General features: G+C 38.7%; 1 protein-coding gene across 1 annotated transcript; it reads right to left on the reverse strand.

Moving 5' to 3' along the window:
• Positions 1-8,090: 8,090 nt before the first annotated feature.
• Positions 8,091-38,242, reverse strand: LOC145775410 (uncharacterized). Its single transcript, XM_082586703.1, has 9 exons — positions 38,179-38,242; positions 37,331-37,537; positions 32,940-34,259; positions 30,348-30,518; positions 30,124-30,213; positions 20,265-20,333; positions 8,692-8,957; positions 8,283-8,465; positions 8,091-8,194 (listed from the first exon to the last, which is right to left on the reverse strand). The coding sequence occupies exons 1-9, from the start codon at positions 38,240-38,242 to the stop codon at positions 8,141-8,143; spliced, it is 2,424 nt and encodes an 807-aa protein (XP_082442829.1). The 3' UTR covers positions 8,091-8,140.
• Positions 38,243-55,104: the final 16,862 nt, after the last annotated feature.

The raw sequence follows: 55,104 nt of genomic DNA on the forward strand, positions 1-55,104 counted from the left end.
CTTGTGGGTGATGGAGTGGATGAGCTGGTAGACGATGATGTCCTGATGGTGTTGATGAAGCTCTCATCCCCTTTTGCGACGTGTCGTGTTGGTTATGGAGTGTTGCGTTTGTTGTTAACATCTACAAACATAAAAGTACAGCACAAGCAATTGACATTATTGTTAAGTAGGCCTAATCTTTTGTAAATTATTTTGGATTTACACTAAAATCTTCAAAAGAATGCAAGAAAGCCTTTCTACGTTGTCTTTCTAAATCTATTGCGTGTCCGTTTTGCTTTAACCCTTTTTCCTGTGACGTAGTTTGGCCAGTTGACTTGCGGACGGGGGGGTCGGTTCAACACTATCACTTTGAGCTCGTGTAACTCAAAAACTACGCAAGATAAATCAATCAAATTTTCACATGGTGTAGATAATTTATCTGACAACATAACATCGAAACTCTTTTGAAATTTGTTCAACAGCGCAACTTGAAAAATCAAATAATTTGATGGTTGGTCATATTTTTTTATTTGACTTGAGAAATTTCTTCTTAATTAACTTATAACTGAGTGTGACGGGTTAATTCCATTGTGTAGATTTTAATCTCTTACGCGGAGACGTCGTCCACGCTTCAATGAAATCGTAATTGGCGTCCGACTCGCGTTTGCTTGTTGTTTTGCCTGAGGTATTGTAAAAAAAAATTGCTTTGTTTCAACATTTGCAGAGAATGAGACAAAATCACCGGAAAAAAAACTATTTCAAGTTCTTTTTGAGCACATGTTTATAGCCTACACTTTTTCAAACGTACTGTCATTACTTGATATTGGAACTAAATCAAGCAAATTTTTTTTACATTAACACTGTCGAATTTGGTTATGCATGATCAAGAAACACTTTGTATTTCACAGCACATCTCAGGAAGCTATGTATTCGTTTTTAACATTTGTTTTGTTTTGTTTTATTATCTTTATCCTGCATTGCGGGAAAGCGGACTTGAGCGCTATGCATCGGTGTACGCCTTCCGACGTACACCTGACCCACGCTGCAGCCGACTGCAATGTCTGTTTCCGATTGTCTACTCTACTTATGACTTAAATTTGGTACTACCCATTACTCGAAATCGATCACTGGGTAGAGGCAATTATCGTAAAGTTTCTTGCCCAGAGAAACAACAGCAAGTGCGGCTGGCTGGGGTCGAACATGCAGGCTCTCGACTGCGAGCCCAACGCGCTAACCACTCGGCCACTGCTGCCTATTCAACGTCTAAAGAGGGTGAATCGATGTAAAAAGTGTCTGATTTGCTGTCTGGGTAGCGGTTGAATACAGAAAAGTAAGGTAGCCTAATGGTGTCACTTGGTATTTGAACAACAACCTATCCAAAGGTAGTGACTTGCTTCGATAGGAGCTTGTTCCATTTTAGGCCATCATGCACTCCAAAAACAAAGAGCGTCTAAAACTCCTGAATGATAAACTATGTCACGATGCATTCCAAAGTGATATGTTTCAATACTTACCAACAATGATCACTTTGAATGAAACAATTTTGTAAACAGTTGTGATAAAATGTAGTGATAATAATCGTTTAGTCAAATCGTGTTGTTAGGCTATAGAAGAGGTCGTTTGCCAAATGGAACTCCGGTTCTGCGTGACAAACTCGAAGTCGTGGCATAACGATACGAAAAATAGAAAACAAATCTTTTTCAGGCCGATTGCTATTGTCGTAAAAAAACAAAAAAATCACTAAAGTGTTGACTTTTTCCTTGGGCAAAATTGAAGGTTATTGATATTTTAAAAATGCACGTTTGTGTCAAAATGATTGAAGTGTTTTTTTTTCATGTTGTTAACTAGATTTGCAAAATAACGTTTTCTACATTTTTTTTCTAATTTGTTGGACATGCATTTTGTGTCAAGTTATTTGTGACGCATTAGAAGATTTCTTTCTGTTCAAATTTTGAAATAGCATTTTAGATGCAGTTTGCAGTTGATGGCGTTACTGCAAAAGCCATCTTTTGTAATTGACACACATCCAAAAACAAAAGACGCATAAACTACTGCTGGCTGATAGACCACGTCACAATACATCATAATGATGTTTTTCCGAACCGAGACCCAGAAAACCAATTTTGTCGTATATTAGTTTAGACGTCTGCAGACGTTGAACCAATGACAAAAAGTGATTTGCTGATTTGAAACAAAGTGATTGCTGTTTCCAATGTGCAAACATTTTGATAAAAAGTAATCAAGTCTAGGCCACAGCTTTCTGGTCCATTCAGGCTACTATGGTCAATCAACTCATGTTGCAAATAACTTGTTTTGTGTAGGGTCTTGCTTGTGAAAAAAATCGAAGTAAAAACACAAAAATGAAGTAAGCTATATTTACAAAGTATTATATTCTTGAATGAACCATAGTTTTAAAAAAATAGTTTGAACAGGTTTCATCTGATAGAAACTATAATTGATATCATCGCGAAGGATCAAATAGCTGCGAAAATCACTTCAAGCAATTCTTTGGGGTGATTTTCATTATGCAAACCAAGGTGAACCTCAATATACATATTTTTATGCCAAACGATAAAAATCGTTCTTTCTTTTTTTAAGGACAAGGAAAACGATCCGTATAAAATATAATTCAATTCAACATAATTTCCTTATTTTGTTAGATATGCATTTTGTGTAACAAAGCTTTAGAAAAATTGCTGAGTATGGTATAGCGTTTGAGATGCAGTCAGGGAATACAACTCTAGGGTTGATGGCGTTATTACAAAGCCAATCTTTTGTCACGGAAATGTATTCGAAAACAAAAAGGCACAAAAGCGCTGACTGATAGATTACGTTACAATACGTTATAAAAACGAGGCATTGATTTCAGATTCTTTCAATCCAACAAACAACTTTGCTCCAAATGACACAAACGTCCAAATTTATGGAGTAAAAGATATAGGCCTACACCGTTTTGTGAAAATAAGCTTTTGAAGACCAACATTTGAATGAAAAGTTTGAAGTTATTGAGTTGATCCTAATAGTGTTTCTGCTGAGATATATCAAAACATTTCAATCCTCGTATAAAAAAATAATTTTGTAATCTCTCAAGCAACTGCAAAATTACCATTTAGGTAAAGATTCAGTGATGATACAATATGCACAATGCTTGTCAAAGCACAGTAATTTAGCTGCGCGTGTTTTTCCACAAAAGCCAAGCAGTTTAGATAGTATGTGTCAAGTTCTTTTCAGTATCCATCAATCTCTCGTTTTCATAAAACATTTTCACAACATCCATAAATATTCATGTGAATATAAGTGTACAGGTACATGCAAAAGTTTATTGGCTGGACAAGAACGCACTCCTTGCTTTTCGACAAGAAATCAAGAAACTTACCACATCAGTCTGTATGTTTTATGAGATAAACAGAGTTTGTTTCAAGAATTTTCCTACTGCTTCTTGTTATAAGTTAGAAACAAAATGTATTCGCCATAGAAAAACAACGTAAAATTACATTTTTTGAGCACAGCTTATCGGATGCTCTCTGATAATTTCAAAGCAACTCAGATGTAATTAAAAGATTAATCAAAGCAACTCAAAACTCGAGTTTGCAAACAAAAGGCGGAATCATTACGGTTGAAAGCTTTACAACAAAACCAACTCATGAGATATCTGCGTCGCAGTTCCACGCACGGCGGCGCTCAGTAATCCTATTAATCCGTATAATTTGAAAACAAAAGGGCTAGCTAGTAGCTAGCTAAAATATCAGAGTATGTTATGAAAATCATGCCATATCTCTAAAACTATAGACAATAGCAACGTCATTTAAAGCGGAATAAATACTTGAATAATTTTTAGGAAAAGTCAAGAAATTTCAAAGCTTTGGATCGCGTAGTTCTTTAATGACATTGCTTTGAAAAGTACCAAGTCCCCACCGTCTAATGCAGTGTGGAGAAAAGCGGGCAAGTTCGCTTGTTCCGCGTGCCCTTGGGAAAAACAACTAGGCCTTATATAAGTTAATACCACCTTCAGAAATCAACACAATAATAGTAACACTTCAATTGTACTTGGAGATTACGAAAATTAGATTAAAAAAAGGATGTATTAAAGTCTATTTATTTCTAAGTCAGTGTAAAAGTTAACTAATAGGCTATAGGCTACTGGTCTTCCCTTAGCTGACAAATTGCGCAAAAACCTTTCTATGCACAGCATATTCAGCTGCAGCTTCGAGCAACTTTTTACTTGCTATGTAACGTGAAGGAAACTACAACACAAACTCTACTTTTATTAATTTTCTTACGCCTCCAAGCTAAAGAAAATGAAGAGGGATTGATTTGCAACAATTAATAGGTGTCGTTAAACAGACCTCAGGTTTACAATGTTATCACATTACTACGCAACTTATTTTCACTGCGTAATGAAAGAACAGAATTGGTAGGCTACCGTTTTTAAAGTCTTTGCTTTGACCCAACCCTGAAATCGATCTCAGATCTACCAGCACTAAACAGGGCCAGATTTATCAGTAGGCAGTTGCCTAGGGTGGCAAAATAAACGAATATATTAGGCTACATTGATAATACTGTACGTCAATATAATAATTCACAACAGGTATATTCAGGTATAGGCTATAGCAATTAATAAATATGTTATCACATCACACACATTTATAAACAGTGCGGCAAGTCATATATGGCAAGTCATCGCCCCTAGAGTACTTCACGCTTGATTGGTTTTCAACAATATGTGCTGTTTAGCACTTCTTTTAGTTATCTGTCTCGCTTAGTATGGAGGACTAGGCTTTGTCTGTGCAATTTTTATTAATCTTTGTTCGGTTTGTTTCACTGTTAGTAAAGTTAAAGGAGCCTAGAAAACATGTTTTTAGTCAATATTAGATTGATGGAAAAGTTGTAGGCTATTTTGTGTAGCCTACTTGCCTTGATGCTTAAAGTATGTAGGCCTAAACAAGCCAAAAAGGAAGACTAGTTTACGAAAAAACTTTAGTTTCATGAAGTTTTATAAAAATGGCGGCATTGAGGACAAATGAGAACAAGTGCCTGTGTTGTATCGAAAAATCGAAAATCACCATCGAAAAAAATGTTTGGGGGCAGCACTTTTCTTATCTGCCTAGGGCAGCACTTAGGCTACATCCGGTCCTGGCACTAGAGCGAAAAGGCGATAACCACTCGGCCTCTAAGCTGGTTGTCACAATCTTTTGCTAACAACACATTGAAACTTCATTATCGGCAGCATTGAAGCTTAGGTTGATACAACGTCGTCTGTCGTTGATACTTTGTCCTCGTCACACACGTCAACTATGTAATGAACAATCCGCATAACGTCAATTTATTATGAATTGACATCAAATATTTAACGCCCTGTTAGATCAGTGGTCGCCAACCCGAATGAAGATCAAGCGGCGCTGGTTCGGTTCTGGGAGTGTGAGCTTGAGCGACGCAGTCAGAATTGCTTTCCATTCGGCGGCACCTAGTGGATGGAATAATTCCCGGCAACAACATTTCAACAATCGGAAACTTTACTCCGTCCATCTCGTTAACCGGTTTTTGAATCAAAAGCTTCTACAAGGAAGTGAAACTACCAGGAATAACCTAGTAAGGCTTTGTCTGTGCGAAGATAAAGATTCAAAACCAAACCAATAACATCTTAACGTGGAACTTGTTGAGTCAAATGTGATTGGGATCGTCATAACCAGTGGCTCACCCACAGAGTCCTTCATCCAGTGTAATATTCGAGCTCTCGTAAGTGTAGTTTCGCCTTACAAACTGGGAGATGCACGAACGCCTCCAGCTATCCTGCCTCTTTTTAATTACTAGTGGTTGTTTTCTTAACGCATAGCTTACTTTTGGAGGCAAAACTGAGCTTTGTTTGACTTGTGTAGTTTTACATTACAGCCAGGCTAGCGAGCCACAAGTTTTTTGGTGTGGTGGTGGCGAGTTGAAGTCTGACGATGCTCGTTTTTTTTTTACAGAAATTGTCATTCAATTTAATTTTTATTTAGGAAAAATAACCGTTATTGTTTGTTCTTAAAATCAACTTGCAGGGAGGGTGCTACCTCTAAACACCATGGGCGCCGATCCCTATAAGACAGCGGGGACATGTCCCCACCATCTTTTTATATGTCCCCACCATCTTTTTACATTATTTTTGTAACGTAAAAGGGAAAATATAAACCGAATGTGACAATGTTATCAATCAGTCAGACGTTTAAAATCTATTGAAAGGAGGGGACAACATTTTTGTTTTATGCGAGCAAACCTCAACCGTAGTAAGCTATCACAAATGTTTTATTAGGCGGAGAAACTCAGGTGCAACTCGTTACGCCAAAGCCAGACAGTGCAGAGTGTTAGAATTACTTAAAAAGAGTCATACAAGCATGTAGTGCAGTAGGCTTATTAGCTTGTGTTACTTTAGTGTGAGAAAAAAGGAGTTTTTTGAGTTATTATTACATTGAAGTTAAGGGCTGCTGAAACGTCTTTGCCGGTTTGGCAAAAAATTGTATAGGCCTATAGGCCAATCAGCAGTTGGAAGGCTAGCAGGCAGCTTTTATGCTTTTTTTCAATTAAAAAAATTCTTACTCTGCTAATTTTTTTAAAGACTTGTCACGTCCCAAAAAGATCCCAAATCATATTCAGTATGGAAATGGTCAACCTCCTCGACTTCAAACACCAGAGACGAAATATCGGTCAGAGTATTTTGCAATCATTGACAGCGCGCAGCAAAATTTTGCTGACTATTTCAAGTCGACCAATCGTGAGCACTACAAAATTCTACAAGAATCAATCTTTAATGGAAAGCTACAATCACATGTGGACGTGGTAGACGATTATCCTGAGTTCTCTCACACAGAGCCCTTGCACAAGATTTTCGAATGATATTCAAAAAGATACCATCCGCTGTTTGGCAAATGTTTCCGCAAATGGAACTTTTGCTCATTTCACCAGCCAGCTCGTGTTCAGCTGAACGGCCATTTTCAACTTTGCTACGTGTCAAAACGTGGTTACGACCTACCATGACACAGAAACGGCTAAATCATGCAATGGTCTGCCATGTGCACAACAAAGCTTTGAATTCGATCAACCTCCATGGCCTCTCCAAGCAGTGTTTTGTTTTTGAGGGAAGCTGTACAAGTGTTTTTGGTTAATAGCCTAGCTGATAAGCTCAGCTCCCAGTTACCAGGCTGTAGGCCTAGCGCAACTACCGCATTAGTTCCTATAACAGTTAGCTCAGGCTATAAGTTTTACTCTTGTGTGTGTTGTTCATACAGCCACTGACATTAAAATTTGCATTATTGCTTACAAAAAGTGTTCAAAAGTCCTGATACTGGATCCAGGAACATTCTATTTGAAAAAGCATGATGTCTTATAACTTAGATGCATTGCTGATAAGAGAATATGATCTGGTTAGCTTAGTCAATTAGTGCACAACTGTACTGGTAGGTTACCAGTTATATGCCATGGGTGCTTTTTGACTTTCTAAAAAATAACGCGTTAAAATATTTTTTGAAAATTTTGTAATTTGCGGTGCATTGTCAAAGTTCCAGACAAATTGCGAATCGATGATGCAGTTTCGGATAAAAATTTTGGGTTTGCTGCATCTCTAGTAACGCTTGCAGGTCTCTGTTTTAACGAAGTAATTAACCTGGCAACACCGTGTAAAATTTTTAATTGAAAAAAAAAATTATCTGACAACATTGTCAACAAAATAATTGATTCGATGTCACCTACGACGTGGCTCATCTCGATGGCTACTTCTAAATTTCCGAATCAAATGGTACATTGAACTTACAAAAAATAACTATCTAACCTGGCAACACTGTTAACAAATCAATTGAAGCTCATGTCTATTTTCAAATTGTATATTGAATATACAAAAACCAATTATCTAATCTGGCAACACTGTTAACAAATAACTTAACTTTAATTCTTTTTATTGAAATTATTTCATAAAAACTAATAAGTTTAAAAAACAAACTTACTTTTGTTGATGTTTATCGATCTCAAGTTGAAGAACATAAACAAACCTTGGTATGATAATATTATAAACATTTTTGTTGATGTTACGTCACCTGATGTAAACAAGCAGTTTGTTGTATTTTCAACTCAACCAAACAAAATCACTGGATGACATAATTTTATTATAAACATCAACAAATAAATAAAAACATCAACAATCCTTGTGCGTGAGGGGACGACCGGCGCCAACATGAATCTTCAACTTCTGTAAAAGACAAAGCGAATAGTTGACGTTGATTTAATGTTGACACAATTAATTGATATAACGTTGATACAACGTAAACAACTCTCACTTTATTGTCCGTCCGATCCAATGCTTCTTGTAGCTTGGATGTTTCCTCCATGTTCGCATCTCTCCTCCACCCATCTCCATCATCGAGGGATTGCCACATCCCAACTTCCTCCTCAATCTTGTGCAACACCTTGATGACGTCATCGATAGATAGGAAGTTGTCTTGGAGATCCATCCGAACAATCTAAACACAAATTAATTATGATGCAACAATTAAACATAAACAATTTATTTATGTTGTGACTTTTTGTTTATTTATTTTATGTTTACAAGAATTGTTAGAAAATGATTAAAATTGGAAACTGGAACTTACTTTGTGAAACTGAGACGTTAAAACAACGTAATGCGACGTTGAATCAACGTCTGACCATGAATCAATGTGTTGGTTATAAAAGTTAAACATGACTTACTGATCCACGCATCGATTTGATCGCTTCCTTCCATGGAAGGAATTGATTGGAATTCATTTTGCATGTGGACAGATCAAGGAATTCAAGTCGCGTCGGCATCGACTTAAGGAATGACGTCACAGCATGGAAGTCATTCTGAGGGTGGGAGGATTCCATCTTTATCCTCCCTCCATCAAAATGACTTCCTGCTGTGATAATCACTTCCAAGTCGTTGCCTTCCCGCAGAATCTTTGAGATGGCGATGATGGAGCGAGCATCATTGTGACCTAACAATGCAGGAATAATATCAATCAATATTAGCTCGGCTAACCAGGTTGTAGTCTAAAATCACAGTTTGGTTCTAACCTTGGCTTACTAAATACAGGCCTTGCCATCGTGCGAGCTGGAGTCCAAGCTGGAGGCGAACAAAAACTCATGTCTAAACTTGCTAAACACACTTTTCAAGGCTTGTTTGCCCATTTTGTTAAATCCTGCTCGATTGATACCATATCAGTAAATAATAATCAATTTTTTTTTAATTAAATTGATAAGTTATATGCATACGTTTGATTTACAATGAATGACACATTTAAATAAAGCACATGGTGGAATAAAAGGTGTTAAATGAAACGGTACAAATGCACACAAGAAAACAATATTTCTTGTCAAGCATAATCTGCTATTATTAACGTTGATTTAACGTCAGTAACGCAAATACAAGCACAACACAAAAGCACAATGAAAGACAATATGTATGGGTCATTCTATTATAATACAGTCAAAATTTTGTAACCCATCCTTTCAGAATTTCTTCATTTTTTAATATGTTAGAGCTATTAGGAAAAGATGAAGATTGGCATTTGTACTGTCAAAATCCATCAAGCGGTTTTCAAGATATCAACGATTATATTTTTGCCACTAGAGGCGCTATTTTCATATCACGAAAAAAAAAAAAAAAGCTTAGATTTCTTATTTTTTATGATACAGAAATAATAAAAATATGTATTCTTATAGTTTTTGGGGCAAGGAATTGAAAGATGTTATTACATTTGTGAAAAGAGCAAAGGAAAACACTTTTTTTTATTGTACAAACGTTTTGGGGTACTCCATTTCAATGCCCCATATTTCAAATCTGCAAAAAGATTTTTTCCCCCAACTAATGCATGCTAAACTGTCACGAAAAGCTACCTGCTTCATGTAGAAAAGTATGATAAATACATTTTGTTGCAAGCTTCTGCAATTGACATGAATTTTTCATTGCTACAGTATATCCATAATGTTTTCAATCAATAGACTTGAAGTGTCATACAATTGAGGCACTAATGATGCTCTACAGTAGTAGGCCTAGAGCAAAATGCATATGCCATAAATAGGGCACTGCTGATTATTGATTTTTTAATAAAAAATACATGATCACACAGCATATGCATCATGATGTCATAGTAAATGTTCAATTTGATTGGTAACAGATTTTGATTTAAAAGACTTTCATTAAGTGCATCAAGTGCACCTTCGTTATCTGTAATTGCAAATTCTAATCTGTCAGCTTCAGATGTACTTGAAAATTAGCATGCATCATCACACTCATCCGTATCAGACGGGTTGCCCTTGGCTAGAATATCAAGCTCTTTTTTTGCTTGTCTCTGGCAAGTGATGCATAATTTCAATCCGGGTGTAATTGCATTGTGGGTTTTATCAAACTTCTTGACATGAGTATTTAATGTATATAATTGATTGGCGTGCTTTGGGAAGCTTAACTTCATAATGGAGTTGTAAGAGATTGCAGCATCTCGTTGGTCTCTTTTCAAATCGCGTAATATGTATATTAGGGAGGGCCGTCGGAAACAGATTGCTTAGCAACTCGAGTTTCTTCGGAGGTTTGTCGAGTAAATGGCGAAATCGAAAACCATTTTTTAATTGAACGCCAGGAAGACGGCGCACAACACGGACCTAATCGGTAAATCACCCAATTCCAGGGATATTGCCAGGGTTGCCATACCGTCCTTAATTCTAAGATTTGTCCTTTTGAAGAACTCTATCTTAGAAAATATTACTGTCCTTATTGCTAAGAAATGTCCTTCTTTTTGATTTGAGTCCTTATTTTCAACAATTACGTCGCGTATACGCCGCACACCCATCACACATGGTTGATACATCAATCATCGTACAGTTAAACATGCAAGTAGGCTACTTGGTAGCCTATATATAAATGGTGAAGGCAGGGTATACAAGTAGCCTAAGTATACTTGGTAGCCTATATAAAAGGTGATGGCAGGATATACAAGTAAGTAGGCTTCTTGGTAGCCTATATAAAAGGTGAAGGTTTGGTATGAAAGTAACTAGGCTCTTGGCAGCCTATAAAAAAGGTGAAGGCATGGTATGTAAGTAAGTAGGCTACTTGGTAGCCTATATAAATGATGAAGGCAGGGTATACAAGTACGGTAGCCTAAGTACTTAGTAGCCTACATAAAAGGTGATGGCAGGGTATGCAAGTAGGCTGCTTGGTAGCCTACATAAAAGGTGAAGGCATGGTATGCAAGTAAGTAGGCTACTTGGTAGCCTATATAAATGATGAAGGCAGGGTATACAAGTACGGTAGCCTAAGTACTTAGTAGCCTACATAAAAGGTGATGGCAGGGTATGCAAGTAGGCTACTTGATAGCCTACATAAAAGGTGAAGGCATGGTATGCAAGTAAGTAGGCTACTTGGTAGCCTATATAAATGATGAAGGCAGGGTATACAAGTACGGTAGCCTAAGTACTTAGTAGCCTACATAAAAGGTGATGGCAGGGTATGCAAGTAGGCTGCTTGGTAGCCTACATAAAAGGTGAAGGCATGTTATGCAAGTAAGTAGGCTTCTTGATACCCTATATAAATGGTGAAGGCATGGTATGTAAGTAAGTAGGCTACTTGGTAGCAGCCTATATAAATGATTAAGGCATGGTATGCAAGTAACCTATAAGTACTTGGTAGCCTATATAAAAGGTGATGGCAGGGTATGCAAGTAAGTAGGCTACTTGGTAGCCTATATAAAAAAGGTAAAGGCATGGTATGCAAGTAAGTAGGCTACTTGGTAGCCTATATAAAAAGTGAAGGCATGGTATGTAAGTAAGTAGGCCACTTGGTAGCCTATATAAATGGTAAAGGCATGGTAGGCTGTGCAAGTAGGCTACTTAGTAGCCTATTTAAAAGGTGAAGGCATGGTATGTAAATAAGTAGGCCACTTGGTGGCCTATATAAATGGTGAAGGCATGGTATGCAAGTAGCCTAAGTACTTGGTAGCGTATATAAAAGGTGATGACAGGGTAGCCTATGCAAGTAAGTAGGCTACTTGGTAGCCTATATAAAAGGCGAAGGCATGATATGCACGTAAGTCGGTTTCTTGGTAGCCTATATAAAAGATGAAGGCACGGTATGTAAGTATGTAGGCTACTTAGTAGCCTATAGGGCCTATAAAAAGTGAAGTCAGGGTATATGGACGACACAGGTATCAGATAAGTATCAGTGCTCAGTGAAGGCAGAACAGATAGGGTGTTACCCTACTGACTGAAGCAAGTACCCTAACCCTAACCCTATTTGGTGTTGCCAAACAAAAGTAAATCGGAAAATTAAATTAAACCGACAAAAGTAGAATAAATTTAAAAGGCTAAGCCAGTTGAAAAAAAACACTCAATAATTTAAACTTTTATTGAAAATATATTAAAATTAACTATTAGTTTGTTAGTAAAAACAGAGAGAGACTGTTCACCAGGCATTTTATAATAAAAGTAATTTGCGTTCTTCTGGTGACTATTTACTAGGTTACCTCCTGATGTTAAAGATGATAACTAGCTTTTGTATTTCCGACGTTTCGTCAGTCAGCACGACTGACTTTATCAAGGTGGCTAAAACAGGTTAACACAACCTGTTCAGCAACGATGGCACAACACAAAAACGTACTGATAAAATGAATAAAGTAAGTAGCAAGAATCAGAATTAAAACACGCAACAAGACACCTAGAGGTTAAACTGAATGCAGTGAATGCCTAAAACCAGTAGGCTGCTTTCCAACAGCGTAAATTTATCTATCTATTGGGCCACCGTCAAGAAACATTGAAAAGTCATCAGACAACATCAGACCAATTCCCTTGGTTTCTGTCTTGTCTGATGACTTTTCAATGTTTCTTGACGGTGGCCCAATAGATAGATAAATTTACGCTGTTGGAAAGCAGCCTACTGGTTTTAGGCATTCACTGCATTCAGTTTAACCTCTAGGTGTCTTGTTGCGTGTTTTAATTCTGATTCTTGCTACTTACTTTATTCATTTTATCAGTACGTTTTTGTGTTGTGCCATCGTTGCTGAACAGGTTGTGTTAACCTGTTTTAGCCACCTTGATAAAGTCAGTCGTGCTGACTGACGAAACGTCGGAAATACAAAAGCTAGTTATCATCTTTAACATCAGGAGGTAACCTAGTAAATAGTCACCAGAAGAACGCAAATTACTTTTATTATTAGTTTGTTAGTTGCTAAAATAGGCTCATATTTTAAAAAGGTTAAAGCGTGGGAATAGAGTGCAATGTTGGCAACTCTGTTAGAAATCAACAAAAATTGTGGTCTGCAGTTTTGCGCGGGATTTCTGCGTAGTTTTGCCCAGAAAAAATAATATTTACCCACACATTTAAGTAGCAACTAGTGTCAGAAATTTTTTTGCTTCGATCATGGCCCCCTCTAGTGTCTGGCCTGATTTGTCACATTTTTCTTTAAAACATTAACAGTCTGAGTTGCAGGTAAAATATGGTAGGATACTTGAAAAGATAGCGATTGCTAAAGAAAAGTTAAAAGCAGTTGATTGATAAAAAGTGCATGTGTTATTGTTATTTTAACTTTGAGTTAACTAAACATGATTTATTTGCCACTTCCGCATGCTCAACTGGCTATTTGGTGAGACTTTTGATCAATGTAGCCCAGCCAAGTCCAGCAGTTCAAACCACTAGTAATGGGTCTGGTTTTTTTTGTTTTTTTAAGCTGCTTAGTTGATAGTTAAAACTGAAAAGTACCTGGGCAGTTCAACAGGCATATATCGGAATAGGTTAGACATTTACCAATTTAATCTTTGGATATGTTTAACAGATACCATAACACCTTGCAGCTGTTAGAGTGTCTTGTCTAGTGTTTACTGCTTTAGCTAACATAACCCAATGATATGTCAAACAAGTAGGAATGTTTTATCTTGACTGTGCAAAAACTATTCCTTGTAGGTTTTTCCAAGCTTTAAAGTATGCCTAACTGACAGGTGGTGATTTCATCATGAAAAAACTCATCATTCATCATTGCAGTCATTTTTTTGGTTGCTATTATGGCATGGTTTATTCAAAATGACAGTGTCTCTCAGTAGGTTTTATTAGCCATGCTTTTGTGAAAGTGATCAGAATTGAAAGAATTAAATCAAGCCCCCAGATCTTTTTATGCCCGCATTTTTTAAATTGCTGCATGCCAAGTGTTTAACACTGCACTGTAATAACAAAAAACAAGAACTTTAGTTTTACTCCAAGTATATTTAGACAGTGGATCTTTTCATGTTATCGCAAGTCAAATACTTTGTGATATCCATGAAAAATTGTGGTAACTTGACTGTATTTGGTTGAAGGTTTTTGCAGTGTGCTATACTTTATACAAAAAAATGGAGTAAGCAATTTAACGTAGCCTACAGTATTTTCTCAAAATTAGGCAGAATTTCATGTCTGGCAACCCTTGTATGGGAATAATAGCCACAGTCATTTTTATTTAGCCTTTTTCTAAACAGCTGCTGTAAATGTTAATGTGTTGATTATAGAGTTATACTGAAGAGGGTTTAATACCCGAAATTGCAATATAGAACATGGTAATTTAAACTTGGTGTTAGTCCTACATTTGCCTTGAATATAGAATTTCCAGGCATTGCTACACTATAGTTAGACTTATTCATAGTTCAGAAATGTATTTGAACTGATTGGTAGTAGCCTATAGTGACATCCTTTCATTAGTTAAATATATATCGATATAATTTTTGCATCAGTAAAGATTGCTAAGCTCAATAATAGAGTATCATTAAGGAGATTGGTTATCTATCAGTTATGTCCTATTATTATGAACATATTGAAAAGTGAAGCAAAGAGAATAATTGAGAATAAAAGACTTTTGAACAATCATACAAAGCTTTCTTGATTATTTGAGTTTATTTAATCTACTGGCATTATTAACATTGAAACAAATCTGACAAAATCATTAATGTTTTTATAAGTTAAAACACTTTTGCGACAACAATAGCCAACAAAGTACCACTGTGTCATATTTACCATAAACAGTTTTTTGACATTCAGGAGCTGTGTTTTTAAAAACAAAAATACATGATAGATATGTTCAAAAGTGGTCTACTGAAAAAACTTTTTTAAATGTCATCACTTTTTTAATCAAACGCGTTTTTGAACATCCTGAAGCAACAAGTTTATTTTTTGCTCGTAAGTGTTTGGCTGAAACATTGTCTCAAAAATGGGGAACTTATAAAAATCCTCCTTATAACAAGGTGCTTTGCAAAGACTTTTATCTAGTTTTATCCGTAATTCATAGTAATCACCATTTAAATGCAGAAGTCTTGCTGTTACAGTTAATCAGGTCCATTAAAACATTTTTGAAAGTTATAATTTTGTATTCAATTAATTGTGTCCTTTCTAGGAAAGTTCATTCATCAAAAAAAAAGAACAAGAAAATAGAAGGGAAAGTTCAGTTGTGTGATGTTGAACAAAGGAATGAAGTTGCTTTTAAGCATATTCATGGTGATGGACCACTTTCTGGTGGCAGAAAGGCATTCAAATTCTCTATAAAATATCAGTTGTTTGCAAATGACTCAGCATTTGACCTGTTTTGACTTCATTAATTAAAAGCTTTGCCACATATCAAAACAAGAAGAAAAACACAAGAAGTTCAAGAACAACTTCAAACCAAGACAAAGTTGAAAGAATTAATATTTACTACAAAAGTATTTAAGTGGCAAGTATAAACATAAAAGTAATCAGAAAGTCTTTATCTACCACCTCTCATTATCCGTTAGTAGAGTCAGAGTGACTGGAGCTGGTATTGTTGGCATGTACAGATTTCAGTAGACCTCGGTGTTAACCTTCAGTGCAATGGTATGTAAGTAGCTTACTGCATTAGTGAATATACTTTTGTTATAAAAATGCTGTAAGACAATGAAGTGCTCATCGCGATGAACAATGCTGCATTGTATCCAAATGCTCCTACAAGGTAGGCTAGGAGCGTGATGATATACCTTTGTTGATTGTGACCAGTACCTTTGCGTTGTAGATATGTTCAAAACACTGTGTTAAAAAATTGGTATTAATAAATCAGCTGGGTACCACAACTGAGAGTATTCATCCATCTTATGATTTTTGTATGTTACCTTTTTCTAGTCATTTCTTCAATGTATTTTGGACATACACTTAATTATTGCATGTATTCTGAAATTGTACGTGCTGTGAAAAGCAACAAAGACAGCAGTAGTTGTTATGGTACCAGTGACTATAGACCAAGCACATTTACCAGCATAACATTCAAAAAATTTTAAGGATTTTGTTTTTCATAAATGGAGTCTTTTTATGTATGACTGACAATCAGTTTGGCTTTAACTTCAGTAAGTGTATTTTTTTAAATCAATGGGTTAACTATATTGCATTTTATGTTTAGACTGTTCAAATGAATTTGACCAAGTAAAGTTTTCAAAGCTTGTTCAATGATCCGATGATATTTGTACAATTTTTGTATTTTTATACAAAACAATGTATATATAACTGTAAAGTAGGGATACCATTCTCATTCCCTTGGTGTATGTGATGGTGTGAGGCAAGATCGAGTATTAATCTTGAAATTTTACGTAGGCTATGAACTAGTGTTGTCGCGGGCAGGAAAAATCTGCCGCTACCCGCACTGCACTGCAAATGTCTGCCCGCACACTGCACCGCACCGCAAAAATTCTGAAAATGTCACACTGTGCCCGCACCGCACAAATCTGAAAGCATCACAGCATACTTGCACAAGTGTATGGAAAATACGAGTGAGTCTATTTTATAAAATCAAATTTTGGATAACTGGACAGTATTAGGAACTTACCACAGTCATTGACCTTGATAGCTAATCGCCTGAGTTGCCTATTCTTGAATGTTGGGTCCTAATCTAAGTGAACTTGCTGAAATGTTTTTCTGAATGTCCTTCTGAAGTTGGATTAGTTGTTCTCACCCTTAAATGAATAATTTTTTACTGCTACTGTACTTAAATAGCACAGATGAAATCGGTTAATTGCATAAACTGTGTTATCCAATAAGGTTCCTAAATTTTCGCTCATGACATCCACTGTTTGCACTACACTTTACAGATAAAATATACTGAAGAAAAGCTTCTACTACGTATTGTTTTCATTGTGATGGTCAAAAAAATTCTGAACTAAATACTGACAACTGAACTGACAAGTGACAACAGCCTTGTTGCTGACTGGTTTGACAAGGACTCAACATTGCATTGAACAGTGTTGCCAGCAACCAGATTCCCATAAATGAATTTCCCTGTAATTCCCCAAAAGTTTTACTATTTTTTTCTGCTTATTATCCTGATTTTAACTCTCGAAGGTGTAATTCTGAGCAAGGCTCATTAATTCTACGACCTTTGATTTACTAAAAAGGTATTAAATATGCCAAATTTATGTAATTGCGATTTTATTTCCAATAAAATGTTTAAAAGTTTAAAAAATTTGGCAAAAATAATTCATCTGGCAACACATTTATTTTTCATGATGCTTTTCTTTGGATTTACCAAATTTCCACAACCTGTTATAAACTCACTAGAACAGTTATCCCACTGCATTGTTCAACGATACATTGAGTTCAAGCTTGAAAAGTTTGCTACCGAAAATTTTTTGTTTTTCAGTTTTCTTCTTTTTTTCTTCATTATTTGTCCGCGCGGCGCGGTTGGCACAGTCAACATTTCTACGCGGTGCCCGCGCGGCGCGGCAACGTCACCGCGTACGCGGCCGCGTACGCTGCGCGGTTGACAACACTACTATGAACTATAATATCAGGGGTGCTGCCAGCACAAAATTTCGGGGGTAGCAAATAAGTATTTTTGCATATGTGAGTGAGCCCGGCAATGAGTTTCATCGAAGGCGGAGCACTTAGTAGGAGTCCTCCCCCCAAAAAAATTTGAAAAACATGTCTTAAAATTGCGCATTCTTTCAGCCTAAACCGATAGTAAAACTATAAAATAATGTTACTTTAAAATTAATTTTAAATGTTACTTTAAAATATTTCGGGGGAGGCAATTGCTCCCATTGCCCCCAGAATACGCCCCTGATAAACATTTATCATTACAATTCAATGTTCTTTCTTTTGGCTGCTGCACTGGCAATTATTTTCGTAGTTGTGTTGTATGTATGCTAAACAGTAGCGTATAGCCAGGAATTTTGAAAGGGGTGGGTTTTGACGACCAGCGGGCGAAGCCCAACGGCGTGTTCGCGTAAGACGACACCCAGCGGCGGGTGGTCTGGGGGGGCACCCCCAGAAAATTTTGAAAAATGACTTTGAATTTGGTGCATTCTGAGAGCATTTTCAACAAAAATGTGGGTATGAATATTACTGTAAAATGGTGCTGTTAGGTGGCATAGCAAAAGGATAAGATCATGTTTTCTTCGGCATTTTTCGGAAAGAAAGCTAAGTGTCTATGTTTTCTTGTTGCTAATTCCTGGCTGAGATGTTTGAATGTTTGGTATGGCAAAATTCTCTCTTTTAATGCAGTTTTGTTTAAAATTAGGCAAATTTTTTAGACTGAAAGCATCATTCTCAATATCGTGACATCACATGCGTGCCAAAAGGGGGGGGGGGGTTGTAACCCCCAAAACCCCCCCTTGGCTACGCCACTGATGCTAAAGACGTATATTATTTTGCACCAAGTATTCAAAATCTTTTCTAAAGTTTGCCATTTCTACAGGCAAACGTATTTGAAACAGTTACTCGGTTAGTATTTTATATGAGCTTTAAAAATTTGGTTATTATTTTTACCACGCACCGTAGGCTACGGTTGTGAGGACCTATGTTATAAATAATAGTTAGCGTTAATCATGCAGAACTTGTGAAAGAGAAATTCAGGTTGTATGTATACTTATTAGTGCATTGCCAATTGAAACTTTAAGGGGACCCGGAGTTTGGCTTGGTACCGGGCCCCAATCACTTAACGGCCCTGCCAAGACGTATTTTTTCATATTGTGTATTTAGTAAAGATCAGAAACAATCTACTGAATTGTAGAAAATGTATATTTCCTCCGTATACGTTAATGTTGGTGGTTTGAAGGAAACTACTTCTGATAGAGGTTTCATTTTGTATTACAACAGGCATTCATGAAGATTAGTAACTCTCAATCAACTCAAAGAAAGCTCACGATATCGTACAAAGCTTTAAATACTTATTACTAATAAAGGAAATGTTTGTCCACCTCTTACAATATTTTCTGAAAGAACTTTAGTTGTAGAAACTGCATTGCTTGGACAATTTGAGTCAGCCTGTTAATAAAATTCTTCAAAATGTGGCAAATCTGGCCTTATCTGCAGTGGGCCATGCTTCGATGCTTTATTGAGGTTTGTTTAAATTAAACCTTTTTCTAAATTTCAAGTCATAAATATTGAATATTATGTTACCAAGAATTTAACGTTCTCCCAGTTCAGTAGGCCATAACATAACTCGTGTCCCACCTACCTAGGGTTCAAGTTGTCAACGTCCTAATGGTGAGCCGTGGTAATTGATTCTTGCAATCAAGACAACAAATCGAGACGGCAATTGCAGCTTACAGAGCTCCATGCAACAGGGAGTGACCTTGGATCGGCAACTCACGTATAAAAAACACTGTGACTCAGTTCGTGCCAAAGCATCAGCAAGAAACAACCTTCTCAGATCTAGTTAGATCGACTTGAGAATCCAAAACCCCAACACTGCGCACTAGTGCCCTAGCGCTTGTGTACAGTGCTGCCGAATATGCTTCTCCAGTCTGGTGCCGCAACACACACGCAGGAAAAGTAGATATCGCCCTTAACGACACCCTGCGCATAATCACTGGATGCCTGCGTCCAAATCCCACAAACTGTTACAATTATGAGGCTTCTTCTTAATTTGCTTTTGAATACATGCTTTAACTTTTTATCAGCTCCTCGGCCACTTTTCAGTAAAATAATAAATGCATTTAAATTGTCAAACTGTGTTTCGTTAGAAAATTTTGTAAAAATTTTGAAATTTTTGCCTGCATCTGATTTATTAAACTTGGTACAAAAAAATGGTACGAATGTATTTAACAATATTTAACTAATCTTCTTTTTTTCTAAATTCATGTGGTCGCACTGAAACGGTTTCCTGAGATTTTTCACCTTGATGAACATTTGTTTTATGACTTCACAATTTTGTTTTTATTTGAGTAAAAAATTTCAAAGTAAAAGATTGTGGAAACTTGCCGCTACTATACTTACATGTTTTTAAATACTGTATATATTCTTTTTGATGTTCATTGTATTGAAGTTTAGACTATCTTTAGCCTACTTTGCTTACCTGTAGCAACTTCCCGGGTTTTTTTCAGCAATTTCTCAACAAATAGTTGCCTTTTTTGCATTTTCTCATCTAAAATATAAAAACTTGTCATTAAAATAATGGTTTGTGAACGTCACTTTGATAAAGTAGCTAGACTACAGTAGGCCAGCATGCATTTATTTTAACTCTTAACCAAATTATTAAATCATAGACAGATAAAACCCAGCAGCCACACGGCATTTGACATCATATTAGAGTGAACATAAAACAATAAACTACGAAAGTTTTCGGTCATACTCAAGTTAGCCCTTCTCAAGTAACGAAAATAACTGATTTTACAATAACATCTACGTTGAAAATAACTGATCTATACAATGAATTAAAAATCGAAACGCACAAAATAAAACGCAAAGCAGAGGAGAAAGGCACATCACATGGCGGTTAATTACGCGAGGCAAGAAACCGCAACACAACAAATTATGAAAAAACCTTTAGGAGATAGGAGGCACCTGCGGCAAACAACTGCGTATTGAGGCTGGGATTGCATGATTTTATGAGCAAAGCCTCGTGGATTTTAGTGTCAAATTCAGTGGAACATTTACGCACAATTCTAAAAGACTTCAAGGATGGTTTGTTGTTTGAACATGTTTGACAATCGAATGTAGGCTATGGCCTTTAATTGCACTTTTTCTGTTCAAGTTAGTTAAATCCAAGTGCTCCCTCACTCTCGTGGCCAAATGCCGTGTGGACATACCAATGTAGGTGTCGCCTTTCCGCTTATGGATGGGTTGGGGTCACCAGCTTAGCCCTTTGCTAAGCGCCACACGGTCTACGAAGCAACTGTGATGGAAGTCGCTTCGGCGACGCGACCGTGTAACTGTATAACAATAACTGTGTAGCCTACTTATTACCGTATTCACTGTTCACTGCGTCCAGTAGTTTATTCCACGTTACTGTACATCCAAAGGTTGAGGGTTGTATCTCCAATATATAATCATTACTTTGATACAAGATCCGAAATAAATCGATTATGCATTTAAACATATATCCAGTGCTTGACTGTAATAAGCGACCGTTAAGCAGACGTCCAAAACGAACTAACTTTCTTTTTCAAGTTTCAGAAATAAAAATGGCTTCTTACAAGAGAGGAGCGCATCTCTCATAACGAAGAAACAAACACTGCGCTCTCACTAAATCTAACGTCACATTCCAGAACTGTGGAAGAGAGGACCAATCACGTGCTACTACGAGCTTGTCTCCCCAGTGATGCACAAAACACATTATTATTTGGGTTCCATGGAGGGGAGTACCGCGACATAGTTCCCCCTCTAAGTGGGTACGAAGTTATGCGAACACACGACAAGAATACAAAACGAAATGATGGTCGTTGTTACGGCATGAAGCAGGCGGAAAAGAATGATCGTTGTTCTTCTAGCATGACGGTCATTCCGAGTAGCAATCCGGATGTGATAAAAATCCCGCGGAACGGCCGCAGTATCGCGTGAGCGATCGACATGCAGAGTATCCCTGCTTGCGATGACATAATGTCCGTAATTGTCCAATCAGTCCTAAGATTTCTTCTGATCTTTCAAAGTTGTGTCACCCAGTCTACAGCAGTGTTGGAGGTGAATATCTACAAAGTATATACAAGGCAGTAAGAGTCCTTCATAAGGAAGGTGTCTAAAGTAAGTCAAAAATTTTGAATCACACTCATACTCAAAGATGTTCAAGACTCACCAGAGAAGCGAAGGGACACGAACACAGAATCCCTAGACTCAAGGTAAGGTAAAAAAAAGGAACTGTGTACAGCAGAAAGGTACGGTAAAGGCAAGGGTTCATCACTTCCGGAAACGAGTAGGTAACCTGACTTCTCTGCCGGTACGTGTCACGTAGTGTGAAGCGGTCGATGAGACTGGAAGCTCATCGGAAACCCTAGGATCATCCTGGGAACGAACGTACTGCATAGAAGAAGTCGAAGAAGTTAAGAACGTATCGTCTCGAAACGGCAGTGACGTTTCGGCATGACTTGAAAAATCCTCATCAGGGGAAGTGTCCATATAAGCAGGTTTTAATCTGTCAATGGTAACTGTATCAGTGCGACCAGCGATGTCAACGGTAAAGTACTTCTCACAACGATCGATTACACGGTAAGGCCCGTCGTAAGGTGGACGTAACGGTCCCTTCACTGCATCATGTCGTATAAAAACGTGTGAGCATGTGTCAAGGTCAGCGTCCATATAACCAGAGCGTTTGCCATGACGCGGGCGTATGTAAGGAAAATTGTTGACAAAATCACGTAACTGACGCACGTAGTGGGAATTGACAGGACCTACAACGGGGTCTGCAAAAAAATCACCTGGTAAACGAAGGGTGGTGCCAAGTGTGGCTTCAGCAGAAGAAAAACCAAGATCTTCCTTTATCACTGCACGAGTGCCCAGGAGTGCCAATCCGAGGTGGGAGAACCAGTTGTTTGGGTTGGATTGAGCTCTGATGGCAGTTTTGAGTGTGCGATGCACCCTTTCAACTAATCCGTTGCAAGCAGGGTGGTAAGCAGTAGTTGTACGATGATCACACCCAAGGTATTGGCATAGCTCTTTCCACAGGAGAGAGGTGAATTGTCGACCACGGTCAGTGACCATGGTGACAGGGGCGCCAAAGCGTGATACCCAACCCCAGAGAAAGGCATCAGCACATGCACGTGCAGTAGCCTAATGCTGGTCAACGGTAGGGCTTCGACCCAACACGTGTGGCGGTCAATAACGGTGAGGAGATACGAATATCCGCTGGACTCAGGTAGTTCTCCAACGATATCAACATGGACATTCGCAAAACGTTTGTCAGGAGTAGGAAAATGAGTTAGAGGCGCCGAGACGTGCCGTTGAATTTTGGCGCGTTGACAAGAGACACATGTCTTAACCCAAGCTTTAATGTCAGCCTTCATGTCAGGCCAAACGTAGCGTTGAGCAATAAGGCGTTGTGTTGATTTGATTCCTCCGTGGTTGAGGTTGTGCAGTTTGTCAAAAACTGTTTGGCGATACGTCGTCGGCAACAGGACTCTAAAGCGTCCAGTTGAGGTATCCCCCTCGATGGAGATGCCGTGTTCAGGTAGGAGTCGTTTTTCCAACGTAAGAGAGGTAGGACTCATACGAAAGTCAGCTAAGGAGGTGTCATCGTGTTGAGCAATGACCAGGTCACAAAAGTCGAAGTTGATACCATCTTCATAAATGGCATTGACTGCAGCGCGACTGAGACAGTCTGCGACCAAGTTTTCACTACCCTTTAAGTAGCGAACATCAGTGGAGAACTCACTGACGTAGGCCAAGTAACGTAACTGTCGTGCTGTGGCTTTCGCCATCGTTGCGCTGAAAGCTGCAGCTAGCGGACGGTGATCTGTAAAGATTGTGAAATCACGTGACTCAAGGAAGTAGGAGAAATGTCGGACGGCGAGGTACATGGCTGTAAGCTCCCTGTCAAAGACACTATACTTCTGTTGAGCTGTATTAAAGAAACGAGAAAAAAACATGAGCGGCTTGGCTTCGCCATCGATGAGTTGTTGAACAACAGCGCCAGCGGCAGTATCTGACGCGTCTGTGACTAGTTGGATGGGAGCACCATGAACGGGGTGAGAGAGTAACGTGACTTTCGCGAGGCTCTGTTTCGCAGTCTCAAAAGCATGCTTCATGATGTCAGTCCAGATCAGAGGTTTCTTTGACGACTTACCATGCGGTAAGGAAGTGTACAGAGGTTGAAGGATTTCCGCACAGTGTGGTATGAACATGCGGTAGAAGTTGAGCATACCCAGGAAACATCGTAATTGTCTTACGGTGGTGGGTAGAGGAAAGTTCAGGATAGCTGAGACTTTGCCAGGAAGCGGCCGTATGCCGCTCGAGTCGAGCTGGTGTCCTAGGAACTTCAGTTCGGGTACCGCAAAGGAACATTTTTCCTTGTTGAGGATGAGACCGTAGTGGTCAAGACGTTTGAACACCTGAGATAGGTGGCGTTTGTGCTCCTCTAAGTCTCGAGAATGGACGAGGACGTCGTCAATATAACAATAGACATAGGGAAGACCCCGCAGCACTTCATCCATGAAGCGCTGAAACGTCTGTGCGGCACCCGAGAGACCCATAGCTGTACGTTTGAAGTTGTAACTCCCCATTGGAGTCACAAGGGTCGTCTTGTGACGATCCTGTTTTGCTATGGGTATCTGGTGGTAGCTCTTCACGAGATCCAGGCTGGAGAAGATAGTGGATCCAGAGAGGTGGTCTACAAAGTCGTGAAGATAGGGTATGCGGTAGGAGTCTTTCGTGGTTTGTTTGTTGAGCAAGCGAAAATCACCCGTGATTCTGTACCGCCCATTTGGCTTGGGTACAAGGTGTACTGGTGTACCGTATGGAGAGTTCGCCGGTTCTATAATGTCCAAGTCAAGGAGCGTCTGCAGTTCCTTGCGGAGACCTTCCAGCTTTTCTGGAGATAGTCGTCGTGCCCGTTGGCACACAGGTGGACCATTGGTAGGAATATAGTGTTCCGTTGTGTGGCGAACTGGACGGTTGAAGTTCTCCAGCTCAAAAACAGAAGGAAACTCTTCCTCTAGGAAAGCTAGTTCAGCAGGAATCTGTGCCGTGCTCGCAGAAGGTGAACAAGCATCAGAATAGAGTTGAACTTCAGAAGCATCAGTAGGTGAAGTAGACAAATCCGTATCAGGAGCAAAGTCAGTACTCGATACACAGGGATCGGCTGGGGTCGTCTGTAGCAGACGGCCGTTAACAACGTCAGGTATTAAACAAAAATGGCGTAAGAAATCCAGTCCAAGAATGGGAAAATCTACGTCTGCAACGCGGAACGTCCACTCAAATGTGCGGTCAAAACCAAGCGACAAAGTCAATGGTCTTTCGCCAAAAATGTTAACCGCAGTGTGATTAGCTGCGCGTAGACTGGATTGCGGTTCGGAAACGTCGGTATAACAACGCGGCAACAACGAAAAGGTCGATCCTGTATCAACACAAAAGTTAATGTCAGTAAGAGTGTCAAGAATCATGAAAAGAGCGGAATGTGTCGTAGGTCCTGCGGAGCCGAGGCTGCCCACTCGTCCATCCCTCGGCGTTATTCGTTTTTTGGCTTGCCTCTTGGGACCCAAGAGCAAGGTTTTTCACAGCGATGTGCCTTATTACCATATGTGAGGTGGTAATAGCATAAAACACGCCTTGAGTCATTGGACCTCGGTTTGGGTTTGAAGTCGGTGGAGTCCGTAATTTTCGGAGTAGAGGTACTCGGCTCCGAGCGCCTAAAATTCGCAGGCGAGCTCAGTGTAGACATCGAGGTTGTACATGAACGAGAGTCAGAAGAAGCAGTAATGGAGGTTTGGAGCTCCTCCAGGCGGTCCGCGAGTGAAGAAATGCGGTTCTCCAAGTGGAAGTTAATTTCTGGCTGTTTATTGGTATCTTGCGTGGGAGCAGAATTAGATGGCTCTCCCGCAGCAATGATGTCATCTGCTCGTTCGGCGAGCGTTTGAAGATCGTCACCCTTACAGATGGTTAAAAGTTGTCGCACTCCAGGAGGAAGACGGTCAAGAAAAACTATGCGAAGGAGAGGAAAAAAATTCTCAGGAACACGACCGTTTATAGCAACTAACTGACGTAAACGCTTTAAGAGCTCGGTCGGCTTAAGGCCTCGATCTTTGTTACCATGTAAGAACTCGTGAAGTCTCTCCGTAGAAGACTTCATATTCTCGGCAGTGATCAAAGTTTTAAAATTTTCATACGGTAAATCACAATGTACACAATTATCCAAAATTTCTGTCATATCAGCTAATTGCTTAGGATCAAATTTTTGTACGATGCAATCGAACTTATCACGTGAGCTCATGTCAGGGTGCTGCATGAACGCAGATTCACACAATGATAACCATAATTGCACATTGCTATGAGTAAACACAGGTAATTTAAGTTTTTTTGATACTGGTACGTTTGCCGACAAGTTCATAATATTTTGTGCAGCAGTGTGAAAAGCCTCTGTGGCGTTATTATTTGCCTTAGTATTAATGCTACGCACTACGAAATACAGTAAGGTAGTTAAAAATGACGTCACAATAGCCAAAAGTGACACTACAATAACAATAAACTCCATGTTGGTTGAATTAGGCCAAGTTAAGTTACATAAAAAATTGTTGCAACGTTCCAAATCCAATCACGTCGGGGTCACCAATGTCGCCTTTCCGCTTATGGATGGGTTGGGGTCACCAGCTTAGCCCTTTGCTAAGCGCCACACGGTCTACGAAGCAACTGTGATGGAAGTCGCTTCGGCGACGCGACCGTGTAACTGTATAACAATAACTGTGTAGCCTACTTATTACCGTATTCACTGTTCACTGCGTCCAGTAGTTTATTCCACGTTACTGTACATCCAAAGGTTGAGGGTTGTATCTCCAATATATAATCATTACTTTGATACAAGATCCGAAATAAATCGATTATGCATTTAAACATATATCCAGTGCTTGACTGTAATAAGCGACCGTTAAGCAGACGTCCAAAACGAACTAACTTTCTTTTTCAAGTTTCAGAAATAAAAATGGCTTCTTACAAGAGAGGAACGCATCTCTCATAACGAAGAAACAAACACTGCGCTCTCACTAAATCTAACGTCACATTCCAGAACTGTGGAAGAGAGGACCAATCACGTGCTACTACGAGCTTGTCTCCCCAGTGATGCACAAAACACATTATTATTTGGGTTCCATGGAGGGGAGTACCGCGACATAGGTACAGTTCGCGTCATGCGAACAAGTGAACTTGTACACGACATCTGAACACAAGCAGGAGAGAGTCCTAGATTTAAGCTGAAAATAATAACCAACTTTAAATGTTTTATACACCGGAATGATATCAACGTTGAACTTCGTTTTAATAAAACTTGACATATTGCTGACGAAACGTTTTGATGATTTACCGATAAAGGGAACTGTTAGAAAGTTTTTCAATTCACGTTCGTCCGCTTGAGAGTGCGTAGAACGTGAATCCAAAAACCCTATATTTACCGTAGAAAAAGCAAACCATACCATTCCCTTTCTAGATGTGGAAATTAAAATTAATAAGTAACAAATTTGACACTTAGGTTTGGCGAAAACCAACCAATAGGCCTACTAACCTGTCCAGGGTTCGATCTTAGCACTGGTCTTCTGGCTAATGTCTAGTACGAGTTCCCCGTGGACAAGTACGAATCGTTTCGCACTGGTCCGACTGTCCAGTGCGAAAATATCATCGTATTATGTCGTTAGATCGTTTAGAGTGCGTGGTTCTCGTTTGCGCTTCTCTTCAAACAACAAAACACGTGATCCTTGCGTGTTAAACCGTAAGAAAAAGGCAATCGCAACATCACATGTTAAATCGTAAGAAAAAAGCAATCCCAACATCACGTGACGGTGTTAAATCGTAAGAAAAACGAAGCTGAGGTCAAGGCTCAGGACTGACCACGTAACAGATCTTCTGACCATCCAGCTACAGTCAGCAGAAATAAAAGATTTCGACCCTAAACCTGCCATGGCAAACGATTCATCTGTGAGGTCAAGAAGGCCCGACACTGGCTATGTGTTTATAAGGCCAGACAAACACACATCAGATTCCGATTATGACCTCGTGATCGTCCCGTCATCAGATTCCGATTATGACCCATCATCGGATTAAGAAATTGAAGAAGAGCCCCAAGTAGATTGAAGACTCAACGTAGATTGAATGTCTTGCCTAGATGAACTGTTGCTACTGTTATTGCCATTGTATATTTCCATGTCATTGCCACCATTCATTATTGTCGTTTTAAGGTGGTTTTCCTTGGGCTGGCCTCGTGCTTCCTACGACAATCTTGTTTTTATCAGTAAACGGGACGGACCAGTGCAAATGGTGAGCCACTGGTCCGGTTGTGCTTCTCAATTTTAATGCTAGGCCTATATGTCCTTCTACCTACAAATCTGGATTAATTAAGTGCCTGCTCAAGCGAGCACAAGATATTTGCTCTAATTTTGATTGTTTTAATAATGAAGTCAACGATTGCATACTCATTTTATTGCAAACAACTACCCCACATGGTTTTTAATGGGGTGCTCAGGGGGGTTTTGGATTCACGTTCTACGCACTCTCAAGCGGACGAACGTGAATTAAAAAACTTTCTAACAGTTCCCTTTATCGGTAAATCATCGAAACGTTTTGTCAGCAATATGTCAAGTTTTATTAAAACGAAGTCCAACGTTGATATCATTCCGGTGTATAAAACATTTAAAGTTGGTTATTGTTTTCAGCTTAAATCTAGGACTCTCTCCTGCTTGTGTTCAGATGTCGTGTACAAGTTCACTTGTTCGCATGACGCGAACTGTACATACATTGGTATGTCCACACGGCATTTGGCCACGAGATTGAGGGAGCACTTGGATTTAACTAACTTGAACAGAAAAAGTGCAATTAAAGACCATAGCCTACATTCGATTGTCAAACATGTTCAAACAACAAACCATCCTTGAAGTCTTTTAGAATTGTGCGTAAATGTTCCACTGAATTTGACACTAAAATCCACGAGGCTTTGCTCATAAAATCATGCAATCCCAGCCTCAATACGCAGTTGTTTGCCGCAGGTGTCGCCTATCTCCTAAAGGTTTTTTCATAATTTGTTGTGTTGCGGTTTCTTGCCTCGCGTAATTAACCGCCAAGTGATGTGCCTTTCTCCTCTGCTTTGCAGTTTCATTCTTGTGCGTTTCGTTTTTCAATTCATTGTATAGATCAGTTATTTTCAATGTAGATGTTATTGTAAAAATCAGTTATTTTAGTTACTTGAGGAGGGCTAACTTGAGTATGGCCGAAAACGTTCGTAGTTTATAGTTTTATGTTCACTCTAATATGATGTTAAATGCCGTGTGGCTGCTGGGTTTTATCTGTCTATGATTTAATAATTTGGTTGAAGAACATCAGTCAGTTATTTACTTGAGAAGGGCTAACTTGAGTATGGCCGAAAACGTTTGTAGTTTATAGTTTTATGTTCACTCAAATATGATGTTAAATGCAATGTGGTTGCTTGGTTTCATCTGTCTAGGGTTAAAAAAAGTCACCTCTCTACCAAAATTGTAACTTATTGAATTATTAAATATTTTTAAAATAAAACAAATGTTACCAAATTGCAAATGCATCTTCATAGAAGTTTGCTTCATTAAATTTCCAGATGATTTATCAGTGAATATTCCGCATTTTATAATTTGTTCTAATACAATGCAGAACAGGTTTTTATGACATACGGCTGCAAAATTGTCAGTTCGATAGCTCAGTTGGTTCAACGTTGACTGTGAGTACGAAGAAAACGTAAGATCAAACAAGGCTGGTTCGACTCTCGTGGTGTGCGGTTGTGCAACGCATTTCAAGGACAGCTCTCTATTTAGCGGCACCAAGTGGAGGGAATACTTGACAAACAATAGTTCTTGTCAAATTTGGTGACCGGGCATGCGTCAGTGGTTCAAAGCCTCTAGCCTACTAGTACGCGAAACTGCCAGGATCAAGCTCCCAAATAAGCTTCTCAGTCCACAGATAAAGATTCCACTAAGAAGGCTTTTTATCTTACAGTCAGAAAACAAGAAAACTTTTCCTGGCACCTCCAAATTTTACTTTTGCAATAGAAAACTAGAACAAGTGGGTTTTTTTCGACCAACTTGCAAAGTAACTCATATCTACATGAGGAGCAGACCGCAAAACCACGTGACAGTAACCAAGCGCATCCCTCACACACAAAAAAGGAAAAAGCATTGTTCATTGGTCCCACATCTCCCCTACATTTAAACACCGCCACCAAGCCTGATATTATGTCAACAATATATTATTTGGGATATGTATTTGTTATACAATAATATTACCAGAAGAGCTTGGTTGGTGGGAAGATGATGGCGTTTGTGATGAGGTAGATGCACTTAAAGGTTGTTTGGTTGTTTTGTGGGTTGAGTTGCCTGCAAAATTATGATTAACTTTAATTTTAATAAAAATTTAAATATAATGAAGTTAAATGACTTCCCTGGTTAGCGGAAATAAATAAACTAAAATAAATAAACTTCAAAACAAAATTATTTAATTTATTTTTTACTTCGAAATATTTTTTTCATGAAAGATGTAAATCTGCGCTTCAACGGTTGAGGTTTTGAGTCTTGTGGAGCTGAAGATGAAGCTTCCTGAGATGATGATTGAGGTCGATTTGAAGCGTTGGCCGGTGTAGTCAGTTGTTGAGATACTTGAAGAAGGGAATCTTGAGGGAAATCTAAAAGTAATTTATATACTGTAGTTGCTTAGAAAAGTTTTTGGTGTGGTTGTAACAAGATACACTTTCCAACTATGTTTATTGCTTAGTTTTGTTTAGAATAAAAAAGATTAACGACAAATACAATCACTAAGAAAACAAATCAATAGGTTTTTTTTCCTTTGTCTGAACCTTAAAACATTTAACCAGGCTAACACAATAGTATTTCAATAAAATTTAATTTATTGAAATAGCCTATTATTGAAATACTTTTGTGAGTGTTATGTTAAACCCATCATGATTCGTTCATGTGCTCTCTGCATAGTTCTTAGTTTAAGTGTTAATTTGTTTGTAAGGTTCCAAGTTTCTGCACCATATGTAGCGGTTGGAAGGATGCATTGATCGTAGACTTGTTTCTTGAGAGAAAGAGGCAGTTTTGACTTAAATATCGAACTTGCTCTTGCGAAGGCTTGCCATCCAAGTGATATTCTTCTTTTGATTTCATCTTCTTTATTGGAGTTGGTTGTAAGTTTTTGGCCAAGATATATATAGTGATCAACTTTTTCGATATTCGCTCCGTCCAAAAGAATATTGCTGTCGATGTCTGCCAGTTTGTTAAACATAACTTTCGTTTTGTTTAAGTTCATTTATAATATTTTAAGGTTCAGACTTTAAGGAAAAAAGGCTATTGATTTGTTTTCTATATTAGGTTGATCGCCCATTTGAGGAAGTGTCATAGTACCAGACTACCTTTTCCAGTTAGTTTTTCCCACTTTTGATGGACAAATACAAGCCAATTATTTTGTGATTGACAAGATTGTAAACATTAAATTTTCGTGACAAGTAAACATTTTCACTTAACAAAGGCTCGATTAAACTCAAACATGGTGTTACCTTACAAATTCCATCTAATTCAGCTTGCTATTAAAACAGTCAGTGCTCATATACTGTACCAATGATTCCCTACTGTGAAGTACACCGCGCTTAATGCAGCTGTGTGGCTAAGACGCTGTGAAGCAAAGATTGCTGTCGCTACAACTCTCACCAGACAAAGTCAAACAATGATTAACTATTCTAAGTATGACATTGACTATTGTCTAGGTTAGCGGTCCCCAACATTTTTCCTATACCTTACTGGGTCAAGTTTAACAGCGTCGGTGGGTAGACAATTTTGCGTATTGAAAATTCAACATGTATAAAAGTAAACACGCTGGGCCAGGCTATTGGAACCGTGGCCTAAGCAATATTCCTAATTGAAGCAATTTGTGACGTCTGAGGTGTTGATTGTGATAATAATTGCGTCAGTGCTGACGTAGATTCATCTGAAGGACGTTGGTTCATTGCTGTGTTCGATTGATCTTTAAAAATGAAACACAATGTTGAGACATACGATTAACGAAATTTACTGCCATTGAATTAAGCGATCAAGCCGATTGTTGCAGCTATGAACTTCACCACGGACTCGCAATGATTAAACTTTTATGCACACAGTGACCATTATGCTTGCTCCACGTGACCAACCACTTGCTCTACTCAAGTCTCCACGAGTCAGTGAACGAGAAACCTCGGCGACTGAAATCGAGACACCCATTTGTACGTGCCGCACAACTCCTGATGAAAACCGCTGAAGACCAATCCATCAGTGCGGCTACCTGGGCGGACCACCAATGGAGCTCGGAGTGGAAGAAGAACTCCTCAAGACTCCAAAGTTTCATCTGAGGCACCGGCCACCATCCAACCGGAATGCATTTGCCAAGGAAGGCCTGGGTGCGGCTCAACCGCCTGCGTACTGGCGTCGGACTATTCCGCTTCAACATGCACAAATGGGGGATGGCTCCATCCGCGATCTGTGAGTGTGGCATGGAGGAACAAACCGTAGACCACACCATCTGTAACTGCGCCATCTACCATGCGCCAAATGGTGTGCGTGGTCTGCGTGAATTGGATGACGAATCAATTCAATGGCTGCTCGACACCTGCCCAAACATCTAGACCGCGTCGCCGCCACTGCCCAAGGGTGGTAACAGGCAGAGCCCCTCGACCCCTGGAGTGGCGAAGAATGTTCAAACGAAGAAGAAGAAGAAGAAGACCATCATCTAGTCGATATTCCTACTTGAAGCGATTTGTGAAGACGAAGTTGATGATTGCGTCAGTGCTGACGTAGATTCCATTGAAGGAAGTTTGTTAACTGCAGAGCTTGATAGATCAATAGATTTAAAAAAAGTATTGTTGTTGACGCACTAATTATTATATAAAATGACATCAAGTCTCAAGGTTTTATTGGTCAATTAAGATTTGTTTAAGGAGGATAAATTATCGCAATGATTCTTTCCCATAAAGTTGATAAATCATGTCTTAACTTATTATCATGAAAAAAAACGCAATAATATAATTTGTTGTTAATTTTATGATCAGTAGTCTGTAGATAAAACACAAATTTACCTTTGTTCATGATCGGATCAAAAAGGAGCCCTGATGTAAATTGTACAACAACAGCCCAGTGATCCTCCAGCAGATTATTTTGAACAAAAAATTTAAAATCAGGTAATGACATTTCACGACAGATGTATAAAGCACTGAAGTACTCTTGGAAGGTCTGGTGGCTGAAATATAACTGTTGCTGCCCTTCCAGGAGTGCATATTCTCTGTTTGCTCCCATTAGAGTGACGACAAGATCTTGAACTACCTGACTGGTGAGACTTTCTTTTAAAAGATCGTCTGTTGTGATCAATACGGTTCCTTTTTTTGTTGCTTTATACGCGATTTTGGAAAGTCTGATGACAATATTATCAGATGTGGAAACGGCGTGTGCAGAGGATTTAAGATTTAACAATACAGTATGAAATATCCTGGTCATCGTGGATATATCATCAATTTGTGACGATCCAAAAGATGCTCTCATATAGAGTTGCAGCATCAGAGGGTTGTGGCACATTGATGTTAAATGTGGAGTTTTTACTATAAGATTGTTCCATAAATTCTTGGATTGTTGTTGGTCGTTTACTAAGGCGTCGAATAACGTTTTCATGTTGTCAGACGTCAGATCACGAATGAAGTAAGTGCGTTTGGGTCGGCATCTTTTTGGAATATTAAGCATAGCGTGTGGTCGAGAAGTGAATATCAAGTGACAATTTTCAAGAAATTTTCCTAAACAAAGATTCGAAACAAGTTCCCAATATTGAAGTGGAGTATTGTAATTGGATTCTTCCACATCTTCGTTCAAGTTCCAACTAACTTGATCAAATCCATCAAAAATAATGAAGCAGTTTTCCGGGTTGGTTGTGATCCATTCAAAAACAGAATTCTGTTCATGGTCGCTTAAGTTGTAGTTGCAATCTCCCAACAGAAACTCTTTCAATGTAAATTGTTTGTTGCGGTCATTCATGTCCATAAAAAGCTTCCTTAGGACGAGGTAGTTTTCTTTTTGAGAAAGCCGTCTTGCCAGGCGTTTCGATAGAGTTGTTTTTCCTGACCCAGGATATCCGATAACCGACACAAAACTGTTCTTTTGAACATCAGAAACTAATTGATCAATTGTTACTGCTTGGTCAAATTGAGATAACTCAATTCCTTGACTGTTGGGATTGTAATTGTCATCATCAGGAATGAACATTCCTTGGTAAAAATCAACTTGAACCATTTCAGGATAAATTTCTGGAAATCCCTCCGAAGAAACTTTAAAATTGGAAAGATCAACGTCATATTTGGAATGATATCGTTTGCAAGTTGCTTGTTGCAGCTTTTTTAATTCTTTTGTTGAACCTAAAAAGCAGAAATGGAAATTGTTTACTTCAATTATTTGTGCAATTGCATGGCGACTGGTTTTGCTGGCAGCCTTACTTGATTAGACTTTGACTGACTTATTGTTCAACAAAGTGAACTGAAAGTTTAATAAACAACATATAAAGCTAATCAGAGTGAAGATTTTAATTTAACATCTCGCTTCTTCCACAAGTCATACGTTTTATATATTTTCAATACAATATTAAAAACTTTTGTAAAGGATTTTGTTGATTGTTAGGTTAAAGAAATTTTAGCAATTTTAACAAATCACCATGTTTCGAATCAAGGCTCTTCGAAGCAAAATATTTTTTTTCCTTGGTAGGCGAAATTCCATATTTTGTTTTTGTTTTCGCTTCGAAATAATATTTTTAGCAAAAGTTTCATTTTGTTGAACCATTTTGTTTCGTTATCCATTTGAAACGAGAGGACACGCATAAAAATTTATGAATGAAATTTACACAAAACAAAACAAAGACCCAGGTTTCGAAGTTATCTTGCACCGTCGTTTTCAAAAGTTTGATAGGCTTCTAGCAACACCCCACCGATAGGTATCTTTGAAAGGGCTAATGTGGAATACGCATATCCGCAGTCAGGAGTAAAGCTGACGCATGAATTGGTCTTGTAACATTTACTGAACACGTAGAACGATCCAATGATATCAAGGATTTCCGGAAGTATGGGATGTAAAACTATTTGCTCAGAGTAGAGTGCGTTATGCAAAAGTGTTGCCAGACGTTTTTTGTTGAAATGTTATTTTCGTTTGTTTCATGAGTAAACAAACACTAACCGAAGATTTTTAAAAATTTTGAAGAGTTAATACACCAACAAGTAGCACATTAAATTACAACTTAAAATAAAAGAACAAATTCAAAAAAATAACTAATGTAAGAATTTGAAATCTACTTGTTGATAAATTGATTGTGTTGCGTAGCAGGCGCCCATCTAGTAAATTTGTATTCAATGGCTGTAGCGTAATTACTTTAAACAGGAAAAATTTGTATAAACTGTCGCAAAAATAAAATGAATTTATTTTATTTTACAAACTTTTGAGCAGATTTAACTACAGAGCAACGGTTTACTTCGGAGTTGACAAAAAATAGACAAATTTTTAGAAAAATCATCTGGCAATGCTTTTTTAACGTACCCTACTATAGAGTAGGTGCCTTCGCATCAAGTAGAACCAGAAATCACTGAAAGTTACTCACGCAATTTGCTCTCAATTTAGCACTTCGGTAAGTTGAATCAAATTAATGCTACATCGTAGATGCCTTAAAAATGAGGTTATGAGCTTCAAATTCCTCCAAGGCCAAGTCACACTGCTTTCGTGCCCCTTCCATGTTGTGAAGATTTTATGAGATAAACTGATCACTTTTTTACACGTTTATGTTTCTTATTTTAGTAAAAAAACAAAGTTTAGAAATATTTTTGAAAATTTCAGAAGAAAATTTCGTTACAAGATTTTGAAACATTTTTCTTCGAAACAAAAAAATTTGCCATGATTTCGTTTCAAATTATGATTCTTTGTGAAAGATTTTGTTTCCAAAAAAAAAATTGTTTTAAACAGCCCAATGTGGAAACTAAATTATGTTTGTATAAAAATTGTAAAAATATTACAATTAAACTTTCGTGTAATATTCATCTTGTATTCAAAACATTTGAAATTCACTCATTTAAACATATCCACAAAACCTTAATCAACATTTTTGTTGATATTTATTAACGTTGTTTTTATTAATTAAACAAAATACAAAGAGATGTGATGTTACTTTAAAACATCTCTTGTTTTGAAATGTTACTTTTAAAATATCTACATTCTTATTATTCCAACAAACAAGTGACTTTATAATGTTTTTGTATCCTTCCTTTTTCGCAATAAAATCAACGATATATTTTGCTAATTGTTATAACATTTTGCTGTATTGTTTGAGTTTCCGTTGTTACGAAGGTTAAAAGCATGAAACTGATTTGTTGGTATAGCTTGGAATAGTTACAGTCAGTGGCGTACGCATGGGGGGCCATTGGGCCATGCCCCCCTCCTTCCTTAAAAATGTTTTAGTGGTTAACGACGTAGATTAAGGCATTTAATTGGTTTGCATTGCTCTGTCAAAGCAATTACTGTAACAATGTTGTTTTATAGACTAAGCCAATACGAAATACATGGCAAAATCCACCTACCCCACCCCAGGAATGCTAATGTAGCATAGTGTTCTGTAAGCCTATTATAGTGATGAGTGAGAGAAAAATGGATAAAGTCTAAACTAAAACCATACTGAGATACCATGAAGACGTCTGGGATATCAATGGCCAGTGGCGTAGCCAAGGAGAGGAGGGGGGTTGGAGGTTACAACCCCACTTTGGCACGCGTGTGACGTCACGATATTGGGAATGATGCTTTTAGTCTCTTTATGCTTGGGAATGATGCTTTCAGTCTAAAAAAAACTTGCCTAATTTAAAAAAAACTGCATTAAAAGAGCGAGTTTTGCCAATACCAAACATTCAAACATCTCAGCCAGGAATTAACAACAAGAAAACATAGACACTTAGCTTTATTTCCGAAAAATGCTGAAGAAAACATGATCTTATCCTTTTGCTATGCCACCTGACAGCACCATTTTACAGGAATATTCATACCCACATTTTTGTTGAAAATGCTCTCAGAATGCATCAAATTCAAAGTAATTTTTCAAAATTTTCTGGGGGAGGCCTCCCAGACCCCCGCCTCTGGGTGTCGTCTTAAGCGAAAACGCCGTCGGGCTTCGCCCGCCCGTCGTCAAAACCCCCCCTTTCAAAATTCCTGGCTACGCTACTCTCAATACCCCCCTCCTTGACAAAATCTTGCGTACGCCACTGGTTACAGTTGATGATGAAGCAAGATTCGTTGATAATTAAAACTACTTCTACAACTTTTCAATTAAAATATGGCAACATACCAACAGTTTGCAAACTCTCAATGTCTATCATCATTAAGTTCAATACTCTCATGCTTTAACAACCGAGCAATTTTACCATAATTATGGAAACTATTTCAATCAAATATAAACAGCACAAACCTTCATCTCCAGATGGAGCACAACTTTGCTCCGGCAAATTGTAGATCGTTGTATGAAACTGCCTCTTGTCAACATGTTTGATATGCTGATGATGATGGGCATGATACTGTCGCTGATCAACTTGGACCACTGCTCGATCAATATGCTGATTGACAGTTGTAGAAAACTGTCGGTTGTCCTGGTAAGTCAGTTGTCGCTGAGCTTGTCCTGTAAGAAAACTAATTAAATATTGTTTTGACAATTAGCATGTGAGTTTTGTTCTCTTTCAATAAACTGAAGCAACATATTTTTAAATGTGTAAAATACGTAAAAAGCTACGCTATCTAAATTATCAACATGTTTGAACAGGGGTTTCCAACCTGTGGTACGCGAAGGTTTTTCATGAGATACGCGAGTAGCTTCCTTTTTGTTTTGTTTTTTCACAAAAACCTGGATTCACAACTTTATATTTTGTTTATCTGGTTTTGTTTACAAAAAAACTTCCCGAAGCTTATTCTTATTGTTGCGTAACTATTCCTGTTGTGTCGTATCATTATCAATTGTCAACAAGGAGCACAGTTGCTTTGAAAAGCCGTACAACGCTGCGGGACAGTGGACGTTAATTATGTCAAATGATTACTCTTGATAGATATCATCTACTGTTTTATAGCTTAAGCTACAAATAGCGTTGAATAATGCTAGTTGCAAGCTAAAAATAGATCGGAATCAAATGTTCAATAACAGTTGTTCTGCAAGAAGTGGTACGCGTGGCAGTACAGAGCGTCCAAGTGGTACAAGGTCGTAAAAAGGTTGAGAAGTGACTGGGAGTGGGAACCCCTATGCTAGAGCAACCATCAAATCAAACTCACCTTCATCCACCACTTCCTCACTTGGAACATTTGCATTTTGTTCGGCGTTGCTGGAAAGTGACATGTTTTTAATTTGAGAATGTTTACAGAATAGAATATTAAAACTTAGTAGTTGATGCTAGTGCTACAAAATGTAATTCTAAATGGTTATAACGCCGTTTTCTTCATGAAACAGAGAAGCAATTATGAAGTTTGATTGAGCAAATCAGCATAAAACTCTTGGTTTGAATAATAACTTTGAGAGGCTGTCGTGACTTTTTAGCGTAAGTTTATAGCGTCTTAGCACTGCCAAAGTTCTCACCACTCGACTCTGACTGGTCATCTCCACTTACACTAGAAACAGCAAAATACTTTATTTGTATTGTTTCGGTTTGACCACCACTAGATTTGAATCTAAACCTACCAACTACTCCACTGTGCAGAAGCCCTCAGCAGCTCACGCGTTTTATAGCTGAATGATCACGTGAGCGAGGCATGGCCAGGAAAACAGTAGAAAAAATGAAATACTTTTGGTGAAAAAGGTTTTACCTCACAGGTATAAACAAAATGCTACTCTGCTTTACGTAGTTGTAATGTTGCTTAACGTTGAAACATTTTATTTGTGATTTTAGTTTTATTTGCAATTTGTGCTATTGTTAAAATTTAAAAGCCAGAAATTTAAGAAACCGGAGATTTTTATTGAAACCTTTTCCTCCACAATCAACAATAAAATGAAAAAATAGGATTTAGACAAATTAGATAAAATAAACAAATTGTCGTACATTTAAGTTAAGTTTAATTTGAAACTATTACAAAAATACCAAAGTTTGCATGGAAAAAAATATTTCAACTTTTAAAGTTCTTTTTAAAACAAATTTGAATGAAAGAAAATTTGTAGATTGTGACCCCATTGACTCTTCTTCGATTTGTTGAGAAGCAACAAACTTGTTAATTTGTTGAAACTTTAGATCCGCCATTATTTTTGTTTAAGATGAAAAATATATAGCAAAAATAACATCAGACATCTGACAATACATTAAGTGATGACAAAAATTAATATAGGGAAATTATAAAACTAAGAATACCTTAAAAATTAGAATTTTCTTAAGAAACAACAAAATAATTGAAATGCATCCTTTTTAAAAAACCTGCTTACTCCATTGGTCGAGAAAATGTCCTGTGTTTTGAAATCATTTAAAGATATTTTATGACAAATGTTCCTTGGTGGACAAAAGCAACAGGTTTTTGACGTTAACAACTTAACATCCCACCTCATTGAGGTTGATAACTTTAATTCTTTTCTAAATGTTTTATTATGACATTTCAATAATTATCTTCTAGTTTTCTTCGTCACTTTAAAGCTTTAATGTCCTCTGACACTTTGCGCAAAACGAAATTTTTGAACACTACAAAGTCACACACCACGTGCCATCTTTCTGTTCTTTACGATCTACTTGTTGTTTTCATTTTTTAAGAATCCGTCAAGTTTTGCTGAGCTGTCCGCAGTCCATTGTGTCTGCTAGCGTTTGTGCTGATTCTCTTCTGGCTACTTTTGCGCCTCTGCTGTGTGTTAAACTGTATGCCATTTAATTTTTGTATAATTTTTTTGGTTTGTTAATTCGAATATGAATATTTTTGTCTGATGCAAATAGATAATGATAATATCGCAAAGTTTTAAAACACATTGTTTCATTGCAAAATTCTTCAATTTGTTATTTCTTTATTTCAATTTTGTTATTCTATCGAAACAAGCTCGAAATGCATTTCATTGCATATATAACGCTTAGTCGTAGTTATACACAATCTATTAATTATTGCTAAAGAGTGTTTTACAAAAAGCCTACCAAACTTCATTGTAACAAAGCATTACAAAATTGTAGATCAGGGCGACCCAGCTTAATTTGTTTTCAGAGTTTTAAAGGATGATTTCTGAGCCAATGACGATGTTGGCCTAACTCAGGGCTGTTAACACTGTAGCTACTTTTTAAAAGTATTATGCTGAACAATCAAGTCGCTAAGTTAAGTCAAGACGCTGCGTGTAAAAAGATGCAAAGATGTTAACAACCTTTGTAGACATGTTTTTCATTCCTAATTCATGTCTTATAGCCTACTTTGTTTCCTGCCATAAAGTAAACATAAACCACTAAAACCAATACATGTCGTACTCAAAGAACCTTGAACAACTGCAGGAGATAAATAAATACCTACACTTAGATTTACTTTTAAATACGTTAGTCCCTTAGATTTAATATGCAAACAGCTGAGTTAGGACTAGTCCTAGCCTACCAATGTATATTTTAAAACAATTGGAAAATTTGTAAAATTCTATTTGTGCAAGTCGATAGGAAAGAACTGGGGTTTTGATGAACAGATTGAACAGATAATCTTGTTATTTAACTCGGAATTCAACTGCAAAAAGAAACTGATTAAATTTTAAATGATATTTTCCACATGACCCACTCTTCAAATTTAAAACAAAAATCACTGAACAGCAAAAATAATATTTAGCAAGTAATGCTGACCTGCAGAGTGGCCGCTTAGAGCATGGTTCGATTCCAGACCTGGTCATATCAAAGTCTTTAAAGTAGACTGATTATGTCCTTGTGATTTGCATGGAGACGATTTTGTAGTAAAGTACTCAGTTACTAAAGTATTAAATAGTCGGACAAAAGAATCAATGTAAGCTATATCTTTATTAAGTTTGACGTATTTTATCACTAGATCAAAAGTGAGAAAAACTAACTGGTAAAGGTGATCAGGTACTATGACACTTCCTCAAATGGGCGATCAACCTAACACAGAAAGCAATCATTAAGAAAATAAATCAATAGTTTTTTTTCAAGTCTAAACCTTAAACCATTTGACCAGTTTAACACTCACAATAGTATTTCAAAAATTTTCAAAAATTTTCTTAGTATAATTTATGTTGTGGAACCGGTTTTATCACTAGATATTAATGTGGTCCCATATTTAAGATCACTCAAGCGTGACGATTGGCTCGTGTCACAGGGCTTCCTGTGGTAGAGATATTTCGTACTTGTTCCGTAACAATCTCGTCAGTAGTGACGAAATGCTTGAAATGCATTGTTCTTGTTTAATTGCATTGTTGCTCTGCATTTACACACAACCTTGAAAGTAACTTCAAATTTACAATCTTAAGATTATTATTTGCTTTAGTTGTTCAGCCATCAAGTAAAGTTTAGTTTGTAAGTGTCATGTTTATTGTGACACAATAAAGCAACGTTTATTGTCCATGGATTCTCAAGTTATTAGAAAGTTGACAAACCGACGAACGTTGGTTCCAATACAAAGCGTGGCTTCTTTACACAAAGTATGGTGTTGTATGACACGCTATCAACCATAAACAGAATGACCTCACAATGAAAGAGTCAATGATTTCACACACAGCAAGATTAAATTACAGAGAAACAAACATTCAAACAGCAGCTCTAATTATTAGGAATCCATGATTCCCATAGACTTCAAGCTAACGTGTCAGGGTTAAATTAAGTCAAAGCAAAGCTTTCAGTTCCAACTTTACAAGGATACCTTTTCTTAGATAATATTGTTTTTAACACGAAGTTCTTACCAGGTCAATGGGAACGCGCGGCCTCCATTATTTCAAACACAATGAGGAAAGTTCAAATTACCAACTTTTACGGCCAATCTCTGTACAAATCAAACGTCATATAAAACCGTTCAGGTCTACTGAATCTTACGTCATGGAAATTCCTAAAACATGAACCAAAATTGCACCATCGTTCGTAAGACTTGTGTCAAACCTGTTTAAACATGAAATATTGCATCAACACCTGTTGAGAATTGCGTGACAATGTCTTTCACTATTGCGTCACAGTACTGCGTACGTAAGTTTGAGATATTGCTATCTATTCTGGTCATTCGTGAAATGGTTGCTTGAGAGTTAGTCGCACATTTAACTGTTTGCTTAGTGCTTGCTAGCTGGACAAAAATTCCGTCTTTATCTAAGTAATCTGTTCTGTAGTGACAAGTTTTAGTGGTGTACGGCGTTGCACCCCATTTTCGACAGCTTTGAGGCTATTTTTACAGAAGTACAATTCTCGAATAGACGTTTCCTGAAGAGTGTTTCTTTTCGGTCATTACATACAGACGAACGGATCCGGGAACTTTATGTTACAATTTTCCCACGAAGAGATTATGGTTTACCGCTGTGACCATAAATAATAAAGACGAAGTTGTTAGTTGGTAGGCTACAGAAGCAAACAAATAATAAAAGAAGATCTTGTTGGTTGGTAGTCTACAGAAGCAAAAGAAAATTAAAGACATTTCTTCTCAGTTGGTAATGAAGAACTTCAAGTTAAAAATTAAAGGCGTTTCTTTGTTGGTTCTGAAGAAAAAACAACATTGACATTCATTTGAAGAAAAAAGATTAAAGGCAATCGATCTGTGCTTGAAGATTCAAGTGAACGAATCCAAGCAAGTTTTGTGGAACTTTTGGACTTCATTCATATACCCTTACATCTACGGTATTGTGCATTTAAATTCTTTTTGTATTTTTTACGGTCTTTGCAGTTAAGTTTTTTATAACTTAATTTTGTGTGTTTGTGTAACTTAATTTTTTAATTGTTAAATTTAGCCCCAACATTTAATATGTCTACCCTCGGTGGCGACAAGGACTCGACCGCCGTAGACTCGACTGAGTTTAAGCCTGATGATGTTCTTTGCGGTCGGGCAGGCCATTCTGGGGAGGGACCCAGTAACGATGAGGCTAAGTCAGTTCGAGAGGCCCGGCATCTTAGACGGGATATTTTGACTCAAATTGGGGAACTTTCTGTAGCCCTAGGTTCTTTGAGTGATAAGCAGGAACTGTTAATTTTTCGATCTAACTTATCTACTTTAGAAGAGGAATTACGGCATTTCCATGCACTTTTGAGTAAAATTTTTAACTCTGCAATTCTGGCAGAACTTCGTGATAGGGTAGATCCCGAATTTAACTCGTTAAAAAATAACTTCGAACAAAAAGTATGTGAGTTCTCAGATAGGTTGGATGCTGACATACATCCTGAGGATAGCGGCTCAAATGTAAGCACTAGGATGTCTGAGAGCTCGTCACGGATAGTTGCACAAATTAACCTGCAGCTAAGACGAGAGGAGCTCCAGATACAAGCTGACGCCGAAGCAAGAGCTGCTGAGGCCGCCACGAGAGCTGAGACCATACGAGCTGAGGCCGCTGCGAGAGCTGAGGCCATACGAACTGAGGCTGCCGCGAGAGCTGAAGCGAGAGCTGCTGAGTTTGCACTCAAAGACGCACAGTTGAGGGCTGAACAACGTAAAGAGGTCGCTTTGGCTGAATATCGATGAGAGGTGGGCTCCCGGCGTAGTTCTAAGAAGGGCTCTTCTAGCCATTCCAGAAGTGAACATCAATCGCAGTTTAATTTACATAACTTTTTCCAAACGCCTGTTCAATCTGTAAGTGGACCAGTACAATCCACATGTTTTCAAGCTGTTTCAGGAGGTCTCGGGGCCGCGGCTAAGGGTCTTCCGAAGGATCTAGAGCCAAGGCCTGCGAATTTTAACCGAACTCTTCCCCCAGAGCGTACAGGTCACGGGGCCGCCATTAGCAGTAATGCTTTGCCCCCTTCAAAGTTTTCTGCACCGCTAGTTTTGATCGCCCAGCTACACGTAATTTGGGTGGTTGTGAGAGGCGTGTCGCGTCTACTGATTTTAACGTGTGTGATGATCTTGATCGGGCTGTGCATGTGACTGAGCCCCCTCAACCCCTTAAGGAATATAGCTTGTCTTCTCCCGCTAAATCGAGTTCTCAACAACAGGATTGCTTTTTTGAATACCAAAATAGTAGGACGTTTTTTGATAAGGCGGCCTTGATTGGTTACGATGGTAATAATATGCCATTATCTTCTTTAAAAATCGTGTTACGGCCTTAATGGCAGCTTTGCCCTTTAAAGGAATTCGTTTGACTTTGTTACAAGCAGCTTGTGTTAGAACAGCTGCGCAAACGATTGCTAATTTGGTTTCCGACACTCCTGGCTTGTCAGAGGAAGACAGGATAGAAATGTCGTTAGCTCGCTTGTCCCAGCGTTTTGGGGTTTGTGGAGGTCTTTTCGCCGAACCGGAAATTAGAAAGTATCGCTATGGTAGCAAATTGACTTCAATCTCTTCCAGTGACTTGAAAGAGTTTAAAGATGAATTGTCGCAGTGTCTGCTTTACGCGCAAGCTTATGGTCAGCGTGACAAATTGGAAGGACGTTTTGTTTTGGATTTGGCTAAGCGACTCCCGTTTGACGCTAAGCAGCGTTATCTTGACTTTTTAGGTGATCAGTATGGTGGTACTGATGAGCCTACTTTTCAGAGTTTGTTCGATTTTGTAGTACGGGAGGAAACGCGCAAGTCGACTGATTTTAGCATAATGCTAATGGGCGATTCTGGTGAGTCGCAGCATTTTAAGAAGTTTGGCAAAGGAAAATTGCCTTCTTGTCCCATTAGGCAGACGTCGGTAAAACCCCATGATAATGTGATTTCCGGGAGTTCGCAGTATTCGACTGCTGTTGGCGCACCGCGCGGTGGTGTGGCCAGATGTAGAGACATACCGGCATGTTTTTATTGTTCGTCACGTGGTCAAGTTGAATATCATTTTTTGTCTAATTGTAAAGAATTTTTGCGCTTGACACCTAAAGATCGGAGAGATGTCATTGTGAAAGCTGGCAAATGCTTGAATTGTTTGCGCCAGCATATGGTTAGGGACTGTAATCATGCAAACAACTGTCGTCAGTGTGGCCCTAACAACGATAGGAAACACTATTTTCTTCTGCATGATTTTTATGTGACGTCACGTGATTCTCTGGATTCGATCGGTAAAGATGAGGCTGGTGCCAGAGTTCCTGTCCGTAATGTTAAGATTGGAAATGTTAAAGCAGCCTTTAATCGCGTTACTGCTGCTCGTGTTTTGAATCCAATGACTGGCAAATCGAAGTTGGTGTATTGTCAGCATGATCCTGGTTCGCAGTTGACCTTTGTTTCGAGTGATTTGGTCTGCGAACTTGGCGTTAAACCGTATGACAAAGCGTCATTTAAAACGGATACTCTGGCTGGTCAGAAACCCACTTGTGCTAACCTTGTTAAACTCAACATCCAGTCGTTAGAGACGGATGAAATGTTTTGTGATATAACTTCGGTGGTTAACCCAGCTTGGGCTGACGATGTTAAAACTTTACCCCATAAGCAGGATTTAAAGGGTTTCTGTCATTTTCATGACGTGAATATGTTTCATTTGAATGATTGTAGTACTGTGGATGTACTGATTGGCAACGACAACGCTTATTTGATGTGTGCTAAAGAAGAGCGTGTTGGTGAAAATCGTAGTGAACCGCATGCTTTGCTCACTCCTCTCGGTTGGTTGGCTTGTGGTGGTAAGTCACCCTTAGATGAAAGCGTTGCTAACGTGTGCAGAGTGCAGACGTCTTTAAAGTCGGATGTCATCTCTGGCTTTCAGCGTAAAATTGAGTCTCGTGATATGGAAATAGCAGACCTGAATAAAGTCATTCAGGATTTGACGTTGCAAAATGAAACCTGTGAATTGTCTCGCAATGACATTTTGGCTAGAAAACTTGTTGAACCGAATATTGAGTTGAAAGATGGTCGATTTGAGATACCTGTACCGTTGAAGGAAGATATTGATTTACCTAACAATTTTGTGTTGGTGTCAGATAGAGCTGCTGCTTTAAGAAAGAAGGCTTTAAAACAACCTGAACTTCGTGATTTCCTTACCGACACCATGAAGGATCTTAAATCTAATGGCTATATTGAGCGTGCTGGTGAAGCAGAAAATGTAAAGGGATTTGAATGGTATTTACCATACTTTGTGACGTCACAATTAAAAAAGCGTATTGTTTACGATGGCAAGTCTGAATTTCGAGGAACTTGTGTTAATGATGTAATGTTTTCGGGTCCTGACTTGTTAAACCCTCTGGTAGATGTCTTGGCTAGATTTCGGCTTGCTAGATTTGGTCTCATGGCTGATGTGACTAAATGCTTCTTTCAAATAAAGTTACCTGAGTCGCAGAGGGATTTGTTTCGTATATTGTGGTTTGAAGATGATGACCTTGAAAATGGTAGAATGGTACCCATTCGTTTTTGTGTACACCCTTGGGGAATAAAGAGTAGCCCATATATCGCTTGCTTGGCTATAAAGAGAAAATGATCGAGCAGAATCCCAGCGGTGCTGGTGAACCAACTCTCTGCAATATTGCAAATAATATGTGCATGGATGATTTTATATTTTCGGCTGATAGCTTAGAGGAAGCTCAGAAAATCACTCATGAACCAATTGCTTTGTTTGATAGCCGTGGGTTTAAGCTTGTTAAGTGGAGTGCTAACAAGGAGGCTATGCTTGTCTTGTCAAATTTGGATAATGAGATGCTTTCACCTTTGATTCGTGACATTGACTTTCAGACTGAAAATATGACTTTGCCATCAGCGAAGACATTAGGTTGTGTGTGGCAAACCGAGTCTGACGAGATGCGTATCGCATGTTCCTTAAAGCCCTTAGCTAAACACACGCGCCGAAGTATGCTCAGTCAGCTTGGACAAAATTTTGATCCGCTAGGCTTTGGAGCGCCATTTTTTCTAAAAGCACGCCTGATACTTCAGCAATTGGCGATAGACAAGTTTGATTGGGACACCGAGGTCCCTGATAGCTTTGTTAAAGATTGGGAGTCGTGGCTTCGCTCTTTGGACCTGCTTAAGGATTTTTCGTTACCGAGATGGTATTTTGCAAACTCTAGTGTGTGCAGTCCGGATGATATTGTTTCATATCAATTGCATGGGTTTAGTGATGCTTCGAATCAAGCTTTCTCTTCTGTTGTTTACTTGCGTAGATTGGTTAACGGAGTTCCGAGTGTGTCTTTCGTTCTGGGTAAATCTACCATTGTTGTAAAAAATCAGTTCTCTTGGCCGATAGCTGGGAAAGAGCTTGTTGCCGCTTTGAATACAGCAAGACTCGTGAAGCAGGCCTACGAGGCATTGAAGATGCCTGACTGCATTAAATATTTTTGGTGTGATTCTCGGACTGTGTTGCAGTGGGTTAAAAACCCTGATTTACGTTTGAATAAGTTTATTACGCGTCGAGTTGAGCATATTTTATTGTTGTCTGTAGCCCAGGATTGGCGTTTTTGCCCTACCGATATGAACCCAGCTGATGTTGGCACACGGCCAAATCTTATTACAAAGAAAGAATTTCGAGAGTTGTGGTTGAATGGTTCTAGTCTTCTCTATCAGTGTGAAGAAATTCCATCTGTAGAAAACGCCACTCCAGTACCTGTCCATAGCCTATATCTTCGTGACGAAGAGGAGTCGCTTGACGTTGGACAGGGTGGCCTTCACAGATTGGTCGAGGCCGCACCTTCTTTGTATGTTATGAAAAAGAGAATCCTTTATTTGGTTGCTTTTGTTGAATTTTTGTACTGTAAAACGAGAAAGCGTAGCTTTGTGAAGCCAAAACTGGACGCCTCTTATCTTAATAGAGCCTTAGACTTGACTGTGAAGTTTGTTCAGAAGAGCGTGTATGGCGATGTGGTGCGTTTAATGACCAGACGATCGCCGGATGCCCTTGAGGAAGTGATAAAGCGGGGTAGTGTTGGCGCTTCGCAACGTGAGAAGGAACGCTTGAAAGAATTGCGTTCACTTAAAAAGTACAGACCTTGTGTAGATGACGCTGGTGTAATCCGCATTGAAGGGCGCTTAAGTAATTCTCCTGAGATCTCTCTAGAAGCAAAGCATCCAATTGTTTTGCCTTCGAAACACCCCTTCACTAGGCTTGCTGTACTGTCGCATCATAATCGAAATGCGCACTGTGGAGTACAGCACACTTTGTTGTCTACGCGACAGAAGTTTTGGATCGCTAATGGTAATGCTTCCGTGAAGAGGTATCTTAATGATTGTGGTGTATGTGCGATTGAGAAAGCGCGTCCTATAAGGCAGCTCATGTCTGATTTACCTTTGTCTCGCACAACTGCGCATAGGAAACCCTTTTTTGATTGCGGCTTAGACTATCTTGGACCTTTGACCTTTGTTGAAGGTAGAAGTCACAAAAAAGCTTGGGGACTCTTGTTCACATGTATGGCATCTCGAGCTATTCATGTTGAGCTGGTTACGTCATTGTCGCTGAGTGATTTTTTACTTGCCTTTACTAGGTTTACAGATTTACGTGGGCAGGTTAATGCCATCTATTCTGATAATGGAAGCACCTTTCAGGCAGCGTCTAAGAAGTTACCCGAGTTGATAGAATCAGCTGAATTTCACAACGCCCTGAGACAGAGGGAGATAAACTGGGAATTTATACCTCCGTATGCTCCGGCGCAAGGTGGTGCCTGGGAGGCATTGGTAAAACAATTTAAAATTGCATTTTTTCACATTTTGGACTCTTCAATACGTAAGCCCAATTTTATTGAACTGCTTACGTACACCAGCAGTGCCGTTCGGATCGTGAACGAACGCCCTTTGGTACCTTTGAGTGACGACCCTAGGGATTTTACTGTCATCACCCCTGCCTCACTTTTGACCCCATACTTAGACCCATACTGTGCTGTTGGGCAACCACATGATCGTGACCAACTAAGAAGGGATTATCGGTTCAATTTGTCACTTTCTCAGCAGTTTTGGAGTAAATGGATCGAGTTTTACTTGCCAGGGCTTCAGGGCCGGAAAAAATGGTTAAAAATGGCCGACAATTTGGAGCCTGGTCAACTTGTAGTGGTGGGTTCTCTTCAAGACATTGGTAAACGTGGGAAGTATCAACTTGGGAGGGTGCATGAGGTGGTTCCACAAATTAGGAAAGGGAAGCCTGTGGTTCGTAGAGCCAAAGTTGCCGTCTGCAACTATGATGAGAGTACGGGGAAAGTGAAAGTAGACTACGTGTTGAGGGATATTTCGTGCCTCGCCCCCGCAAAGAACACTTAAGTGTTAGGGCTTGAGCCTGGTTTTGTCTGCGGTGGCCGATACTTGTCTGACCCCAGAACAGTCGGTTATTATCGCAATAATTTATTGTATATAGCGTCATTTTAGCGTGTACCTATGGTACCAATTTCATGTATCGTCGCGTATTATTCTTATTGCTGTTCATGCTTTGCATGGCCTTTGTATTTGCGTATTAACTTAAACGTGAGTGACTCAAACAATTTGTGTACCGTGTGTTTTATTCATTGGCTCACGATTGTCCTTCAATTCTTTTTTAGTTATGCCATGTTAGACTGTCATAACTAGGGGCCGCTATGTTACGGCCAATCTCTGTACAAATCAAACGTCATATAAAACCGTTCAGGTCTACTGAATCTTACGTCATGGAAATTCCTAAAACATGAGCCAAAGTTGCACCATCGTTCGTAAGACTTGTGTCAAACCTGTTTAAACATGAAATATTGCATCAACACCTGTTGAGAATTGCGTGACAATGTCTTTCACTATTGCGTCACAGTACTGCGTACGTAAGTTTGAGATATTGCTATCTATTCTGGTCATTCGTGAAATGGTTGCTTGAGAGTTAGTCGCACATTTAACTGTTTGCTTAGTGCTTGCTAGCTGGACAAAAATTCCGTCTTTATCTAAGTAATCTGTTCTGTAGTGACAAGTTTTAGTGGTGTACGGCGTTGCACCCCATTTTCGACAGCTTTGAGGCTATTTTTACAGAAGTACAATTCTCGAATAGACGTTTCCTGAAGAGTGTTTCTTTTCGGTCATTACATACAGACGAACGGATCCGGGAACTTTATGTTACAATTTTCCCACGAAAAGATTATGGTTTACCGCTGTGACCACCAACGACCCAGAGAATCCAAGCTATTTTATCGAATTGACAACAACGAGTCTCTGTTTTCGTTATGTAAGCGTCGTCGACTCACAAGGGAGTTGTCACAGTGATCTGTCGTCTGTGGTAACGAAAAAGCTTAAATATCCATTCTCACCCATGTCAAAAAGTTAAAGACATTTTAATGGAGAAAACTTCAAGAATATTTTAGGAATTAAATAATACGAGATGTTCTACTGGTACAAATTAAGCTAAAACTATCACAAGATGTATACAGTGACAATCTGCTTTTATTCCGACGTTTCGTCAATCAGACACGACTGACTTCTTCAGGTTCTAGACCAGGTAGTGACTACCTGTCTGGCACGGCAAAACACAGGACCATGTTGCTGAAATCAACTAAGCATGCAAAATGAAAATTCAGCTCTAGACAAAACTTATCGCGTGCAAAGTTTGAATTAAGTTAGAAAAAGGGGAGACTTGAATGTTAACAATCAACAAGAAACATAATGACAAGAGGGGAGAATCAACGGCATGAGTGATGATGAATCGAGTTTTATACGCACTACTGCACAGTTTTACAATCAGCATGAAACCAATTTAAAAACGTCAAATAAGCACTTACAATAGTTATTTTTTGTTGATAGCAGGAAAAGAGATGCCATCATTACGGTTCATTGTGCAGTAGTGTAGTATAAAACTCGATTCATCATGACTCATGCCGTTCATTCTCCCCTCTTGTCATTATTTAAGTTTCTTGTTGATTGTTAACATTCAAGTCTCCCCTTTTTCTAACTTAATTCAAACTTTGCACGCGATAAATTTTGTTTGGAAGTTGAATTTCATTTTGAGTGTTTAGTTGATTTCAGCAACAGGGTCCTGTGTTTTGCCGTGCTAGACAGGTAGTCACTACCTGGTCTAGCCCCTGAAGAAGTCAGTCGTGTCTGATTGACGAAACGTCGAAATAAAAAGCAGATTGTCACTTTATACATCTTGTGATAGTTTAGCTTAATTTGCACCAGTAGAACATCCCATAAATGTCTGGTGAAAAGCCTCATTCAATTTTTAATATTCCAGGAAGTTAAGACAAAAAATTGTTTCGTCTTGAATGCACTTCTGTGGTCTTTCTTATCAAGCTGATGGTGGTCTAAATCAGTGGTTCTCAAACTCTTTGTTTTGGCGGATCCCTTTTGAAAGCCTCAAAACGGCCCCTCAAAACGGTTATGATCCTTCAAAACGGTCACTACTACATCCCAGCTGGCGATGCCTGTCGTTCTTGCATTAATTCAACGTTTGCCAACGTTGGATCAGTGTGGAAGTGACGAATTTAGCTGACTGGGGTTTAAAATTATCGCTTTATCAACGCAACTTTTATCAAAGCACGCTTGATGTCTTCAAGACATAACTTTCCCTGGGTATAATTGAATTTCCGAAAGATGATGATGTTGTTTTTGCTAGTTTGTTTCATTTGTTTTCGTCATTGTTTTCAGTGTCGTCAAGTTATAGCCTATCTATTTTGTGAGTCGTGCACGGCCTATGGTGCGTTGTGCTTGAAATGGCTTTGCCCGTGGTAGGATTTCTTTGTGGGGTTTTCTTTGCCTGCCTTGCTCTTCTTGCCAGGCCCGGATTTAGGGGGGGGCAGAGGGGGCAGGTGCCCCGGGCCCCCCATTTAGAAGGGCCCCCCGACGAAGAAAAAAATGTGATTTAGTGTTATTATTATTTTTTCTTTCAACCATTGAAGTTTCTGCATAATGCCTCCCTCTTCTTCCAAAGTTTATTTTTAGTCACAAGGTGGCGACTGAGCTTGGCGTTAAGGCATTAGCAACGGTGTGGGTGACTTTCAAGTTATCTTGTGTAGTCTTCTAAGTTACTTTATTTTTATGGCGATATGAATATTGTTGGTTTCATAATCTCAGTCCCGAATTATTCCTAATTGTTTATAGCCTACACTGTTTCTGACCCTTTACGTAGCCTTTGTTTACATCGCAAGTTTCGGTCGACTGCGTTGCCCTTCCCAAAATAAGCTTTATGCAATTTCCCGGATGTTGTCATCGCCATGAGGTTGATTTTTGATGGCGAGGCGGAAGATTCGAACGCAGCTTTTTTGGGGTTTAAATGTTTATTATTGTGGAAGTCATACAGTATGTAAGTAGCCTACACTCTTCATCTAATGTTTATATTTCTATTTGAATAAGACATCAATAACTGATTGATATCGGATTTCTAGCCTACTGATAGATTAATGCAGATGTAATTGCCTGCTGGATTCGTGGGAACTGAAATGACTGCTGGTGCTACTGCTTAATAAATCATATATCATTTTCGTTTGGTAACCCTATGCTGGCCTACTCCATTACTAGAGCTCAGTTCATAAATTTGTAACTTTGGATGGTGCTTAACTAATAACTAGCCCTCCTATTCCACGCCCTGCAAGCTCTCTGGTCTCAGTGGACCTAAACCCTGTTAATTTTCTCGATTCTGCAGTGTGTTGGGTCCCCTTCATTGCATTCTCTCTGTTTAATGTATGTGCGGTCCGCATAGCTACTATTGGTAGCCAAATGGAATCAGTAACTCAACCTGTGGTGGTTACAAATATGATAGCACTTTTTCTAGTTTTTTTTTATCACTCAAGCTTTATATCGTTTTTGTTTAGAGAGTATATATTTTAACCTTGAGTATGCCACGGAAAATTCAGCTTTCAGGAGCTCAGAAAAGAAAAATTTCCAAGGAATCAAGTGAAAAAAATGCTGCAATTGTTGCAAAGACAAAACGTCTCACAGATTTTTTCTCTCTGCAAAATATACAAGATACTGGTACCAGTACTGAACAGTTTGAACTTGAAGTGCATATTCCTGAAACCGCATCCACATCCTCAAGTACATTTGCAGACAACCAAGGTGACTTAACAAAACAAGGTGAAGATAGTGGTGATTTGCAATATAGTGGCACCCCTTCTGCAGATACTTTTCCTGATCAGGATAGTGAAGTCTCACGGTACGATCCTGATCCAGCTATGTGGTTTCCTGTCACAGAAAAGTGTGTATTCCATTGGTCAACTGCCATCACACCAGTATGTCAAAACAAAAATGACTTTGATTCTTATCCTGAATCCAGCCGTTACTATGAATCAGGTCAAAGTTGTCGATATTTTAAAAACACCATGTTTTTTTCTACACATGACAATGGTGAACCAAATTTAAGAAAATGGCTCCTTTACAGCACATCAAAAGGGGCTGTCTATTGTTTTTACTGTACTTTAATGCGTACCAACCAGGACAAATTTTCAAAAAAGGATGGTTTTAGAAACTGGAAAAAAGCAGAGGAAAAAATGAAATGCCATGAAAAAGGTCAACGACACAGAGAAAGTGTGCTAAAGTTCACCCTTCGATGTAGCGCTTCTTCCCATGTTGACAAGCAGTTAGAAAAAGAAGAGCAAGAAAACAGGAAATATTGGTATGAAGTGCTTCACCGTGTTGTGGCTGTCATACTTTTCTTAAGTGAGAGAGGCTTGGCATTTAGGGGTGATGATGAGAAAATATGATCCAAGCACAATGGCAACTTTTTAGGAATCGTCGAACTTATTGCACAGTTTGATCCATTCCTTATGGGTCATATTAAGAAGTATGGCAATTGTGGAAGTGGTAGGCAGTCCTATTTGTCATCAACCATTTTTGAAGAATTTATTTTGTTGATAGCAAAAAAGGTTAGAAAATACATTGTGGCAGAACTCAAAGCTGGAAAGTATTTTTCAGTTTCAGTGGATTCAACACCAGATTTAGCACATGTTGACCAGTTAACCGTCATTGTACATTACGTGGTTTCAGGTAAACCAGTTGAAAGATTTTTAACCTTTTTGCAGACTGGCTCTCACAAAGCTGAAGTTCTGTCTTCATCTCTTCTAGAGTTTCTCGAAAGAGAAGAAATCAGTTTTGATGATTGTCGAGGACAATCTTATGATAATGCTAGCAATATGTCTGGCTGCTATGCAGGTATGCAGGCAAGGCTTAAAAACAAGAACTCAAAAGCCATTTTTATCCCGTGTGCTGCACATTCCCTAAATCTTGTAGGGCAGGCTGCTGCATCATGCTGTGTTGAGGCAGTGTCTTACTTTGGCTTTATCCAGAGCTTGTACACATTTTTCTCTGCGTCAACGAAGAGATGGGAGGTGTTGGTTAAGTCTCTAGAAGGAAATGGAAGTGCACTATCGGTTAAACCACTGTCAGCTACTCGTTGGTCAGCAAGAGCTGATGCTACTATAGCCCTTGTGAATGGATACAACTCCATTAAAAATGCTCTTGAGAATATTGAAAATAACCTGGAACAAAAGCCAGAAGCAAGACATGAAGCTTGTTCATTGAGGGACAAAATGGACTGTCTGGAAATTGCTCTGCTAGCTAATTTGTGGAACATAGTCCTTGTACGTTTCAACAGAACCAATAAAGCACTCCAAGGTGTTAATATTGACCTGAAAGTAGTGGTGGATTTGATAGACTCTCTTGAAAAATTTGTACAATCCATCCGAGATAGGTTTGATGAGTTGGAAAAGGTTGCTGGAAACTTATGTACCAGTATGGTGTATAGATCAGGCAGAAACAGACAGAAAACAAGGAACAAGCGGTTCGATGAAGACGCATCAACAACCTCAGAAGAGGTTGTTTTTACACCAAGAGAAAAATTCAGATGTGAAGTTTTCAATGTTATTTTAGATCAGCTCTCTGTTGCTTTAAAACAGCGCAGAGCAGCGTACCAAGTGGTGCATGATAGGTTCAACGTACTAGTTAACTTATGCAATCTGAGTGTTCCAGAGATAAAAAGTGAGGCAAAGAAACTAACAAGCTTTTATCCGGGAGACCTTACCAGTGTCTTTGTTGAAGAAGCTGTTCAATTTGCAGCTTTTGCCAAGCTCAGGTCATGCCTTGCCCCTTTGCAGCAAGCAGTTTTGTTGCATGATGAAGGTTTATGTGATACATTTCCAGGTGTTAACATTGCCCTTAGAATTTACTTGAGTATGATGGTAACAAGCTGTTCTGGTGAAAGATCTTTCAGCAAATTGGCACTGATAAAAAATCACCTGAGAAGCACAATGAGTCATGAAAGGCTAAGTTCTCTGTGCCTACTGAATATTGAAAGCAGTGTCCTTAAAATGGTGG

Source organism: Aplidium turbinatum, chromosome 8 (genome assembly GCF_918807975.1).
Source record: "Aplidium turbinatum chromosome 8, kaAplTurb1.1, whole genome shotgun sequence".
NCBI classification, from domain to species: domain Eukaryota; kingdom Metazoa; phylum Chordata; class Ascidiacea; order Aplousobranchia; family Polyclinidae; genus Aplidium; species Aplidium turbinatum.

Coding starts and splice junctions, on each gene's coding strand:
- LOC145775410 (XM_082586703.1), bottom strand. CDS start 38,242: ATGTCACTTTCCAGCAACGCCGAACAAAATGCAAATGTTCCAAGTGAG. Junction 30,519..32,939: donor TGATCCGATCATGAACAAAG/GTAAATTTGTGT, acceptor AATTACTTTTAG/ATTTCCCTCAAGATTCCCTT. Junction 20,334..30,123: donor CCACCAACCAAGCTCTTCTG/GTAATATTATTG, acceptor TTTATATTTTAG/ATGAGAAAATGCAAAAAAGG.